Source organism: Atractosteus spatula, chromosome 8 (assembly GCF_055471065.1).
Source record: "Atractosteus spatula isolate fAtrSpa1 chromosome 8, fAtrSpa1.hap1, whole genome shotgun sequence".
In the NCBI taxonomy this organism is placed as follows: domain Eukaryota; kingdom Metazoa; phylum Chordata; class Actinopteri; order Semionotiformes; family Lepisosteidae; genus Atractosteus; species Atractosteus spatula.
In genome coordinates, this window is record NC_142713.1 from 40546599 (window position 1) to 40618687 (window position 72089).

At 34.8% G+C, this 72089-nt stretch overlaps 1 protein-coding gene across 1 annotated transcript; it reads left to right on the top strand.

The window, feature by feature from the left end:
* The first annotated feature begins 1678 nt into the window (after positions 1 to 1678).
* il17rel (interleukin 17 receptor E-like) lies at positions 1679 to 24621 on the top strand. The gene is made up of 17 exons (XM_088923770.1): positions 1679 to 1881; positions 7553 to 7580; positions 9334 to 9477; positions 10205 to 10311; positions 10967 to 11081; positions 11640 to 11684; positions 12140 to 12279; positions 14324 to 14395; positions 14935 to 14989; positions 16454 to 16617; positions 17041 to 17085; positions 17600 to 17657; positions 17984 to 18132; positions 18797 to 18862; positions 18980 to 19037; positions 21151 to 21273; positions 21928 to 24621. Exons 1-17 carry the CDS (start codon positions 1786 to 1788, stop codon positions 22026 to 22028), a joined length of 1566 nt encoding a protein of 521 aa, XP_088779896.1. The 5' UTR covers positions 1679 to 1785; the 3' UTR covers positions 22029 to 24621.
* Positions 24622 to 72089: the final 47468 nt, after the last annotated feature.

Genomic DNA, 72089 nt, shown 5'->3' on the forward strand with positions numbered 1-72089 from the left:
TAAAGTAAACTATTTCCATTTTAATTAAATAATTGCTGCAATAGCTCTTGTTGAGTGATGTATTCTTAACATTTTTATTCAATGTCTTTGCTATTTTATTAAAAATACCCTGCATTTAATTGGTTACCTTTCTACTCTAAATATCAGTCTTGTTAACTGGAGGTAATGTACAGTAACTCATTTTTCTTGTATATTGTATATCTTCTTGTATTCTTCTTGTATATCTTCTATATTTTATCATTTGTTTGATGTTAAGAATAATTATTTTGGTATTTTTAGATATAATAATACAATAGGTCATTTAAGCTTTATTGGCTCTCAGTTGCAAAAAAATGTTCCAGCTTCAGGACTTTTTCCACTGTTTTTCCACTATTATAGATGGTAAAATTTCCTTTCTACAATATACAGAATATGGTAAATCCAAAAGATAAGATATAATTCAAAATGTACTGTGTGTCCGTCACTACTATATTTCCTGTATTTCATAATTACAAATAAAAGATAAAATACACTTAAAAGAAATCTAATTCATATGACAGATTAACATACTGAACATGTGTTCAGTGCTTCTGTAGGTTTTGTACTGAACTAAACTTCCAGAAATTACAAATAAACAAAAACAATTGTATACAATAGTTCATTTGAATGTAGATCTGAAATCATGCTTTAATGGGATATTTCAAAACCTTTGTTGCCATTAGGTTATACCTCTTGATTTTAGAGCTCAATAGGTCCTGTTTGTGGAGTGAGCTTGTACTTCATTTTTTCAAACCCCTGTGGCTGGGGTTCTAAGTCATGTACGCTGTGTGCACACATACAGGTAGGGCTGTGCAATGAGTGTGCTATGACAATCACCCTGAGAATGCAAATGTACTCGTCTTGCAAATGTACTTGGAATGAGAGAATGATGCTGAAAAAGACAAATAAAAATAAAAAACTGGTGACATTTAACCTGCTCGAAATGAAATACATCTTGAAAGAAGATTTAGCAAATTTATAAGGAACAAGTAATAGGTTTATTCCATGCTGAAAAAAAGAAGAGAGAAAAAAAAACACAACGTTTCGGCTGTGGAGCCTTCTTCAGATGTGAGAGAGACAAGGCAGTAAATTTAGCAAATTTATGTTGCCTTTATATTAAGGCCAAGAACATTGCTTAGATTTTTCCTTATATAGTATATTATTTTATCTTATTAAATTTGGACATATGTTGTCAGTGTATTGTAGGAATCCAAGGTTCATCTTTAATAAAAACTGATTTATATTTAGTTGATTATATTGTTCACTAATAACACATCCTTTCAAAAGGTTTTTTTTTAATCTTTTAAAACAATTAAATCATTTTAATAGAGTTAAACATACTTTTATGACCCTTATAAGAATTTGATAGAGATCATAATCACAATAATTATGTGATTCATCAATATTTGCCACCCATAACTGTAATGTATAATTAGGTCTGTCTCTCTCACACATCACACACACCTTATCTATGATAAGGGGCAAACAGAAAAAGTGTATAGATGATTTATGTGAAATGTACAGTACTGTAATCAGTCTTTTATATCTAACCCCTATTCTTATAAAGAGAAAGGTGACAAAACAGAGGCAGTTCCCATGCTGTGGAGGCGGACCTTTCCTAGTTTAAATTGTGATGTTCAAATCAACAGTGCTCTCATAGTATTACTCTGAAGGCTCTGATACTCCGGGCTCTCACAGATAACAGACCATCAATTGCAACTGCTGCCCTAATATAACGTCTCTTACTTTTTATGCAAACTTGTGATCATGAATTTCATAGCTCTTGCTGCCTGCCTTGTCAGCAGTGTGCTGGCCTGGAATGAAATTGAAAGAATACAGGAATGTGGACATCAGTGTTCTGAGGTAAAATTAATAAATTATTATTTTCTATATTAGTAGATATACTTTAGCAACCATTTCTTTTTTCACCCACATGTTTTTGCCACTTATTTATGTTATGTTAATTAACTGAAAATATTAATGTACAGATATGGACAAGGATTGTATTTTGAATTCAATATTCAGTTTATTATTAAAATGTAAGCTACAGTTTTGTTCCTTAGTTTTTAAGATGAGTTAATGGCCTTGATAGGATGCCAAAGCTGTAGAGTAGCACCGCTGAGTAATATTTTTATTGTTCTAATTCCTCTTGTGTGGTAAGATTGTAAAGTTCACATACTGTAACGTGCGCATATACTTTACTTTCATCTTCTTGAATTTGCATCCTGAAGTAATCAGAGTCACATAGGAAAGATATGCTTACAAATCTTCTTTCACAGATCTTTTTGCTTGTGCAGACATGTTTTTAACAATCTGAATGTGTACTTAAGGATGGAGAGCTGTACCTGCTTGTGTAATATGCATGGAAGTAATCAAGATCACATTGTTTTATAACAACAAACACAGTTTAAAGGTGTTTGGTACAGAATGAACTGGCTAATTGGTTGATAACACTAATTATTTAATCATCTGCACTTATTAGTGAAGTAATTAGTAATTAGCGGTTTTAGGTTTGTCTGTAATAATAAATGTTGCTAAACTTCTTATGGAGGATTATCATCTGCTATAGTTCAGCCAATTAGGTTTTGGGATCCAGTTATAAATTCAAATGTTTCTCTCCAGGCACTTTAGTGGCTGGTTAGAATTATACGGTGAAACTGATACCTATGTTATGAGTTATGAGTAGTTATAATGTGTCATTTTTTACTTATAATTAATCATGATGTGTCAATAGAAAAAAAAACATTTAAATGGAATGTAAGCCATTGTTGGAGATATGTGTATTAAACTCACATTGGCACTAAATGATATAAATAGCAATTTTGATGTTCTTTATGTACAGTATCTATAGAAAACAATCTGAAAAAAATTGCTATATATTATACTGTATATAATGTAGTCATACATTGCTGCTTAAGAGCAATTTTGAAACATGGTGGCTTTTTTGTACTGTGTTTGAATACAGATGTTTCTTCTTGCCCTTTGAAAAACATCTAATACATGATTTAAGGAGATTTAAAGGAGTGATTGTTATACTTTATATACTGTGGTATGACACTAGTGGGTGCATTGATCTCTAACAGGGTCTAATAGTGATCCTGGCCATTGTTTTTTCACCATTGGACTTTAAATATGATGAAAGAGAAAACTGTTCTCTGCCTTACATCTCGCAACTGTAACTCTTTTCACATTGTGCTCAGTATTAAAGTGGAACTGTAACGCTATTTTTATATTTTGATTTCGGAGTTAGAATGAATTAGCATTGATGAGGGCATTTCAAACCACAATAAAAGTAAAATGTACACAATAACTTGAAAAAACCTTCAATTTACTGTACATCACAAAATAGTCACATTTTCCAGGTATCGCCATACTCTGCAATTCAGAATGAGGCAACAAAACTTCCAGTGATGTGACACGGCCCTATGACATTGTAAACAAGCAGGCTTATGACTACATCACTTTTAATTCAATACAAATATTGCTCTCTATTTCAAGATGGTTTTGCTGACAAATACTATTTACTTGTTAACCATGCATGCAGATCAAGGATGAACATTTCTGTGTTGTACAACATCTACTTATTCACTCATGCTGTATATCGCATTACATTAGTCCTTACAGTGAGTAGTGAGCAGGCAGGGGCCGTATTTTGTTGCAATCCATAGGAACTGTCGCTTTTGCCGGTGGTGAGACCATGCGACAACATGGTGACAATTTCACAAAGTTCACAATTTTGTGCTTAATTCGAAAATTGTAAAATTTTACTATAACGTCAATTAATTTATTTTGTTCCTGACATTTAATAACCGGTCTGAGAAATTTGGACTGCAGATCTCCCTTAACTGCCTGTCCATTCCTAGCCGCCTCTTTTCAACTGTGTCTTATCTCCTTCTTTGTCCTCCTTCATGCACTCTTTTCTGCTAACCACCTGACTGTACCCTGCCCTCATTACCCTCCATCGTGTGGCTGGACAGATTCTTTTCCCTTGTCCCTTCTGTGGAGAATGAAGCAATTTGCAAACACTAGAAATGAAATATTCCTGGTTAGTTTTTGTGTTTTGTGATTCTTCACTTCTTTTCTATTGAACCATTCTTGTAATTAATTCAATCTATCTCCTCACTGGCTATAAACTTCACCTTTTATTGAACTTTAATGGAATGTATATTATCTTTATCCTCCTTGTTATTTGAAGCAATTCCCTATACTGTAAATATGTACTGTATGCCTCATGTTGTAGTATATTTATTAACCCAAAGAAGGCTCCACAGCCGAAACATTGTGTTTTTTTTCTTCTCTTTTCAGCATGGAATAAATCTTTACTTGTTCCTTGTGTATTTATTAAGTTTTGGATCTTACGTCTCTACATACAGTAGGCTAGTTTTATATGTAAACTTCCTAGTTTTATATGTATTACAAAAACATGTGATTTGACTCTATTTTTTACTTCCATTTTTCATTATCCATATCCATAACCATATCAATGCCAAATCATTGTAAAAAGACTACTATTACTTAATAATGAACAAGTAACAGGTTTATTCCATGCTGAAAAGAAAAGAAAGGAAACACAACGTTTCCGCTGTGGAGCCTTCTTCAGGTGTGAGCAACCCTCACACCTAAAGTAGGCCCCACAGCCGAAAAGTTGTGTTTCCTTTCTTTTCTTTTCAGCATGGAATAAACCCATTACCTGTTCCTTTGCAGCCTATGCATGCTACCTACTTGAAATACTATTACTTAATTACCACAGAAGAGGTTTAAGTAATGACTTCCTGCATGTGCCTACATATACAATTAAGTGGAAAATGCCCGCAGAAACAGAAAGGTGCAACACAATATATTTCGCTTCATTATGCTTTTGTAAAAAGATAAAGTCCGGGAATGACATTACCATTACTGGTGTGCCTTGTCATTTGATCTTGTCAGAAAAACCAGGTTGAAAAATCTGTAACCAAATTTTTAAATTCTGGACCAGACTAGAATTCCCAAACCAATGTCTTCGAACGGCAAGAGTGCATACTGTGATGCAGGAGGTGCTGTTCTTTGAATGTTTAAAAAAAGTATTAACTATTTGGTCATTAAAAATTCCATGGCATTGTTTGTAAGAGTAGAGAATTTTAACTCTGGTGTCCTGGCTAAATCCAACTTTGTGCTAGCACATTCTATCTTCCTAAAACTTTCAAACCTAATTCAGTTGTGGAAGTCATGTCTTTATTCTCCACCTGTAATGCTGTGTATTGAGACTGCTGTCACATTTCACTTGCGCAGCTTCTTTTCAGTGGATAAAGTGGGTCCCCAAAAGGTGAAGTGTTTTGGGATTATTTTTTTAATTACATTCTGAAAACTTTACAATTAGATAGATAGATAAGACTTTATTGATCCCATAGGGAAATTGATGTCATCATCACACACCTATGCTATGAATATGCTGTATCTAATTGATGATTAGATACAGCATATTAAAGAAAGTCATACAATCCTCTTAAAACTTTGTTGTGTAATTATTAATGTAGTACTGTATATTCTTTGTGTGTTGTTGGGATTTTAACTCTTAACCTCACTAGTGTCAATGCAACCTGATTTGCACAAGGTGTGTGATGATGACTTAACTCCATCTCCTTCCCACCAGAACAGTAGAAAACTCATACTTTATGAAAAACTCACAATGTAGTTGTTTTGTATTGTATTTGAGTTTAATTAACCCTTAAGTGCTTAGTTTGTAGAATATAATTTAATTACACAACAAATTAAATACAGTCTAATTTTTAGAGAGCAATCCAACATCAACAGTTTAAAAAGTATTTTAATGTTATGAGCTAACTCTTAATCAAAAAGAAGCAAGCAGTACCCTTATAATATTAACGTTCTTCCTCTGATATAAACTAACAACAAGATTAACACATCTGTTTAGAAGTATTTTTTAATATTAGAAACAATTTGTATCCTTCATTGTTAAGTATAGCTGGAGGGTCTATTAAAACCTTACACCATTCTGCAAGTTCTAGGCCCTCTTGATTATAAGAATTATGCCAAGATAGTCAGATACAGATGAGGTTTTCTTAGTAGAATATGGAGTGTGTACAATTGTTAATTTCAGCAAATGATGGAGTGCGTAATGTGGTCTTCTCAGTTTAATATACAAAAACATTTTTGTTGATTGTAATTTCAATAGGCATTTTGCTTACAATATGTGTCCACATTCACAAATGCCTCACCACATACGGCATCTTTTGTGGTTTTAAAAAGAAAAACAAATGTCTCATTGCCAAACATGAGATCATCCATCATTTCAAAGAGCTGAACGCTTTAACTTGTTAGTACTTGTCAGTTGAGTAGTTATCCTAACCTGTTCAGCTGTTGAATCCTTGGCTATAACAGCTAACATGTAAAATGCATATCCCTTAGAATCACTTAGATTCTTGAAAGCACATGGCAACTCAAGCTAACTATATGGCACAATTTCATAATAGAAATGTATGCATGTTGCAATTGAATAGTGCATTAGCAAATTGTATCTAGCTACTACATAATGTACTGTAGTACTATTCAGAATAACCCAATTGTCTTGAACATAAAAACAAAGCAGGAATAGAAAACAGTTCTATTAAAATTAAAAATTCGGTATATACTTTGTTTCTACTTCCATAACATTCCATATTTTTTCAGATATCAATAAACCAGGAAATGAATTTACATTCATTTTCTATTCTAGCACATTTAGGCAAAGCACACCCTTTTCATGTACAAAAAAGGAAAAGAATAAAGCACCAGATGCATAATATCAGATAAGGATATCTTCTAATTTCTGGAAAATCCCTTTTATTTTCCCGACGGAATATCATACAGTGCAGTTTCCTCAAGGCGTTGTAGACAGGAAGTTTCTCTTATCGGTTTCATAACTTATTCACAGGTCAGCATTGAACACTGAATGCCTGTTTTGTTAATGTGCTTGAGATCCTGTCTTATACATTTTTGTTACTCTGGGACACCTGCACAAGACTTTGATGTTATAAATGACGTATCAGGCAGCTTTTGTGGTGAGAAATTTGAAAGAACTATGAGGTGTCATTAAGGAAGTAACTTCGAATGAGGATCTGAATGTACTAAAATATCAATACAAGATTCATGCTCAATGTGTTTGTCTATCAACCATGAAGTGATCCACATCTTTTCCATTTGAAAAGTTACAATAAAGAAGGTCAATTTAATTTTTTTAATTCATTTTCAATGTTATGTTTTAGGATAATAATCTTACTGTCATATAGCAGATGTGTGAAAAGTTGTGGTGATATGTTGCACTACAATATTGTGTTTACTGTGGAACATACAGAAATAAAAAAAATATGAGCTATACTGGCTTTGTTATAATTAATGAAGGAATTATGCTTTCTGTTTTTATACCTTCTTTTTCTTATACATGAATTGTGATATTGATCTTATTTAATATGCATTTTGCATTAAAAAAACTACATGTCTTAGTGGACTGTCTTGTTTCTAGGTACGTAATGGCATATTTGTATCTTTCTTACTACAGGGTCTGCATTGCAAATCTAAAGCACATTGTAAGTATCTCTTTATATAGGATCATGTGATTTAACATATTTAAAAAAAACTATATATATATACATGTTATAAACTCTAGTAAGAATGTAGTATACAGTATTGATATTAATTTATGGTCTTAGTTTGTCATTTTAGTTTTCCACTGACCTACTTAATATTTATCTGTTTTATAAAACTAAAAATCAATAAAAATACCTCCTGGAGATAGTTGCACAATCCAATTAACTGCAACAGCATGGAAACTTTCCAACTTCTTCTCTAAGCAGATATTCATACACCAACCCATATCTGCTAGTCACACATGTCATACTGTATTAATTATTACATCTCCACATCTTAAGAGACTTCTCATGGCTAACTCATCTTATATTTGTATAATAAATCATTTAAACATGCCTCTGATTCCTTAACAGAAGTGTGTGTCCTGATTTTGTTGGTTCAATAACCTGAAACCCAATTACACTGTTTATTATAGTCTTTGGTTGACTGTTCCTGAATGCTTGATATGAATCAACAATATTACTTCCTACACATGGGGGCTCACATGAGAATAAAACAAAGTACAAAGATAACTCTTTTGATTAATTGCACTAAAAACTAGTAACTAAAAAATGAATTTACCAAACTGCTCAAGGATTAAAAAAGGAAATGTGAGCAGAACAGAGTAATTTTGGTTCAGATAAAAAGTGAAAACCAAAAGTTACACTTTAACTTGGTGCACTGAATCAAGTTTTGAACACCTTTTTAAAATAGCTTTGTGTCAACAATGTCAAGAGGAAATAGTTACAGGAAGATTTCAAAAGGGAACTCTACTTCTGTTCCCTTGAAACCAGTTGAAACAAAGTTTTCGTTCATAGCTCAGACAAGAGAGGAAAGTGATTTTTCCATACAAAAATCCTTTCTGACCTTATTTATTTATTTATAAAGAACAAATCAGAGATAATCAATCCTACCCATCACTGCTGACTATATGTGAGCACATATATTTTCTAAACCAAAACCAGGGCAATTTTTACATTTATTTTTTTCCAGGATGTTTTTGTTGTGTTTTTAATGCCTCTCAGTATTTTATAGAAACACAATGTCACTGGAAGTTTCATGTTTGTATCTGTGCCAGCAGACTGCAATGGTACAAAATAATGGTACGAGATATAGAATACAAGAGTGATTAAATAAACTCATTAGCTAAAATATTAGTAACCCCCAAGAACAACAATACACACTGTCAGTTACGGACAATGAAGGATTGAGGAGCGTGAAGGATTGGCCAGGATCTCCCTGGCCAAAACAATCCCCAATGTTGAATCTCTTATTCTTATCCAAGAATAACCACACCAGCTCAATTCTTCCACTGATTCACATGTGCACTGCACATCTGTGATTTATGTCATTTACTGCTGAAGAAAGATATCATGGGAACTGTCATTTGGTTCACACTAACAACACTGCAGACTCACACGTGTTCAGTAAGACAGATGCATAGCGGTGAATGGCTAAATATATATATATATCCTTATCAACTCAGCGTTGAAAGATGACATAGTGCTGCTTCAAACCACTGATGATTGAACCATGGAATTCATCCAGTGCTTTAAAGGTGTTCCCTTTAACTTCAGCCCCCCACTAGCCCCCTGATAACCTTTTCAGTATTTCTCAAGTTTTTATTTAAATAAATGGAAGTTTTACTTAATCTTTCATTAGCAGTTATTTTATCATGTATATATGACCTGTATATATGTTTTTTCTTTCTAGCATCAGTATCATTCTGTAAAAGACTGCCAAAAGTTATAACTGAGCCTGTGTTTCGAAGTGTGAACATTTCAACAGTCATGAAGTGTAAAAAAAGGCAAATGTGCTCTTTGCATCTAAAAATTATGGGCATTTTACGCTTTGATGGTATGTATTTTTTGTTTTATATTTTTGATGTTTTGATACTTTATATAATTAGTAATTACATAAGAAAGAAAGCATTTGTCATATTACACTATAAGCCTGCGCAACAGAATTGCTGTGCTGTTTTTATTTTTCCAAACATTTCAAAATGTTTGCAAAATGAATTTTGTTTTGCTTTTTCTCATGTAAGGGTTAAGAAAATCCGCCATCTCACATAAAAAAGAGGACATTGATCTTACATGCATAACAATATCTCATCATTTGACTTATCAAACAAGTGCCTGCGAAACCTAAAACAATTTTAGGATACAAGCGATCTTTTAATCAAATATACACATATAAAGAGATAATCAGTAGTATTTTGTATGAGCTGTTACATGTTCATCTTAGAGTTAAATATAGTTAGATATATTGTAGATATACAGTAACTTTTTCATTTAAATGAAAAAAAACAGTACAACTGCTATTTCCTCTCCATTTACAATACTGTGTTTTATGTGAACCATGAAAAGTCAAAGAACGTTGATCATTGATTTGATCTTTTCCATAGACTGAGTTCAGTTTGGAAGATAGATGACAATGATAAGCTGTTTGCATTTATTTATCTTTTCTCCAATTTACTTGCAATAATGTTTTTTTTTTAAGTCTTTATCTTTTACAAGTTACACCTTTTACTAGTAATGGCATTGCACAATTCACACAATATATTTTGTCTATTGATATTTCCCAGAAAACATTCGGGGTGTGAAAATGTGCTCAATGTCCCTTGGAACTTCTAATGAGCAATGTCACATTATCAGTTTTAAAGCTACAGATAGGAAGCTTATTGGACAAGAGGTAAATATTTATCCTTTATACTGTAATATACTTGGAAAATAGCACTTCGATGGAAATTATGAACAAAAAAAGGGTTTAGCTGGAAAATTCTAAAGTATATACTGTCTTCTTTAAAAAACTTTTTAAAGTTTTCACAAATCTCTGTGAAAGTAACATAATAAGAGAGAGAAAGCAATATGAAGTTCATGAAAACATGCATTTCTTACTTTCAAACCATGAGATGAGATCACTTTATTGGCCATATACAATTTCTTGTATTAGGAATTTGTCATTTCACAAACCCCAACTTGCTCTCCATGAGACACACAGAGAGGGAAGCTTGGGGTCAGAGCACAGGGTCAGCCATTTATACGGCACCTTTGGAGCAGTTGGGGTTAAGTGCCTTGTTCAGGGGCCCAATGGAGTAGTATTCCTCTGCCGGCTGCAGGATACAAACCAGCAACCTTCCAGTCACAGGTGCAGATCCTTTGCCACAGAGCCACCTCAATGCACTGTAATATAAATTAGGTACAGTTACTAACTATGAGAGACCTAAGCATCATTATCGTAGTAAAAAGATGCAAGACAAAAATGCTTTAAGTGAGCAGTTTTGTATGTTATTCTTCTAGGTTGTGCCTTTGAGAAATAATAATTTGCATTTCTGTTGCCTTTGCAGGTGCATGTTCAGTACAATTGTTTTGATGTTGTAATTGGTGAACAGGTTGATGTAACGCTTAAAACAATTCCATATTATTGTGATTTAAGATTGTCCCAAAGCTACCATGTTCAAGGCAAGTACTGCACTAAAAAATAACCTACAGCCCCAAGAAGCAGCCAGGCTGCTTCACTGTAGGGATAATGAGTACCAGCTAAAGCACTGAAAGGCTGTGCTTCAGAACCCGCTGCAGAACTCAGAGTAGTACTCTTACTATGAACCTAATATAACTGCATTTAAACAATAATAATGCTTAGTTTCCTGCAAGTTATCCAGCACTAAGAGTGAGCAGCTGAATTGACATTATACAATATAATTTCTACACTCTTGTATTTTTCAGTAAACCTTGTTTGTAATGAGAGTGGCAGTCAATTATCAATAGTAATACATATTTGACTTACATTATTATGTACAGAATCTCAAACTTCTGCTAGGCTCTGTATAAAATAGCATAAATAGATCAGTATTGTCTGCAATGAGAAAGAATTGACATTTATAGAAAAGATTACACATACACGTTGTTTCTGAATAACTTTTGCTAAACAAAAATAATCATTTTATACATTATTTGTTCACTGTTGTAAGACCTTTCAGTAGATTATTACACTAACCTAATTTTATATTTTTATTTCAGACTGCACTTATAAAGACGTAAGACATAATATACCCCAATGCATTGGTAAGTCTCTTGCAGTTTAGATCTTGCGGTTAACAGAAAAACATTTGATAGCTAAAAACACAAACAATTTTTTATTTTGAAATTCAACTTTTTATTTTCACTAACTCTCAAATAAAGGTTATGATAAAACTCACTGTGTCTGACATCTGTACTGTTTGTCTATGTTAAGGAATTATATGGTACTTTAACAGATACCATTGTAAGAGTACAAACTTCAATGTTTTGCTCAGATGGGGTATTTACACCACAATGGTGTATGACTACTAGAAGCTGTAATTGAAATATATTACTTATTTACATAAGAATCTGAAGTTCTCACTGAATATTGGTGCATGATACTATTATTATTATTTCATTTATATTATTTAATATTAAGTATAAGATAGCAATTTCTTTGTTTTTTTCTAAAAATAATGTTGCAGATTTGAAATAAAAATGGTGTTGTTTTGTAACAGCTGGAAAACTAGATTACACTGTTGAAGTCGAAAGGAAGCTACTGTCTGTGCAAGTTACGGAGCTCCTTGAATATAAGGATTACCACCTGAGACTATGCCACAAGTGGTACTCCTGTCAAAGCACTGGATCTTATGCACTGGTATGTACAGTAGAAAATCTATGTCTATAGGTTTATGTAGTAGAATAGGCTACTTAGGTTTAATCTGTCAAAAAGATCAATTTAATTTTTTTTACTGTTATAATCATTTTTGATTTGATCATGTGAGTCTCCATAATGAAAATTGGCTATAAAAGACTGATTTATTAGGGAATGCTCTTTTCTAACGCAGGGGCATTTTGGCTATAAGGTGTCTGAAGTATACTGAAACTAGACAACAACTAATGAAAACAGTTGCATGGCAGCCTCAGTGTAACAACACAGGTTTGGAATGCTGGTGTGTTCTCTTAATCATTGATGTCAGTCTTTGTCCAGACTGCACACCTTTAATGTTGTGCACTGTGTCTGTGCACAGGTGCTATATTTTCATTCTTTGGAAACATTGATATAAACATTGCTGTTAAAATGAATAGCAAAGGTATGGATTTTTGTTCTAGTGCTAGTTGAAAGCTATTAAAGTTTGATGTTATAAAGTGATAGCAGAGAAATGATGAAAATGTGATATTATTTGGACAACTGGGCTTAGTAGTTTGTTTTATCAAAAAGCTTTTTTTTAAAAAAATCTTGTTTTACCCTTCTCGACTACAGAATTTCTCATTCTTTAGCACATCCTTTTATCTATTTTTCCATGTTTTCTTTTTGAAATAATCACAAAATAATTTTGTAGATGTAATCTTCCAACTAATATAATGACCAATTACTATATACAAACACCATACTTATTGTGAATCCAAACGCTGTACCCACTAACCCACTAATTCCCACTCAGCCACTGGTATCTACTGTACAGTATATTACAGTTTTCTGTAATGAGCATCACAGTGTTGCAGAGGTTATCATTGCTACCTCACAGTGCTGGGCCCCTAGGTTCAATTCCAGATCTATGGTGCTGTCTGTATGGAGTTTGTATGTTCGTGTGCATGTGTTCTCATGGATTTCCTCCTAGTGTTCTGGTTTCCTGCTACAGTCCAAAGACACACTAGTGTCAGGAAGCGTTTATCAGGACCCTATGCAGATGGCAGAATCTAGAAGGGAGTGCAACAAACATGGGGGAATGAAGACTAAGAACAGGGCTGGTAGAAGAACAGGGGGGTGTGTCGATGGTGCACTGGTGCTCGGGGGGGGGGTCTTGGTCCAGGCGAAAGTCCTAAGGGAGCCTGTAGGGAAATCTAGAGTGGGAGCAAAAGTCCAGAACCTTGTATTCCATTCAAGACAGACGAGACAAAAGTTAAAAAATGTAGCGGGATCCGGTGCAGGGAGAGGGAAATAAAAAGGGGTAATGGGGCCAGGCGCTCCAAGCCCCGGACCAGATTGTCAGGAAGCCGTTGCAAAGCCTATGCTGACGGGCCACTCCTGGACTGGCTGGTAGGCGGGCTTCCGGGCGTGCATCTTCCAAAACTGAGTCCAGAATGGTAGGAGCGTCTGGCTTTTATAGGGAGGGGCTGGACAGGAGTCAGGTGTAGGAAAATCAAGCAAAACGTTAAAGAGTCGGAGCGCCCTTAGGAGGAGGGACTTGCTGTCGTGACAACTAGTAGGTTAATTGGCTTCTGGGAAAATTGGCCTTGGTGTGAATATGTGTGTCTGTCCTGTGAATCCTGCCTTACGCCGTTGCTTGCCAAGATAGGCTTCGGCTGTCTGTACTGGATAAAGCAGTTAAAAATAGATGGATAGATAGTTGGATTTTCTATAATGCAGTAGTTTACAGAAACACAACTATTTAGTTATAGCAGAAATGACTGTACTAACAAAATGGTTAATTGTGAATCTATACCTTCTTCCTATTTGATTATACTTCAATATGCTGGTAAAGTCTTTTGTCTATATTTGTTCCTCTTTCTTATTTAATTGCTTCTCATGAAACTTTACTAAGCAGAAATGAAATGTTTCTGAAAGAGATTTCAAGCCTGAATGAGAACAAATAGTAATTACATGTTTTGTGAACTCAGTGTTATGAAATACTAAAGAATCTCAGGAAATGATCATCTGGCTAGCAAAACGTTTTAAACTGATAACTGATGTTTTACAGATTAAAAGGGAAAACCCCATGAAAAATGCAACACTGCCATATTCAAGACTTTATCCTTGTCTTTGCATTGAGGTAGTAAATTTATTTTTAATATTATTTATTTAGTTTTACATGAAAAACATCACTATTTTCTTTTTGTAAAAATGTTCCGTTGCTCCATGTCAAATAGTTCAAAAATGTAAATAACAGAGAAACTAAAAATAGAATCAAAGACGAGCTGTATTATTGGGAGGTACCAAATACCAACTTGAACGAGTTGTTGCAGAGACAATTCTTGGTGTATTAATTCTTTCTGGAATTGTCACATTTCTCCTTCTCTTTGAGATATAGTGCTAACTATAGCACTATATATGGGTTGAGACTGGTCTGGTAGGAATTTGTATAATGTCACCCATACTTTGAAATTGCTTTTAACTCACAGTGAGAAATGATTGTGTTAGAAAAAAATCTCATACTGTACCTTCTATGTTGCACTCATTAAATTCTGGATATTTGATTTTGATCTTGCGAACAGTCATTTGCAATTGCTTCTCAAGAAAAGTACAAATAATTTTTGATGTTTGAAGCTGTCAAAGCATTTTTTTAGATATTGAAAAATGATTTGTTTTTAGGGCTGGTCTTCCATGGAAGATGCAAGCAGAATTCAACTATGTCCATTCAAAAACAGTGAGTACACAAAATGAAATCTCATGAGTATAATTTTCAGAGAGGCAGGTTTTCATATTTTATTGCTAGTGGAAATCCACAAACATGTATTAAACCCTCTCTACTTTAGAACAGGAATTTGACATGTAATCTGTTGAATTGTGCCAAAGATTGATTCCAAATGGAAAATTTGCAGTGCATACATTTCAATTATGTTTAAACATATGTGCTTGGACTTCACACCTCTGTCGTCTTAAACAGAAATAACTAATAACTGTGCAAAAAGAGTTGTTGAAGTTTGAAGAAATAACAAAATAATAAAAAACTTGAAAAAGCTGCTTGCTCCTTTAAATCTATTGTACAGATCCAAAGTCTGTCAAATATCCTGCTCATGTGAAATAAACCATAACAATTGTTCAGAAAATGAACAAAGAAGAAACAGTTGGAATAATGTTTGAACTTTTTAACCCCAAGGCAAGAAAAATGCTGTGTAATGCTTATAACAGCTGCAATAAAACTAGTTGGTACATTTGGAAATAAACTAAAACATTCTGTTCTTCAATGTCATCCATACCCTCAGGAAAGCATTACAATGGCACTAAATATAGACTCAGACAACACCTGAATGATAACAGGAAATTAATGTCCTGGCTTCCCCAGTTACCAAATCTAATCTCAAACACATTGATATGGAGATGGAGATGGTGGAGAATTAAATGAAACTGCAACTAGTAAATAGTCTGGAAAATGTTCAGAACCAAAAGGCCAAAAGGGCAAGAGCATATATTGTTAGATTACTAGAGGTACACTGTATATGATAAAATATTTAGAGTGACTATTAGCAATTATTCTGAATTGTTCTGATTATTGTAGTATGTTGCAAAATGCCAATAATGCATATTCTGCCCACTCGCCTGGATACAAAAGGGGTTCATTCAGCATGTACTGTAACCTGGATTTTAATGTAAATTGGAAGTGACCCTTTCTTAGCTGTTGTGTAAACACATATAGAGAATTACCATTCATGATATTGCAGCGATCCTCCCTTATTTTTCCTAGCTCTGTCTGTTAGTGAGGAAAGAGGGACAGGAGAGCAGAATTACAGGCAAGCTTTATTGTCCTTTAATGGTCACAGGTGCGTGTATTAATCAAGGAGGGGAGTAGAGAAAGAAAGAGAAAGAAAGGAAACTAAATACTGGGAGTGAAATGAAATAACAATTTCATCCCACAGTGCTAATCCTGTAAACTGAACTCACCTACAAATACACTGACAGGACACACTGATAGAAAACTACCCTAAATAAAAGATTACAACATGGGATTATACAGTATCTCCTACAACATGGATGATCAGCAGTGAATGGGAATCCATCTCCCTGTTGTAAAGAGGCATCGCCAACTAGGACAGAACATTTTAAGACTGAGGATTCTACAATAAAGAAAACCAGAATTTCCTATTAAAATAACTTCTATATATCTGTACAGACACAGAGGAACTTTGGTCTGGAATTACATACAACTCTGCAGCTCAGGAACTGTCTTGGAAACCTGTTTGCCCCATTGATGCTAAAATAAACCTCTGCTGGACAACTGGAGAAAATCTCTGTCTTGACTTGGCAAACACTTCTCAAGAAGTCCATGGGTCAACAGTAAGATGCAACAATTTAATTTACTTAACTATAGCAAATATGTTAGAATATTTAGTTTTTCACAGTTTCTGTGAGCTAAGATTGTTCAGACATTTAGCATTACTGAAATCCTTTTTATGGCAAACATTGACAGCTTTTGATTCACAAAAGAATGTTGAAGTCACTGTACAAATGAGATTATACATAAATACATGCATTTTTAATTGTAATATTTCTTCAAATGCAGTTCCTATGCGATTACAAATTCCTAGTATGTCCCTTCATACATTGTTCTACTTTCCTATATCTTTTTATTATCCCTTTTATTGCATTAGTTTAATAATACTATGATAAATACTGTATACTTGTCTAAATGGTCCTTTCTGTCTATACTTGTCTAAATGATACTTTCTGAAAACTCAGATCCAGTTTTTGCATCCATAGGTAAAATATGCTCAAGTGGATCCAAACCCAAGTCTTTGCATGAAGGTAAGATTATTAAATATTTACTGAATTACATGTGCTCTAATCATACTGTAACTAATTGGACTTTTCTATGCATTTCTTAGTGAGTTATATACCATATGAGTCTTATGAGAACATTTGGCTAGTTCATTTGTGTGAAAGAGGCTTGCTGATCTAAAGAACTTGTATAACTACCTATTAAAGAACCTGTGGCAATCTAACAAAATGAAACAGTTTGTTCAGGACACTCTGCACAAAGCCATAAGTCTTTGTTTCCCTATTGTTTTTGAGTACTGTAGATTTCCATGATTGATTAGATTCCTAAAGGACAATCAATAGTTTTACATATTTTTATGAAGTCCATTTATTGTTTTCAGTCTTTTCAGATGTCTGAGATAGTTTTTGAGGTCTAGAGTAAACATTCATGACAACACAACACATTTAATATGAATTATGATATTTGAGAGAATAATCATGGTGCTGAACAAAAGTGCACGTGAGAGTAACATATTTTAATTTACAATTACTTTTTTTTTAGTTTACTACAGAAGCTGGTTCTTGGATTAAATGCCCTTTTAGTAAAGATTATTTCCCAGGTAATTAAACTTACATTCTTTATCACATTTGCACTTTTACTTGTAAAATATATGTTTTTAGAAATGGATATAGAAAGATATAGAAATATCTAAGAGCAAAAACAATCTGGTTTGTGAGCCATCTCAGTTCTTTTAATAAATTGTGCAATCCATCAAATCTTCAGATTAAAACAGTATTTATTCACTTTATTTTAAAATATATATATATAATAATATATATTTATACTGAAGTCGCCAAATACAGAATACTAGGAACTGGCTAATATAAAAAAGAATGTTGCTAGAAATGGAACACTGATTATATAGTATATATTGTAATCTTACAGCTTGGGACATGAAAGTGATTTCAACACATGGTCAACAGCAAATAGTCATTACTTCTCAGATCAGCACAGTGGTCTCTCTATCTCTTTGTAAGAAAGGTGAATCCTTTCTTTGTGACCCTGAAGAAGACTACCTCATTTCAATCCTTGTGGTAAGCACTTTTTTAATATCTGTTGAAAATATAATGGCATAAATAGAAACTGCCAGCAGCCATATCACCACTGAAGCTAAGAGGGGTTGCGCCTGATCAGTACCTGGATGAGAGACCTCCTGGGAAGCCATGGTTGCTGCTGGAAGAGGTGTTAGTGGGTCCAGTGGGGGTCATTCACCCTGCGGTCTGTGTGGGTTCTAATGTCCCAGTATAGTGGTGGGGACACTATACTGTAGTGGACGCAGTCTTTTGGATGAAACATTAAACCAAGGTTCTGACTGTCAGTGGTTTTTAAAGATCCCCAGGCATTTCTTGATAAGAATAAGGAGTTATCCTGGTGTCCAGGCCAAATTCTCCCCCCTTGGCCTTTACCGTGGCCTCCAAAGTGTCCCCACGTATGATTGGCTTGCACTTGCCCTGCGATGGACTGGGGGCCCGTCCAGGGTGTACCCTGCCATGCGCTCATTGTTGCCAGGTAGGCTCCGGCTTCCCGCGATACCGTATGGTATAAAGCGGTTTGGCAAATGACATGACATGACATAAATAGAAACTGATGGAATGGAATGGAATCATGTCTTAATATTTTTCTGTCTTTACTTACCTATTGTAAGAGTGAACATGAAGATAATTATCTTTACATTTTCATAATTTATTTTACTTCTAGGATAAATCCAATACCACAATTGTTAACCTAACCAATGAAGTATGCAAGCCAAATGTGTGTATCCAGGTGAGTGTAGTTTTTTATTTTATGGATATGTATTCCACTCTAAATGTAGAGTCATTATAATAAAGCTGATATGCCATTTTAATTCCTCTTTTAAATTGTTTTTATTCCTTTTGCTAGGCAAGAAGATTAGATGCTAAATACTCTGCCCCTGTACAGAAGTGCAAATTACAGTGCTGTAAGTAAACCTTTATTTTAATTATCCTAACACTGAGATTGGAACAACTCATATTTGAATTGAAAATTCTGTGTGTAAAAATCACTAAACGGCAGAATGGTCATCTATATAATGTCTTTATGCAAAACCCTTAAAGAAGAATCAGTACAAACATAATAAAAGGTGTAAGTCTGTAATTTACACAACCTCCCTTTCCAGTTCCTCTGTACTGTGATTTCTGTGATGGTTGCAGTCTGATGGGATTGGCTTAATGGAATTCCAAAGCACTCAATGTTAGCTTGAGGCTGAGTGTCTTTACTGAGAACTAATACTTTTAATTTATCTTCAAAGGGAGCTCTATGACTGCCTGAAGCTGCTTAACAATTTGTGGTCTAGGTTACACTGATAATATTTACAACAGAAAAACATAAAAATGTGATGTCTGTCATTATGTGGATCTAGAGTACCTGTCACAAACAACCTTTTAACCTCCATGTTTCTAGACACTCTGCTTCTTCAAAAAAGGGGATTAAAGTGAACAGCAGATTTTGATGCTTCTTAACTTGGTGCATATTATAAGGCATATGCACAGTGATTATATTTTAGATAATAACAGGAATTGACTGTTGTAATTGTGTAATTGTGGATTGTGAATGGCCTTTTTCAGTTTTTCAGTGTCTCACCTTTTGCTCAGTTTGCTATTTTAGCATAGAGCCTTTGCCAGCAAATACACAGTTTTGAAAAATAGAACTCAAAGAGCTGCTGTCAGCAGGGAGGCCTTATAACAGAATAAGGAAGAACAGAAAACTCTCCATCAATTCTGACATGATTACTTCCAAAACTGCAGAATAACCCTGATAGGGTAGTGGATAGGTTCTTGATGCTGGTCCACTTGATCCTGATCTAAATGGTGTTATTGAACAGAAATTCTAATCTTGCACTTCTACTTACCTGTACATAAAAGCCCTCTGGCTATATATGATGCTGTGTGCATCTTTTCTAGAACTCTGCATCTCACTTCATTGCCTCTTGTTTCACATTGTGCATTGCAGGGATCTTACCTTTATTGCATTCATCCAGTACTGGAGTTGCTTTCTTGCCTCTTCAGACTTATATCTCCACTGAAAACAAACAGCCCTACATTCACCATTCCATCTGTATTTTTACAGGTATTCTAATGTCAGCAAGCCTCCAAGAAACTCAGAGCAACTATAGCAGTTTTGTCCTCCTTCGCAGTCTCTTTTTCTTCCTAATTTTGTTCATTCCCTTCTCTCTCCTATCCTTGTGAGCACTGCATGAGCCTCCGATCACTAATTCACACTCTGCCTCACAGGTGTGAGAGCATGGCGTCAGTATGCACTAGATCCAGGATTACTTGTTAAACCCCACACTACCCCAGACAGCTATAGCGATGGGTTGTCCCACCCCATTTACCCCCATTTTTTAGTAGGTGTCCAACTGGTCAGTATCTGCCCTTGATTCTTCTGCCTTGCAAAGCTTCCAGCCAAATCCATAACCAATATTCTTTTTCTTTCCAATAAGTCTTGTGAACTTTAGAAAGTGGAATTTCTCTTCCATTTTTCATGTCAGGCTAATCATCTGGGCCACCGCAAGACTTTTTCAAACTAGCCCATGCTGCTGCCTGCTTACGGGCAGTTCTCTTCCTGTTTCTGCATCATACTTGCTAGTTTCATCATTATTACAATTTGACCAATCAACTGAGTTGCCGATAAGAGTAGTAACTTCAGGTGTACTAGGTCTCTGAAAATTAGCAACAATGGCTGGTGACAAGATTGACAAATGTGATCACACCATCTAGCAGTAATTGTCTTGGCAGAAAAGCAAAAGTTTTGAACCATGTCTATAGCAGCCATAAGCAAAGAAGGCCTCTGGGTAGGGCTGAGGTGGTTGCTGCCATCAAGCCCAGCAACTTCTGACACACCATGGCAGTCATCATTGTATTCAGCCTGACAAGTGAGAAGCATTTAATTGAAATGAATTATTTGATTTGATTTTCTACTAAGCTAATCAATCTAAATAGACTTAATCCTTTTTTCATCTGCAGAAAAGAGCTCCCTTCTTTTTGCATGTTTATTTCTGTTAACATTGCTCAATAAACTTTCATTTTTTACAGCACAGGTAATTCATAGAAAAGGACAGATATATAACAAAACAAATGTGTGGATGATGGCACTTTCATTAGTAATATTAACAGCATTCATTGTGGCAGCTCTCATTGGAAGTGTAATGCTAAAAGGTAAGTTCTGTTCTCCTTTTTATAGAGGATAATTATGTCTACTGTCTTTCAGAGATTACAAAGTACAAAAAATGTCACAGAAAATGTGAATCATTATACATATCAAAGAATCATGATAAGCTTTAGATATGAAATGTTACAAATTCTACATTGGCATGACCTCCATAAACATTAATACAATGCAGTCAGAGTTGACACATAGACTTGATCAGCCTCTGGACAGACTGCTGTGGGATGTTCTCATAATATTCCAGTGTAGTTCTAGCAGCATGGTGAGAGCCAGCTGATGGCAGTTGTCATCTGACAATAGCACTAACAAGTGGGACCCATAGCTGCTCTTGCACTCAAATCATGAGAAAAAAAACAGACAATGGCTAGATCTTGACATGGGTTTCTTGAAATCATGCCATTACTATCTTAGTGTCTTGTGGTCTTGTATGATCCTGCTGGAAATGTGGCATTTCCAGATTGACTTGCAGGAATGGAAAAACTGTTGGCTCAAGGACTTCTTAAATGTTCCGCTAAATAGTAAAGTTAAGATCAAACTTTCTGACATTAAAAGATATTCCTCCTTGCATGTCCCTGATGGTTTGCTTGACTATTGTAACAGTCCAGCCTAACACTCACAATGTCTCTCTATATTTCTTCCATTAGGTCTGTCAATGACAAAAGAACCTCCAACCATGAATAAACTCCACTGGTCTCTCCAGCCAAAAGAAGACAGTGATTTAATCTCACCGCTGTCAACGTTATGACAAAAAGCCTGCACATTCTTTCCATGCAGACAGTGAGCTACGGACATTCTGTTGATATGTTGGCTTATTTCTTCCTGACTTTTCTCATGCTGGGAGCTTCTGCAGTTTGCCAACGATTCCACATATGAACCAGATGCAAGTAATGGTCCTGGGCCAGTTTGGGGACCAGCTGCATTACAGGACATGGCTTGTCCCTCACTGAGCTGGACTTCCAGTTTCTCTGGACTAGCCGACTGCCAAAGATTTCATTCTCTAGGCAACTGCTCTCACCAATTTCCCAGCTTCACTAATGCCAAAGCCAACTGGGCCATCTTCATAACTGCAGCCACTATACAGTATGAATTAAAAAAATGAGTGAAATTTAGAAAAACGTTCTATACAGATTCTTACTCAGCTCATTTTGACCATTTTAACTCAACCCAAATACCAAACATTAAGCACCTAACATTGCTATGAAACCACATGGCATGAACACATTATTTTGCATCCCAAGAAGCAGTACTACAGTAAATCAACAAATCTATCTCCTCCCTATTTGAAGTCTCAGTTTCTGTACATTATATAAGCACTAAATGATGTAAAGCATAAAGCGCAATATTTTGATTGTGCTTTGGAAAGACTCCATGCAGATATTAAATATATACAACAAATAAAGTGCAAATTTTATTTTGCACTGAATAACATTAATAGTTCTTTTTAAAAAAATCACATAGGGACCTTGTTTGGTAAAAATGGGATTTTAAAGTTGTGTATGTGCAAAAAGGATATGCTATCTCAGTCCTATAGAAAACCGAGGGTATATACAATAGTCACACAAATTTGTATGACTATTTCTAAAAGTGTCTCAAAAACATTTAAGTAAAATTATTTGCCTATTTTATTTTAATGTTGTTTTACATATCTTCAGTTATTACCATATAATAAAAATACATTTTACACTCAGTGTATCCAGACTTGAACAATATTATTTTAAATTATTTATTATTTGTAACACATTTTTACTTTGTAAATATTTATTTGTTGTTACTTCACTTCTTTTCAGCAGCCCCACCATTATGTGTCTGTGTATATTTTAATTTAATTCAGCATTTCATCCCTACACCTAACCAGTGTTTACTCTGGAAATGTACCAGAGAACATTGTGGAGATTCCAGTGCTGCCAAGACAATGTAAAGAGTGTTAACAACATCCCTGCATAAATAGAAAACATTTTCTAAAGGTTATCACAAAAGAATCCTTTGTTAGACCATGCTTCAAAATGAAAACCATGTGATTCACATGGCATTCCGTAGGTTACTCAAATAACTAACACATGACTGATGTATTTCTGACCTTCACCTTCAGCCTGAGGTGACAGCTCACTATTCGCTGCCGAGGAACAGGTTGCCCATTTACATTAAATGAAGGGTTCTGAAAAATTATTTGCCGACATTCTCATTTGTGTAAATACAAATGGTTTAAATGCCAATCTAAAACAATAAAAACAATCTGCAGAGATACTAATAATATCACACCTATTTTTGTCTGGTTAAAAGGATGCATTGAACACCTTGGCAAACCCATTAGAAATAAATGTAAGAGCATTTTGCCACAGGCAATGTACAGTACTATATTGTTTTGCGTTCAACCATGATGAAGGCATCATCGGTGATACCCCAAGCATAAGTGAGATTCCTAACATGCTTGGGGATTTTCCTCTAAGTATTGTGAAACACTTCTTTTCTTTGGGAGATGTCCCAGACTCCACTGTACTTCACGATTAATTACTGTATTCCTCTAAAGGTTAAAAAATGTTTCTTGAAACAATTTTTCTGAATTCAGCGTCTATTGGTAGAGTATATGTTGTAGCTCTGCTCAGGGATTGCCCTGTTGGAAGGATAAATAATAAGAATAAGAATGAAAAAAAGCAAAACGTTCAACATTTTTTCCCTTTAAGAACCATGACATACAACTTTTTATATTGTTATCTACTGTGAGCATATGAGGTCAAGGTTATTTGAATTTCCTTGTACTGATATTGTGGATGAATGTTTGAACACTGCAAATACATGGGTGTGAAATGTAAAACATTGAGCAATGTGAGTTGATTAGTTCCATGTATAGCATTTTGTTTTACCAATATTCATTTTTTCAATACCCCTGTTCATATCAAATGAGAAGGGTTTGTATATCTTAGTCCAGTTCTGTATACAGTTCTCATTTGCCTGATACTTTAGAACTAAAAAAATAAAATTAATGATTTGATTGTTCTAACATTTACAGTAATATCTGTGTAACAGCAAGTATTTGAATCATTTCAAGTGGATATGGTAAAGTATATAATGAGGGTTATTAAAAACGTAACAAGTGCAGTTATGTTTTAATGCTTCTCAGGATGCGTTTACTAATATTGTTTCTCTTATGTACATAATCTTGTTTAATATAAGCATAGCATTTTATTTACAACTGTTATGTGCTTTGAAATATGCATTCCTCATTTTATTGACATTGTAACGTGCAATATTTATGTTATATTCAACATTAGTCACACAGTTATGCTGATGTCTATGTACCTTACAAAAATAATGCATTAAAATAAAGTTTTGTACATTCATTTTTTACCCAGATGTTTTCTCTCCAGCTCAAAGTAAAATATACCAGTGGATACATAGCTGATTGTCATTTTACAGGAGTATCTCTCATGTAATTATGACCATGCTCTATCTAATGGAAAGTAAAGAAATGAAAGAAAATTATATAATAATTGGGTTATCATGGCTTCAAGAAATGTGTTAAGCGATCATGTTTTTTAGGATAGACATGGACTCATTGCAAATAAGAATATTGTGTAAGTGACACTACAAGAAAAGTACATTTTTACCCTACAGAGGTGCAGCCATAATGAACAAACACTATAACTGGTATCTATGAAAAAGAAAGAAAACAGAAAATAAAATGAAAGGCAAACTGTAATCACACATCTTAGAGAAGCAGATTTGATCCTGAAATCTATAGTTTAAAAACCTTTGTTGAGATGGGAATGTTAAAAACAGATTATAAACCATGAAAATGTATAATATAAAGATAAAAATAATGGATAAATAATGGAAAACATATAAAAATAGAAAACAGACTAATTATTTTAAAGGCTGAGGTTAATGATTTAAGCAGCACTACTGTATCTCTTAATGATATTCTTTTAAATATTGCTGTATTAAACCAGTAACAGTAGGATTCATGGAAAGATTGCACAATGAAAACATTTGGTTAAATGAGGAGATTATCATGGCTATCACGGTTAGCATCTACAATGAGCTTTAGACTAGACCAAGTAGACTAGTCTACTTGGTCTAGTTTCCACCTGTACAAGGTACCCAAAACATACAAACAATTATTGTATGTGAGAGTGGTTGTGTTTCTGAGATTATTTATTTACTTATTTGCCATATGTACATGTACATTAGGGTCCTTATTCATGCCATACTCTCAGGATATTACAAAACAGTAAATAACTACTGTCATGGCTGACCATCATGCTCAACATAGCACAACAACATACAACGGGTAGTACAGAGTAATAAGCAATTACTTGTTCAATTGTGTTCAATTCTGAGGCTTATGCAGTTAGCTGTTAATTATCCACATTGCAGTAGGATAGAAACTGTAGTTAAGCCTAGTGCTTCATGCTTTAATGCTTAATTACTTGGCAGAGTATTGGGGGGAAGAACAATTTTTCATACACGAAGGGAAGACCTGGTTATGAGACCTATATACGTACAGTATCAAGCGGAAGTGTGAGAGATTAGGATCTAACCTTCCTCCCGAATTTCTATTATAAGCTCTAGTACTGTAAGTTACTGAAGAGCTGACTTCATACCATCTCATATAATCTTTTTACTGTTGGGACAATAGACTATCACAGTAGTTCAGCAGTTCAAACTGAAAAAAGTTTTTGAATTTTACAACTATAAGCATAAAAATACAAAATACACAATCTTGTGAGTGCATTGAAAGAAACTTTCTTTTCTTTCCTCAGTGGAGGGCAAAAAATGTCTGGAGTGAGACCAGCTAAAATAATGAATTCTGCAGGCTGCAAGAGGCCAAGTTTGGGGTTATCATTTAGCAAGACTGGAGATGTGTGCAAAGAACATATTCTTTTTGGACAAACAAGACGACACTTGTTTACAAAAACTCTGGATACTCCAGAAATACTGTAAATGTCTGATCCATGATTAAAATCAAGGAACCCCTAGATTTATCTTAAAACTGAATCACTTTATAATAGTGTGGTATTTAAATGCCCACATTGACATTTACCAGTTCAAACCTGCAGAAACTGGTTTGGTGATCTTATAGTGACATGGGCTGCACCTCTGCATTATGTAAAACAGAGAAAAGGAGTTCAATTTTGCTCACAGAAACTATTTTTGATTATTCTTCATTTCTTTCTTTGCAAGTGGCAGGTAACAAAAAGTAATTATTTCACAATAGTGTGCAAATTACAGTACCTATAGGGCATGTCAATACATTTTCTTTAGGAAGTTATGTTTAGATTGTGTATTGCTCGTTAGAAAATAGAAGTGGTGCATTAATTTTACTTATGCAGAAGCTAGAACTTTAAATGGAAACTTTGTAACCTGAGGATGTTTGGTTTACTGTGTAACAAACACTGGTTTTATATTATAAAATAATTTCAGAGACACAGTATTATTCCACTTTATGAATATCTGTGTCAGGGGAAAAATGTTAATGGAAAATAGGTCATAAAAGAGCTTGGATCTATTATGGGCAGCTTTGTATAAACAAATTATTTGCAGAAGTTCTTATCACATGAGGAAGCAAGTGATGTTTTACATTTCTGCTGACGCTCAAAGGACTCTATGACATAGTTATGAACACAACCCTGTCTATGTCCTTTTACAGGAAAAACCAGCTGGGAATTACTCTACAAAGACATTTCCTCTAACTTTTTAACTAGTTATGTATGAATGCCGAGAGCAGTTTCCTGATAATGTATATATTTATCATGTATTGTCTAACTGGCTGTAAAATGACAAGCTAGATTTTGTGACATATTTTGAATTATGCCTCCAGTGAAGCTGACAAGTCAGATAAAATCCTAAAGTGAATATTCACAATGCTTATATTTATTGAACAAAAAAGAGACAACAATACTACTGTGCGAAACATGTTACTGTTTGTGAGGTATAAATGATCTTCATTCTTTTGTACTGAGTCAGAAAGTATTTACTGTACACTTACTTGTAAGCATTACATAAGTCCCAATAATTATTTTTACAATTCGGAAGTGCAGATTTAACTGTCGCATACTCCAAGTTGGCTCTGCCCCTTTTTTAGTATTTTAATTTTTATAGTATACAGCAGCTTTCCCATTCTTTTATATTTTTTTAGGAAACCCCTCTTACTGTATGTTGTCCTTCTGCCATTCAGTTGAGTTTTAGTTTGTTGTTTATTGATTCATGGAAAATGGATGTTAACAGGTGGCACACAGATTTATTATAAATACTGTATGTACTGTATGCTACTATATTTATTTGGTGCCATTTCTCATTGTCTCAATAGAATTACAGGAGTTATCAGGTGGCATTGCTTATGATTTATTTGCACTTTTGTCTGTTGTATATCGTGCATACTAAAGAACTGGATTGTGTTATATGCATACAGTATCTGCACTGAACAGAACTGAAGGACACAAAGTTCCTTTTCCACCACCAACTAATTAAATTAAACTCCTCGTTTTTTTACACCCACTACTATTTTTTGATACCCATTTGCAATCTGGCGCAATATTGCAAGCTTGGAAATTAACAATTAGCTTTCTTATATTTCTGTTGTCTCTCCTACTCCATTAGAAACAAAACCAAAATTTAGATCTCAAGGCCATATACTACAGTATGTAAATCGTAATTTTACTGTAGATTGCAATATGTACAGTATCCAGTAATCAGTTTTTAAAAGGAACTGACCTGTAGTTTATCAAGAAAAGGCTTCATGCAATCTAGAATTTAGCTTTACTTGGATCAAAGAAGTTTGAAGATATACAGTAGGACAGAATTATTTTTAAAATTCTGAATAGAATTCACAAGCTCACCTCCAGCCAATCACGCTCTAAGTACATATCAAACTCAGAACACACAAATCCAAATGAGACATGACAAAGGATATTGAAGTATTTCAGTCCCACTGAGCAAACTTGAAAGTCGAAAGAATGGAGGTGGATTTACAGTATCAGGAATCTGCCAATGGAGCCAATGAAGCCCAGAAGCTTCCTAATTGGCTCAATTGAAAATGTATTTGTCCAAGCTATGGCTAAGCTCTATAATCAGCATGACACACACTCTCCTTAATCAGCATGGACACAAACTAGCAATAGTCAATATTGGAGTCTAAAGCAGTATTTCATTATATTTACATTAGATTAATTACATAGTGTAAGAGGATGTTGAATGTAGACAAGATGGGTGTTCTTATCAGAATTACATTACCAGGAAGGCAGTGGGAAATGGCAATCCCATCACCTGACCAAATGATGGAAGACAATTAGTCAGGTGACATTTAAAACCAGGAAGTGGGAGCTTCCAATTAAAGTGTTGTTCTTCTGATGTGTAGGAAGAAAGCAGAACCTCTGCTACACTCTGCACTGAGGGAGGTTGGAGAACTGACTACTTACAGAGAGAAATATCAAGTGACTAGTCAAAACTCAGACAGTACTGGGCTTTTTGTTTTGTTGTTTTTTTATGTTGTATAAACTGTAAAAAGATTATTATTTTTCTTCTATTTAATTTAAGCTGCATTTGTGTGCCTATTTATCCCAAAACCCACCTATTTAAAAATCCAATTAATAATTATATTATTACCCAGTTCAAGTGGGTAGCTGCGTCAGCATGCATACAGTAGGCTGCAAAGGAACAAGTAATAGGTTTATTCCATGCTGAAAAGAGAAGAAAGAAAACACAACTTTTCGGCTGTGGAGCCTTCTTCGGGTGTGACAGACCTATAAACATTACTTGCTCCTTTGTACTTGAAACGTCTTGGATTTATTTTGAGTGATGAAGCAAACCTACTCTCATAGACTTTTTTCAGAAACCAAATAAAATCCAAGAAGTTATATTGTGGCATATTAAATAAGTAAAGAAACCTTCTCTTACAGCATTTTAATTCTGTCTGGAAAATACAAGGTGAAGTTAAAGTTCTAAATTAAAAATGAAAAATAAATCTTAGTCTTAAGTGATTTCTATTTTTCATTAAAATCCCTTACATGATTATTTTGAAAATCATGTATTTATACTGAATACCAGATTTCACTGAATATTAACATTAATATCTCAATAAATTGACTCTCAGTTGTTTATATGTCATTTTTAACAATTAGAAAATAAAAGCAAAACCTATATTTGCTTATAAAAACTTGTATAAGCAAAACTATTCTTATATTAATGGTTTACTTTAATTGTCTGAGTTCAGTCCTTGCTCACTCTTCCTAATACATCATGATAAAGGAAAATATGTATTATCACAGATGCTACCAATCACAATGCTGTTTTATGTACAGAACGAGAAATACATGTAGAATCAAGTAAAAAAAAAGCAAATGTTTTTATGAAACCTAAAATAAAAAGTTTTTTTTATGAAAAGGTGTGGTCTGTAAACATTTTTCAAAGCAACACAATCTTCCATGGACAGGATAAAATCTCACAGATAACACACATGGGGGATATTTGGTAATGTAGAGATGTAGTGAAGCACAGGAAACATACTGATTCTTGAGCAAATCCTAGCCTGTGCAAGTCAATGTTTAATATCTTTAGGAAGGCATCAAAAGAAGAGTAAAAGAGCTAGAATGGTATATATATGATATACTGTATATATACATATATTATTTTGAGTGCCTTTTATCTTTCCCAGGAATTGATATGAAGACTGAGCTTTCTTTCAGAGCTTTGTCTCAATAAAGAGATGGTAAAAATGAAATGAAAATATCACATGTCACCAGCGATACCTTCAACTTTAATTTGCATTCTTGGGGAAAGCTATTTTCCAAGAAAGGTACTTACCACAATGTCAGGGTTCTTTACTATTTCAGCTTAGGAAAGGTTATTTTTCCCTGAAAGAAAGCTTCCCATAAAAACTACACTACATTTACTTGCCAGTAAATTACTTATCCAGGTAAAGATAACAATAAGGAAATATCTGGATCCCAAACCACTTATTTTTTTTACCACAGTTATAGCAGCATAACTATAAAATTGTCCCTTAATACATATATGCCATCTAGTGGTACATGTTATATTATGCATGTCATGCAGCAGAAATAACTCAAAAGTTGTTTTAATTGTCATGAAAGGCCTTGGTGATAGCTATGTTATTCTGTTTCTCAGTTCTTCAATGCATTTGTTAAGTTCTTGAGAAAGATTTGAAATACAGATATAGGTTTGCTGATGCGCAACTTCAAAAAAAAAACAAATGAGAATAAGAAATAATGGCCCATCTATCCATTTGTTAATGTCAATACCCAATTGACCCAAACTTCTCATCCAGCTGTTTCTTGAAAGAAACCATGGTAATAGCCTCTCCAACATGGCTGGTTAGCTTCCAAACTCCCAAAAATGTCTAGGTAAAGAAATGCCTCCTTTACTCAGTTTTAACTTTGTAGTTTCCACTTGTACCCTGTAGTTTGTTTCACTCTTCACTTTGAAGACATCACTAGGCTGACTTTAACAATGAGGGTATCCCCTTGAGGAATTTGAACACAGGTGATCTCAAATATACTGTACGTTGGGGCTCTGGACCAGAAAGTTCAGACATATTGTGAAATGATGTATAAAAGGGAATTGTTCCCCATAACAAACATGTAAATATGCAGTGTGTATGATAAGAACTTGAACTTTGCCAATGCTACTAATATAGTGAGTCAAAGGCAAGAAGAAGAATCAAAGGATGGAGAAGAAGTATTGAATTACTGTATGAGCATCTCAAGAAGCCAAAGAAGACTAGCAGGAAGAGGGATTCCAGAGTGGTTAAAGCTCTGAGAGTATGTATACAGATGACTGAATATTTATTGTAAGCGATAAACATATTTTCTTTTCATTTCAATAACCGAATAATACCGAACATACATCTACTGTATGTTGCTGGCTTTCAGTGTTTTGAAAAATAACTCAAATGCAGCAATCAATTCATCAACAACATTTGTAGTGAGGTGGCTTCTAAAGGGGACCTCCTGTACTTGTATCAATACAAAAATGTTCATAATGAAGGCGTTCCACGTTGTATCAGAACTTAAGGAATTAATTCAAGCATATTTTATTTTCTTTTTAGAGTCCAATTCAATGAATTTTACAGATCAGATATCTGTTCATCCATCCATTTTCTTAATGTTTCATCCAATGTCTGCAAGCAACGGGAGCAAAGCAGAGTACACTCTGGAAGGGAGGCTAGTCTATTGCAGGGCAGACACACAGACACAAACACACACACTTACACCTACAGTAGGGCCATATTTTCCTTAAGCCAATTACCTGTATGTCTTTGGACTGTGGGAGAGACCATAGCACCCAGAGGAATCCCACGTGAACAAGGAGCGAACCTACAAACTCCACGCTGAGATATCAGATATATTACATGTAATCTTTTCAGTAGATGTGGAGATTTGGGCCAATCATTGTGTATCAATCCAAACAACACCATGTGTGAGTTGGGGGAGGGGGACTCAAAGTCATTGGGCTCCTGCGATTATTTGTAACAAGAAAAATAGTCAAGATAAAACTATCTATGCATTCCCCCATTTTCTAACCACTTCCTCCAATATAAAGTCACTTTTTATCTTCTATATAACTAAACTCAACTTTTAGTACTTTGTTTTTGCATTTTTCCATCAGTATCTTTAACGTAATGCTCACTTCACACATCTTCACTTCAGCAAATTTCAAAGTGAGAAAGCAGAGATGTGACCAGAAGATGGCACTGTTATATTGTTTAACTTTATGGATTTCAAAAATGCATATTCTCCAGAAAACCTTAAAAGTAAGGGCTGTGGTACTGTGAATGTAGAAACCTACTGTAAAGATTTTATGTGGTAGTATGTGTAAAATGTTAAACTAATGCTAACATGACTCATCTACAGTATATAAGTCAACCATGCTGTATTCAGTCTAATTTCAAGAAGAGTACAGGTATTCTCTATATCTAGTTATCACTGGAATCCTGTTTTCAGCTAGAATACATACAGTATTCCATCTGTGTTATCATTCTGAAGTGATATGGTTAATTGCTATTTACCCTTAATCTCTGTAAACACAGAATACATTCCTACAGGATATTTACATTACTGCTTTGTGTCTGCATTACTGTTTAACTTCTTACTGTTTCATTTTGTTTTGTGTGGCACATGCGTTGCACTTTCAACAGTACAATAAACTTACATTAAACTTTCATTTTATAAATTTAATTTATTTTGTCATGCTTACATGATTGTTTTGCTTGTACTTACCCATAATGTAAGCTTTAAATATACTGTATATTACAGGCTACACTATGATTAAGCAGGGACACCCGGACATCTACTGTAATGAAAGTGTTCTTTCCGGACCCTATGCAGACGACACGATCCAGGGAAAAGTGAAGAAAACACGGGGAAAAAGTCATGCAGGATATGGGAATAAAAACAGGGACTGACGATTAAAAACCAGAGCAGGGTCAGAACTGGCAGGGGAAACGGGAACAGGAACAGAAACTTAAAACCATAATGGAGCCAGGCGCATCCAGGTCCCAGGCTCGCATGATGCGGGAACCAATGCAGAGCCCGGATTAACATCAGCGTCTGGCTTTTAAGGGGGGCTGGAAGGAGGCTGGAACAAGGGACAGGTGCACAAAATCAGGTCCGAAGTGAAAGAGCTGGAGCGCCCTTAAGGGGGAGGGACTACAGTTGTGACACTACTAAATTTATAACATGTACTGAAGAACATCTACCAACCTAGTGAAAAATAATTTTCTCATAGTTTGCATAGCTATGTTTTCAACATGTTTGAGGACAAAGAAGGAGGAATGCAGTCGCTTCAGTATATACAACCTCATTGGATTGGATTAAACCAGCTGATTGGCTAGTATAATGATGACTGCATCAGGTGCATAGTATGTTTATGATTGTAAATTTATGGAAATTTGGAAGCTGCGTTAGAAACAAATAGCTATAGTTTTCCATTGTAGTGCTAACTTAAGAATACTTCAGTATAACTTCTGTAGCATCATAGTAAAATATACAGCTAATGCTACTGTTAATGGTAGCGTCGGTTTTAAATATTTCACAATTCTCTAGAATGTAACTAAAGTTCCATTTGTGTGTACAGTTACAGTGTTTCAGGTGGGTAGCTGTGTCAACATGCGTAGTCTGCAAAGGAACAAATAATAGGTTTATTCCGTGCTGAAAAGAGAATAGAGAAAGCACAATGTTTCACCTGTGGAGCCTTCTACAGGCGTGAGAAGGCCCACACCTGAAGAAGGCTCCACAGCCGAAACGTTGTGTTTTCTCTCTTCTCTTTACAGCATGGAATAAACCTATTACTTGTTCCTTTGCAGTTACAGTATTTACTGTAGTAGCCTTGATAAAACTTAAGGATTTTGTTTTCCTTTTTCATAGACTTTATCTTAAAAGTCTAGTTCAATACGGATACTCAGCTATGTCTTACACCCACAGTATTGTGTGAAACATCACAAGTGTGTGTACTGTAATTCTTATGATGCAATATACGTGGGCCTTGAGATGGACTAACATTCTGTGAAAGGTGTAATCTTGGCTTTCACTCTGTAATTTCAAGATCAGGATGCGCCAAACCACTTAACAAGAATAAGTATATACCAGTATATACCTGTATCTACGGATTGATTATTATCATTATTAATAATATATATAATCCTTTTATTTATTTTGCTGCTATTTATTTATGGTGCTATTTATTCCACGCTTGATGAATATACAGTTTTAAAATGAATTTAAGAGGCTGTTCACAAAAACATAGAATAAGCAGTAATCATGTATTCATTAGAAGATTTCTGTATTATTTACAATCTTAGAGATTGAAAGTGCTCTGTTCCTTACCAGTAAATGAAAGTAAATATGAACATTGCCAGTGTTTTCCAGTGTTACTTTGAGCTATGCTTTAGGACTGGATGGTTTCAGGTAACAGTGAATTTCACTACAGTTGTATTGTTCTGAATGGGTTAGACATGCACAATGAAAAAGAACTGAAGTGATACTGGACAAAAACAACACTGGATGAGCTAATATATTTTTCTTACGTCTCTTCAATTGAGAAACACGGCTCTATTATTATTATAAGCGGAACTACAGTATTTGGGCTATTCATGAACTACGGAAATGTAGTAAACACCAGAAATGTGACACAAATGTGAAGGCATGACACTAAATAAATAATGATGTCACACAGAAATGCATAAATGCCCAAGGCTATGGAAGTAACATGGTCTGGATGAAATTGTGTGTGTAGCAGTGCTTTTATCAGCTTTTGTCTAATCAAGGTCATTGTTATTGTCGTGCATCAGCAAACACAAACTCAGCCTGTCTGGAGACCTCACTGACCTCTTAGAATAATAGAATTGGGATAAGATTGCTGTCAGTTAACAAAATACAGTATACACATGCATTTTCCTCAACTGCAACAAATTAACAATAGATTACATCATGTATTTGTCCATTAACATGGAACTGGATCGATGGTTGTACTGTAGGAATAAAGTTCGGAAGCCCTGGGATTTTTGGATAATGAAAAGTTGCAGAACACTATACTATATCAGATATTATATTGCATGCTACTTTATTAATTATATAGTTATATATGCCAACTTTGTGTAATGTCTTAAAATATTGACATAACTTTGATTATAGCACATATTTTCACCTAATGGTGTATTTGTGTTTTCTTTATCAGATCACCAGACATTCACTTGAACATGTCATGTTTTTGACAGCAATGAATATTGGTATTTGGATTTGTGCTTTGGGTTTTTTTTATAACAGCCTGGGCCAAGACAGATTTATTAATTCAGTTATTTTTAGTTTGAGGGGATTACTATGGAAAACAAAAGGCAAAGATGTAAGCAGAGAACCATTCCCCAAAGAACATGATGAATAAGAGAAGTCTATTTCTGCATTTCCTTTGAAAAATATTATACCAGAACCTTTTTCTATCTGTTCATACTTCCTTGAAGATATATGATAAGAAACCAGGTTATTTAACTTTGTTTACCCTTTTGACTTTTAATTTTGCAAAATGAAACATTATTTAAAATTATAAATATGTCTGGAGTATGTTAGTAGAAAATTCCAGATGTTACATCCAGTACAGTATGTGTACTTTATAACTCTTGCATAACAAAAGACAAAAATTGCAGCAACATACAGTCCCCTCCAAATGTATTGGGCAGGGAGAGTTAAACCTATTATTTTTGCTTTACAGTCAAACATTTTGTTTTGTGATATTTAGAATAATATCAATGATAGGTACAATATATGTTGTGTTTATAATATTCTACATATATCTTATTTTTGGGTAATCCCATGCTTACTTTTTCATATTAGAACATGAGCATTCCAATGATTTTGGGACATTTTCATTTTCAGAGTGCAAAAGTCAACATTTTTTTACCATACCATTGAGTCAAGAACTGCATGAAGTCTGTCACTCATTGTCTCACCTATCTCTTTATTTAATCATTTGAAATTTCCTTAGCCTTTTCTGCAGCCCTTTTGAACTCTTGCCTGTTCTGGGAGTGTTCTGACTTCAGTTTATTCATTGGCATATAAAGTGCTTTCTTAATTTGAATTTAAATCTAGTGATTGACATGGCCAATCTGATACTGTATATAACCTTTTTTTCTCTGGATGAACTCATTGGTTGCATTGACTGAATGTTTTGGATCATTCTCGTGCTGGATATTGAAGCTGAATTCTTGTCATGGGAGCCAGTTCTGACTCCCGTGAAATGCGTTGTTTAAAGACCCTATGCATGATGGTATAATCCGGAAGAGTCTGGAGAAGGACATCAGGGAAGGCACAGCGAGGTAAGGTCGGTGTGACAGACAGGGGGTGGTGACGGTGGTGATCAGGTGCACAGGGAAAGGCCAAGGGGACAAATCCAATAAGGTCCAAATGGATAGTAAGCACAGTCCAATGTCCATTGCTGGGAGGTCCATCCGAGACGAACACAGGAAGAGGAAAGTAGGAATATGGAAGGGTAAAACCATAACGGGGCAGGGTGCTCCGAGCCCTGGACTCAGAGGTGAGGACGTCTGGGGATAAGGCCTTGCCCTGTGACTGCTCCTGAGCCTGGTGGAGAGAACATGTTAGGGCTATGAAGATTAAAGATTTCTCCAAGTCCACAGTTTCTCATTTCACCTCAAACGGGCATGATCACACTGAAACTAGGATCACATCGTCCCCCTTCTCTCAATGACCGACTTATTTTCATGTAATCTTTTCTATTCTCATGCAGGTTTTGACTTCACACCTTTCTTCACTCCTCTCCACTTTATAAAATATTTAAATACAGTACTGTATATGAAGGTGACAACTAAACATCTAACAATATTTTAAATAAATAAAATGAGGAGACAACAGATAATTTACTCTACCTGAGTATTCCAAAACAGTGACTTCACTTCAACAACGAATTAAAACTGTGGCAGCAAAGAGAAGTTTAATGTAATTATTACAGGAACTGTTAAAGACAACATGAGTTAAAGACAAATACTGTATGAGTTCAGGTGGGTAGCTGCGTCAGCACGCGTAGGCTGCAAAGGAACAAGTAATAGGTTTATTCCATGCTGAAAAGAGAAGAAAGAAAACACAACGTTTCGGCTGGGGAGCCTTCTTTAGGTGTGTATGAATTGGCTGTATGAGTTGGCAAACTGGATAACTTGCAGTGTGTTAGTGAATTTTTTCTGTCCACCTATTACCTCTTGAGATTAATATTTTATTTTTGTTATAGTTGGGTAATCTATTAAGCTGTGAAGTACAGATGTAAAAGTGCATGAATTCCTTTAATCTTAAGGTTGGATTTAAAAGTTATTTTATTTCCTTGTCATTTACTCATTACAGGCCTGATACCTGTCAGACCTCCTTATTAATCACAGGAGGAAGGGCAGACACAATCCATCTGCTAGATGCTCCCTTCTGGTTGCCTTGTCTTTTTTTCACAGTGTGCTGCTTTTCTTGTCTCCAGACAGGAAATCCAGACAGAGCCATTCATCAACACTCCAATCATCTGTCTAGTTTTATTAGCTCTTGGATTTTGTCACTCAAACAAGACATGAAAAAATGCTATTGTCCATCTCTTTTAAATTCACCTTCTGTAACCAGATCCAACTAGGCAACGATAAGGCATGTAGGAGAAAAATCTAGCAAGCTAAGAACCAATGCATTTAGTACATGTGAACATAAGAAGTTACTAAACTTTATGAAGTTTCTCATTTTTTATCTCTGAAGTACTTTAATTAATCCTTTACTGTTTTTTTGCTGCTGTAATATTCAAATAAACTTTGGGGTTTTAGCCTCTGCAGGAATGTTTCTATCTCTATTGGCTTTTGTAATATCCATTTTAACCTGAGGTTTGAGCTCATTATACTCCTTTTATCTGCTTTGATTATGTTCTTTTGCAATTCTTTTGAAAGTTATTAATATATTCATTTAACCATCTGGGCCACTACTTGCTTTCTTAACTCTGATTCACATACTGTACCCACGGGAAAAACTATAAACAGTTGCCAATTTTCTATACAGTTCACATCCAGCCATGCCCCTTTCTGCTTCTTTTGAACTTTGTTTCTACCTCTCCAGTTTCAAAGTATACTTCAAAGCATAACATATTAAAGTAGACAAGTGTAGAGTGTTGCAAACAAGTAGCAAAAACATACTATAAGTTAAGTTACCTATCTAAAGTTATGTAAAAAGTTATGTTAATAATGTTACCTCCAGTATGAAAAAGACTGGAGTGTGAATGTTGATTTTTTTCTCTATTCCTGACAGTGTAGAAGCACAGTATAAAATATAAATGGAATGTTATAAATTTATAAATGAAGTGCTAATATACTTTGTGGTTAAAAGCATAGTATTTAAGAAATTTGATGTTAAAATTGAAGAGTATTAAGAACATTTATTTTGAATATTGTATGTACTTTTGAATACCACTACACAAAAAGTATAGTTGCTACACAAAAAGTTGCTGCTCTGGAGTGTTTATAGAGAAGAATGGACAAGAAAATCTCCAGGCTCAAAGGAATGTGCTGCCCTGACAGGATAAAAAAAAACAAATACTTTTAGTCTCAAGCAGACAAGTTGAATGAACAAGCATTCACAGTCCTCAAGAGCACTGACATAGTTGACACTATAGGCTTCTGCACAATCAACAGTGAAACACAAATGAGAATTTTACATTAATGGAAATAAGGGAACTGTAAATAAAAATGACAATAGTAGGTACAAAGAGATGTGGGAGTCAGAAACAAGTTACTCAACCATGTTGACAAAGTTGATATACTAGCATCTTTTTAAAAATGGCTAGATACAATTTTCAGATGTACTGTAACAAATGAAATGAGATATGGTAGGTGTGCTGAATGAAATTCTCTCATTTGCAGACTTTCTTGTCTTCATGTTGTTAAATGGTAATTATCCTAATATTTGAATGCATATTCCAAAAGATGTTACACATTTTGAACAAATAACAAAGACAAGCATATATAAAAAAAGTAAATGTTACTGGTAAATACTAGACAATTATTTTCCTGTAGAGTGTTTGTAGTTTCCTAGTCTTGTTTTTCCAGCATTTAATCAATGCAAAAAAAATACTAATAAACATGTGCTGGTATTAAATGCTAAAAGCACAGTATTTAAGTAATAATGAGAAGAACAAAATAATCACAATATAAAAATGAAAAGAAAAATTCATCGATCACAAGGGCAGACTTGCTCCTTTCTGTCACATTATCTTTTCCATTGAGTTTTTTACTCTCAGCTTTTTCAAAAGAAAACATTGAACAAGGTTTAAACAATTTCTACTATACATTTTAAGTGCTTGCCATTTGCAGTGAGTCTTCAATTACTCAATCTTTGTTTCATTAGCAATTTGTTTGAATGAATTTTGTTACAGATAATAAAAATTGGCCTCTGGGTAAGCAGATGCTAATTATTGCAGTTTTCTACTTTAAATCTTGTATTTTAGTTATGGAGGGTGAGGATATTACGGTCTTGTGTCTATCGTCCACAAGACATTTGCAAGCTAATACAACAGACCCTGCTCCAGTACTTGTTTTAACTATAGACTCACTTGACAATGCATCCTTCAGTGTGAAAAATAGCTTGAAATTATTTGTATCGTTGGCATTCTGTGGTTTGGCAGGCAATCAGTCTTCACTGAAACATTGCAAGTGGTCAATAAATCTTTAAAGCACCTACTTTTCATTATATAAAATATGATTATTCAATAAATAAAAATACATTGATTGGTAAAAGAAAACATAAAATTCTATTATACATTTCAGAAATGTAGATGTGTTTATGTATACCAGTATGTACTGTACAGTGTGTCACATGTTTATAAATGATTGTTGACTTGTATTTATAACCATAAACACAAGGTTGTGCTCTAGGAACAAAAAATGTTACTTTATAGAAGCAAGTGTTCTAAGGCTGCCCTAAATAAAAAAGCAATACAAATTGGTCAAGCTTCTGCTAACAGCCTGACCAATGTTATTAACCAGTTTAACTTTAAAAAACCTTTATTTTTCTCAGACACATAACAAAGACAGCATATAAAAACAACATTATTGTAGCAGTATTGCATTATATTTTTTCTATTTTGCAATATCGGTTATATTTTTAAACATTGAAAATGTAACATTTGTAGTGCTTCTTTCTTCAACTATGATAACAGTTTTAACTTATTCTGTATTATTCATTTTAATTAAAGTACTTAGCCAATTGTTGAAACTATAAAATCACCAATACACCATAAATGTCCAAAGTAGGCAGTCATCCATTAAAATATTTATTGTAAACTATTACAGTATTTGGCATTTCATTTAAATTAATTTTGCTTTCTTCAATTAATGGGAAGAGTGAGATGTATTTTAAAATGAAAGGTCATATAAGGCAAACCAATCCACGTATATACCAGAATATCCCCAGAGAAGCCACCTCAACAGAAAAGGTCATCTTGTGAATCATCAGATTAACCCTGACAGTATCCGTGCACTCCTGACCTTTAACCCCTAACTCTGTGTTTGTTGTCATGTTTGCCACACCAGCACACAATAACAAATACACTCAAATGTGTCTATTACAAAAAAACTGGCCATCTGTTTAAGGGCACACTTTGACCTTAGAATGTTTTAGGTCAGCACAAACAACATTATAGTATCTGTTGAATTTTATTCAGTTGTCTCACAACAGAACTGTTATATCAGGTTCTGCTCAAAAGGTAATTTTAATTTTTTCTTCTTTCAAGAAACTGCTCAGATTAACTTAACTATAAGCAATCAAATGTCTAGATGGGCCAAATGTACTCCTTTCTTTTCAATTCCTGTTTCTAATGTCTTTCATTTTTTTAAAAAGAATAAAGAAGGAATGTCCGTTGTGTAAATTATTCAATATTCCGTGTGATGATTGAGATTTCTGATGATAAATGATAAAGGATAAAACACAAAAACTGTCATATAAGGGAAAACTGGAGGTTTTGCAGGCAGACCTTATGTGAGACCCCTGGATTGAAAAACACTGTAAGAATAAAAATTGATTGGTTTTTAAAAGTGGTGTTTTCTTACGCTGTGCTTGTGAAATAAAACAGACAACTACCGGGAGGTGGTACAGTAGTAGTTAATTTTACATTTGGTATTATAACAAATTATAACAAATATTTTTAATCTAAGGAGACTCTTTGGACCATAATAATTCTGTTTCTTTTCAAAGATCCAGAATGTACTGTATACTGTCATATATTTTCATTTCTGTGACTATATAATAAACAATAATTTATATATTTACAATTTTAAATATTTTTTTATTTGTATTATTCTCATTAGAGCTAGTCAAATTTAAATTACTTATTTAGGAATGCAGTTTACTAAATCCTGCTCCTATTCAAAAACTATCAATGATAGCATATTCTTTTAATCCCAACTCACACCATGAGTTTAACTACAATGTAAAGATTATTTTAAATCTATATTATGAGATATCTCTTGATCTAATCATTTTATACTTTTTTAACTTAAAATTCTCAATGTAGTCACAGTTACTGAACTTTTATATCCTGAACTAATAAGAGGAACACAAGGTTACTTATCAAAGGGTAAATATCTGTCATTATATCCTTGCTGATAATTTAAGTGAATGAATAGTTTTAAAAAGATGTTTTCTGTAATAATTAAGTAGGAATAATTAATAATTAATGTAATAATTAAGTACATAATATATATATACTCTATTGTTTCTTTTTTTTTGCATTTCAGATTATGTTACAGGAAAGTTATAATGTTCTTAAGGACAAAATATTAATTTTCTGTATGTAAAAACCACTGAAGTATAAGGCTCCAGTTTCTGAGGCTGCATGTTTCTGATAATACTGGTTTGGCACCACCTAGTGTTTTTGTTTGAGTAAAGTTATCAGTAAGTTTGATTTTGTTCCTTTAAATCTTGTAGATAATGAAGGGGAAAATGTTTTTTCTTCAGCATATACAGTAGCTCATATTTTTTAATCGTTGAATAACAGCTCTGAAGTGGGCACTGCAGTGAAACTTAGACTTAATACAATTTGCAAGCCTCCTGAGATGTGTAGAACAGATCAAAATGATATGATTTTAATTTGCTGTGATGAGAGTTGCAGTAACTAGAAATCATTTCAGAAATTTCACAGGAAGTTGTGATGTTTCTGAAATGGAATTACCTTAATCCCTGTGTTTGCTACACATTGTCCTGATATTTCAGGTCCTGTTACTCTAGTAAAAGCCTACTGATGTAAACCCAGTGACATAAATGGATGCATTTACATTTTTACTACAGTTTGCTAATGTGAATTGCACAGATTCAGATAACCTGGCGTTGATTCTCTGTTTCTCATTTTTGCACCTCTAAAAATATTTCTGTAATATTTTTTTTCAGTTTATCCTATCTTGCGCCCATTACTTGCCAGGTTAGGCTCAGGTGTCTCCCGTGACCCTGTACTGGGTTAAGCCATTAGAAAATGGACAGATGCTTTTTAGGGTGGCACAGAGGTGCAGTGGTTAGCATTGCTGCAATGCTAAATTGGAAAGTGCCCCCTGAATTCAATTCTCGACCTGGGACACTATCTGCAAGAAGTTTATATGGTCTCCCTGTGCTTGTATGGGTTTACTCCCACAGTTCAAAGACATACAGGTACTGGTAGGTACAGTACTGGTACTGGTAGGTATGTTAACTGGCTTCTGGGACAACTGTCCCTAGGTGTGAGTGTGTGCGTGTGTTTGTATCAGTGTGTCTGCCCTGTGATAGATTGGCATCCCATCCAGGGTCTATCCTACCTTGCTCCCATTGCTTGCAGGGATAGGCGTTGGCTCCCCTGTGACCCTGAATGGGAAAAACAGTTAAAAAATGGATAGATGTTTCTCAGTTTTCATCAATTTTGAAATCAGATCCTACTTCCTTCTTGTATGTGTATAAAAAATGTAACAAATTTGCTTAAAGAAAGTTAACATTTGTGCTTTTGACATGTTTTTTACAAGTGTTAATTGCTAATAAAAAATGTAAGTTATGAGTGGAGTTAGACTGCAGTTAATGTAAGTACATTAAAGTCAACTAGACCTAACTTGCTTTCCATAACATACAGTATGTGACATGACATTAAGACATTTATTTTTGCTATATTAACAGTGTTATACCTAGAATTATGCTGTACACATTTCATCATGACAAATAGACTGACCAAAGCTACAAATGTGTGTGCTCATGCTTACTAAGCTGCCTGTTACACCTATTAAATGCAAAATGCAAAACTAGTTTGTATATGAACTGCATGGATATGTACAGTACATAACAGATACAATGCTATTTATCTTATGAACTGCAGGGAACATAATTCAAAATGCTCTTAAAATGAGACCAAATTAAATACAGTATGTGTATAAATATATATATAAGATGTACTGCTGCCAACTATATAATTTTTAATCAATACAGATTTAATTAATCCAATTTAGAAAAGAGCTACAGTATATTACACTGTGAAACATGTGAGATTGAGTTAATAAAACAAGCATTTCTTTGGTCAAAAGTGTATTGATTGACTTATCTGTGTGGTAACTAAGAAAAAAATGACTTTCATGAGAGCCACAGAAACAGTGGCTTCTTTTCAGATCTGCAATATATTTTTTCTTTGATTAAAGCAACAAAGCCCAGGCTTACACTGCGGTCCAATAGTTGGTCCATGAGGATAAGCAACATTGAGATCCAGTAGATTTGGGGTAGTATGTCCTACATGTTGTAAACCACTAACTGGTAAATGAAGCAAATAGGCTGGGCAAGCAGGGCAGCCAACTAAATATTGATTGACCCATAAACAAGGATAAACCTTAAAGCACCGTACAAGAACAAGGGCCACACTCTAAACACAGTGACCAGCAGCATCTATTTAATCTTCTGTGTTACAACGACTTGTTGTCCTTGTGAAAATTGATTTGCATTTTTGTTATCCAAAAGAATTCCTGTGAAAATTATAAGATGCTTGATACAGTTTTCTGTTTTCATATTTAATTTTCTTTAGAATGAACATGCTCTTTGTTTCCACTCACGTACAGCGCACATGCGGCAGATTCCTTAAGGCTGCAGCTTTAAAAATACTCATGTTTTGTTCCTTTCATAATACGCTTTCATTATCACATTAAACAGAGACAACTACATTTAAACATTTTAGGTGGTTTTTAAGCTTTTTATTATTATCTTAACAATATTTGCATAATTAAGAAATATTGCTATTTATAGATTTTTGCCTGCAATACTGAGAGGAGAATCGTTTAAGTTCAGAAGAATTTATTTCTATTGGCAAAATTCCTAGAAATATTTGCCTACGAAATGCTGAGAATGGTCTTTTCCATTCCCAAAAGCAGTCTTGTTTCTTGTTCACAAAACCTTGCATTCAGTAGCATGCTACAGTATTTGTGTGAATTTGTATGAATAACATGCTGCAATATTTGTGGACTGAATAGGTTATGAAGAGGTCCATATGGTAAATGCCAAAAAAGGCTATTTGCAAGGGTTTTAAATTTAATTTTTTTAAATAACATTTGAGATGGAAATGCACAATGTTGGAAAAAACATTTAGCTGTTTTTCTTATGTTAAAAGCAACACTGTTAAATCAAACAGGTTCTTTTAAATTAAGCTTTTTTACTATTTGGTCATTTTTGAATTACCTAAGAATTTATAGTTATCCACGTGAATGACAAAACCTTGTGTAATAATAATTATAATTTATAATAATAGTTGCTTACACTTATATAGCGCTTTTCTGGACACTCCACTCAAAGCGCTTTACAGGTAATGGGGACTCCCCTCCACCACCACCAATGTGCAGCATCCACCTGGATGATGCGACGGCTGCCATAGTGCGCCAGAACTCTCACCACACACCAGCTATCAGTGGGGAGGAGAGCAGAGTAATGAAGCCAATTCATAGATGGGGATAATTAGGAGGCCATGATTGGTAAGGGCCAATGGGAAATTTGACCAGGACGCCGAGGTTACACTCCTACTCTTTTCGAGAAACGCCCTGGGATTTTTAATGACAACAGAGAGTCAGGACCTTGGTTTTACGTCTCACCCGAAGATTGTGTAGATACATTCTAAATATTGCAAATTACTAATATTAGGCTTAGACGTAAATATTGTAAGTTACCAATTTTTGTATTCAATGGATCCATTATTTTGTATTTTCAACATGTTCAGGGCTGAAAATAATACAACAAAAAATAGCCATATTAAACCATAAGAAAATGCATAATTCCATTAAAACATTTTCAACATTCAGTTTGTTCAACATTATATTTTAGTATGGAGTGACAACATCATACTGCCAGCGCAGAGGGTTACATGATGAGAAATCATATATGAAACCTCAAGGATACTTTGGGAGAGCAAAGCAGAAAATTAGCAGAGAGCAAACCTCTCTACTTGTCCTAAAAACAGAATATGAATGTAAAGACGGAATATATATATATATAATGAATATGACAGTTATTCTATGTAGCATATTCATAGAGAAAAAAAGCATTTTTGACATTACTGTCTCAGTACCTACTGTATGGAGGACACTGTATGTTTATACTGTACATCTCTCCAGTCAAAATTGTAAGGTCACCTGAATATGCTTATCCTGAAAAACAGCTATAAAGAGATGAATTGGTACTCTGTATCCAAACATATTGATATATTGATGCACATTAAAAATGCAACTAATGGTATTGGATCTAATTATTATTTGTTGCATTTTTAATGCCTTATTTCAAAATGAATTATTTTGGACTTTCTCAAAAGAAAATAAGCAAAAGAATATGCACTGCTGTCATTTTACTGCAAACATAAAAATATCCCAAATTCTAGAAATTACAGCTGGACATAGTCTATACCTTTTTCCTCAGACGTTTTTCCTTAGCACAAGATGGAGAGTGGAATTGGAGAGAAAGCTGAACACTAACAGATATGTAATGCAACAGGGCAAGACTCTTACTTAGAGAGTCTAATAACAAGCCTGCACTGGGGTGCTTATTCTGTATAGATCTTCCTGGGGCTGATGCAGAAAATTATGACACTTTCTCTGGTGGCTATCTTTTCTCATGGCACTAAAGTTGGCCTTTATCGCTACAATATTCTTCAAATGGGGTGTTATCAATGGTTTAATGTCATAGGATATTTAATTTCTGAACAACATCATGATGACAGACTAGACACTTGTAATCAAGTTCATTCTAGGGACAGTGCATTATACCTCATTTAGCTTCTCGTGGTAGGATTTCCCACTTGTAAAAGCAAGAATGTGCATTGTTCAGAAAACACTTTCCTATCGTGACAAAACTTCTGAGGCGGACTCCCTGGGGTATTAGCACGTGCCAGATTTTCAATAAAAGCAGCATGACCTAGCTATGTGCACATGGTCTCTTTTATAGAGAAGAAAAGGGATTAAGTCCCAAGAGGCGCCTGGAGGGTGGGGTCAGGAATTTGAACAGATGGCATGCTGCAACCTTCTGCCTTCTTGACAGCTCAAGAGTGAAGAGAATAGATCACTGGCAATTAGGAGGAGGAATGAAAAAAGTCATTCAGGATCTCCTGAAACATCTGCCTTCAGAATGAAGGACCAACCAATTCTCTATTGTCTTCATTAGCCTATAAGTTCTAGCTTAATTACCCAAGGAAAGACAAGGAGCAGAGAATGACCCTATAATTTTTGCATTGAAGCATGCAAATCAATGCTTTGATGGAGCGTGTTTCTACTCTTGCTTTGTTTATTATTTTCATCTGTAATGCATACATTTTTATAAAATAAGTGTTTAAGATTTACTGAAGAATTATCTTGTGAAATTTGATAGACTGTGTTTCTACACCTTCTCATCTGTAACATACCCATTTTTATTATATATCCATTTTATATGCAATTACCCAAATATTCCCTGATTTTTAGTGAAATATTATTTTACACCCCTTTTGGGAAATTCAAATTAAAGGACAAATTACTTCTGTTAGTTTTCTATTATCAAAACAATCACTGAACAACTCTCTGCATTCAATCCATTTGAAATATTCCAGGTTTTTTTTATAAATTATCCAATATGTAATTTTCCATGCAAAAAATCAAAAAATAAAATGACAGTATTACCTTTCCTAAGACCACCACTAAATTTAAGAGTGAAGTAGTTCATTCTGTACCTTAAGAACGCTCTTTAATTCAGCACTGTAGTACTTCAGTGCACTACAGATTTAGTGTCAAGTGAAACAATGAAGGTACAAGAACTGACAAAATTACATTAGGAAGATGTAAAAATAAATCCCCACTCTTGCAAGGCAACATTATGGGTTCTCCTATGAATTTTCCAGAAATATAAAGAACACAGAGATGTTATCTTTATTCCTGGTCCAGCAGCGTAGAACCTCTTTCATTTTTATAGGTATCTTCTATCTGACTTTAGAGTTTACATACAGTGAACTAATGAATTGTAATCTTTTAAATATTTTAAGTAGTTCTTTAATCACAGTTATCTTATCTGTTTCCATTCTTATAGCCTCTTTACTTTCAGAGTTGACCTCAAAGATTGCATTACACTACCCGTTTATATCACTCTTGCCCATGTCTCATCTTGGCTTATGGTGAGTTCTAGATGTTTCCATATTTTTCCCATGAAGAAAAGTTTGAGTAGAAATTATTACCATTATATCACCTTCTCAAAATCTGGTTATGTTGTTTCCTTCATAAAGAATGAATTGTTGTGCAACTGAAATGTAATCTTAGGAAAGGAAAGTAGTGGCAAGAAAATGATTAGGACATGTGAAGGACTTTTTCATTTTTTGAATTTCTGCATAATTGATTTCTTCTTTCTAGCAAAGCTATAACTTTTTGTATTTGTTGATTATGGTCTGTTATGGGTCTGTTAGACTTTTCCTACAAACTCTTCACTCTTTAAATTGAAAGGTAATACCGGATGTGTAATAATTAAATTTTATCTCCTGCCTTGGAACCATGGTAGCTCAACTTCTGTATTGTACAATAATCCTCAACTCTATTTCAGGATCCCTTTTTAAAAGCACCAGTCTTGATGGCTGCTGTAAACCCTGCCCAGTCAGATCCTTTTGTTCTGTTGTGCAAGGATCAGCTGAGAAGAGAAAAAGGATCAGCTGAGAAGAGTTAATGTCCATGTAGAATATACCTATTCATAACACAAAACAACATTTGCACTCTCTGAAAATATGTGTAATAAGGTTCCTAGAACACCCCCTGGCAAAAATCTACACATGGGGATTAACTGACTTCATGAGAGGTTAAATGCTCTCTGTGATGAAAAACGTAAAAGGACCATTGGGATAATTTTTTTGAGGCAGAATTTATATTTTTCTGAATATTGTCCTGGGTCAGAGTTTAATTATGCAACATTCAAGACCCTATTCTAAATAATAAATGCTGCTAAGGGTTAATATGAAATCGGCAATAAAAACCGTAAACAAAGGAAGCCAATCCCTTGGTTTTGCCCCTGAGATTTCCCTAGATCACACATTAGTTGCATAGTCACCCTTGCCCCCAGGGGATGTCTGAGGCACTCATTGCAGAATGTAAGTGCAAGAAAGAAGAGAAGCCATGAAGCTCTTACTGAAATTGCAATTCATGGAACAAGCAAACATCATCTTTATTAAAAAATCTGAAAAAAATGTAAATCCCTTTGCTACTAGCATGTGAAAAAGATGTCTGATTACAGAAAATAAGAGACCAAGCTTGTAATATCTTCTATGCAATGTAATGTTCATTGTGAAACATGCAAATAATTGTCATAGCATTATTACATAATTATGGAACTAAAACGCAATTAATAATGTCTACCCCAGTAGAAACATAAATGTAATTTCTGTATGGAGAGAACAAGCCACAGTACAATGGAGTCACAATTAAACCAAACAATGAATGAAAACCAATGAGTACAAATAAAATCTAAATTTTTCCCACATTCTTTTTAGACTTACAGTGGATAATTTAATGCTTGGTTGATTCTATTTCAATTTGAATTCTGGAATTCTTTTTTTTTTTCTAGAACAAAAATATCAAGCAAGGAAGTGCATTAAGTTTTATTGTTGAGACACAATTGTGAAGAAAATTGGAGAAATTAGTCCAATGCTGTTCAAGACAGCATTTTCCTAACCAGTAATTTGCCAGGCTTTTCTGAAGGGCTGGTATATAAAGCTGTACCATACTGTCTCATCTTTGTCTCATCAGCCTTCGGAACATATTGTATAATGAAATAAAGTCACAGAAAGAGATAATGTTTGCAGCCTCTTGTGACAACATTGGCCCCTACTCCACATCCCCTATCTTGCATAATACCTCCGCTGCACCTTTTCAGACATTTTAAGTGGCCTTTCTTGACACTACTTTACAATTTGGACTCCCTTCATAATCCTTACCTTCAATGTTATTCATAAGTTGAGTCTAAACAGCAAATTAATGTACTATCTAATAAGGTTGATTTCTGAAGCCTCATAAAAAGTGAATAGTTGGGCTTTGTTTACAAAAAAACAATTTGGATTCTAATTCATAATTTTTCTTAAAGTGAGATTTATGCAGTTGTGTAGCATGAACAGCAGAAACCTTTCACTGCATCCCATAGAATGACTGAGCCATAGTTAAAAATCATGAAATTACTCCAAATTCTCTTAAGGCTGCATCTAAAATGTCTCAACTTGTAGCAGTATAGTATTAAAACACCATAAGTGGTTATAGATGGTTTTGCCATCTATAAATTAAATCTGCAGAAAATAGCATGGTAAGATTGTGCAATGAAGAAAAGGTGTTTGGCAAAAACGTAGTTACTGTAATTCTGAACTATGATGTATGTCTAGCCACACCCAGTTCAGACATATAATTTATCACTGCTGTTGATGCTTGAGAATGGACATTCATCTGCATTATAGGAAAATAATATGAAATAAAAGCCATTTCTTTATCTGAAATATCATTGTTCAAATGTGCCGGTCTCACTAGTTTATAACCGTCTGCAAATGAGGAGTCTGCCGCATAGTGCAGTAATATGTGTCATCAAATCTACAAATATTTTCTTTCAAATGTGACTTTAGCTCTGCTACATTCCAGGACAATATAGAAACATTAGTCATGCATAACAGTAACCAAATCCAGTGCTGAAGAGGAATTAATGACTTGAACACATACACAGTAAAGTATACAGAGCAGCTGCTAAATAAAAGCAGAGAGACAGAATAATAGTGAAGAAGTCCTAACAGTGATGAATTGCTCGCCACCACTCCACCCTCCCCATCCCAAACAACAAGGAGAATTGTCCAGCCTAAAACAAGAAAAGTCCAGTTGGGATCTTCTTTCCTTTCTGTGAGACAATACGATCATGACTCAGTCAAAACACAGGGAGAAAGGTACCAAGGATGCCAATTCCAGAATTCCTTCACAAAAAAGAATAGTACAGTAGTGTTTAGTACTGTGGGGTACAGGACAGGTTTTTGTCACATAGGTGTGACATCTGCAGACTCTAAACCTACCAAGATTTCAGGGAAAATGGAGATAAAGCAGAGAAGCAATCTTAGAGTAAAGGCACAGAAATATATTTCAAGACACAGATCTGATTTTAGCTACACATTCAGTCACATATGCAGTGTTAACTGCAGGCAAATGCTGAAACATTACTTGAAACACTAACCTATGAAAACAGGAGAGGGCACAGTAGTTATCGCTAAAGGAGATGAGACCAGCACCCCATTAATAATATTATGCATTATGTTGTGAAAATATCCCATATGTACTTGAATGCCTGTTAGCTTCTTTTTTACGTTACAACAACATGAATAATACAATAATAATTGAGTTAATATCCATTTTGGGAAGCATTTAGAAATACATCAACCACTAAGTTTCTACATTTTAAGAACTTCCTGCTTAAAGCATTTTTTTTTCAAAATGATAAAACAGTAATAGTAACTACTGAGTAGCACTCTCAGTTCCCCACAGACTTTACAAAAGTCTTTAAAATATATGAAACTACAAAGCAATAATTACCCATATGGATGTCAACCACTATGTCATATTGTCATATCAATTGAAGATACCCCAGGCAATGCTCAGATGTTACTTACACAGATCTATGCAGGAATCTAATAAAAGCAAAATATAAGGAAGAAACTACCCAAGGAAGGGTCAGGCCCTTGTCTCTTTTTAACTTTTAACTGTCTGACAGACTGACAGGAGTTCAATCTTAAGCTGAAGAAGGAAAATGTCAAAACTGTCAGAAAAAATAAGTTATCATTCTTAGATATTTTAAAAGAAAAAAGAACATATCAAAACAAAATATGAGTTCCATATTTTTATGCATCAATATATTGTTGCCACTATGTCCATTTATTGTCAAGTTAATGGGAACAGAGTGCTATGAATACTGTGAAAAATAATTAGAAAAATCTTTTAAAATAAATGTTTGCTAAAAAATATAATTTATTATTTTTTTCAGGTAAGTGTTATGTTGATTTTGAATTTGATTCTAACTTTAGTTAACAAGACTTATTCAAGTCTTATTCAAATTTAAATCTGCAGAAGCAAGAAATCAATAACCTCTAAATGTATGCTCACAGCCATTACCAACTAATAATCTTATAGGCCTAATTAGTATCATGTTGTACTACCTTGCTAAAAAAAGCTTTTTTATGGTAATCATTGCATTGCTCAAGAGCAGATGGATTTTTACAGCAGAGGTTATTTTGTTGCCTCCAGGCTTGTTTTATCAAAAGCAAAAATGACACTTCTATTTTCCCACTGACAAAGACACCAAGAGGGCTGTCACCATCAGCTGCAGCTGGAAGCCTTGCAGGAAAATGGTCAGAATTGTCCTTACAAAAGTACAGAGTGCAAAGTTGTTGCTTTTCACAGCATGCACATCAATACTACTTTTTTAGGGTTCACATAAGGCAGTCTTTATGTCTCTGCTGCTGTTTTAAAAAATGTTAAGACAATTACTGGCAAATTTCAGTGAGTAGGTAAAAAAAATGCCTAGACTAATACATTTTGTATAGGCCATATCAGGAGAGCAGCAGCTGGTGGCACATCAAGTTTTAGATATTTTGTGCCATGTTGTAAAAGGAGCCATTACAATGAGAACGTGAAAAGTCTGAGAAATTTCTTTATATACTAGATTACTGGCTAGGTGCTATGTTATAAACAGCAATGTTACGTTTCAGCAAGAACACCATTTATGAATTTGTAACTTTGTAACATTTTCTTTACATTTTCCCCATCAAACAGTTTTTGGATAGATAATTAATTATAAACTCATGTAACCTAGTTTACCATTTGGATTAAAGACCTCACACACAGGGTATCCACTCATAATTGAAAGGTTGTGTAGTCTCCAATTAAACCTCATTATTCCACACATTCATAGAAAAAAAATAGTTCTGTGGTTTATAGTTGTATTAGGCAATTTACAATGAACAGACACAGTAGGTTACCAGTTGTCACATTTACTAGTCTGACTATTGTAGCAAACCATGTGCTATCACACCCCTGATCAGAGACAGGTGGGCTTAAGCATGGTGTTCACGATACAAAAGAAAAAGAGGAATTGGCCCCGGAGGGCACCTGGTAATTTTCATTTGATCTTCTCTGTCCTTCCAGTAGAAGGAAAAAGCCTTTGAGTCTACACTTTCTGAGTCTGATGATCATCAAGAAGGTGCCCCAGGCTGGAAAACATTGTTGTTTTTCCTATAATCTTCTATAACCTCTTGCTTCTCCAGCAGTACCCTGTAGAAATCCAAGAAAATGCTTGACACAGTATGAGTTGAAGATGCTCTGGGTCCCAGTCCATCTCCTGTACTAGTGGGTCTGGATAGTTGCTGTAAAGCTCTGGTTCCATATCCTCAGCACTCTGTCTGCAGCAGAAAGACATAAGGTACATTTTGAGTTCACTGAAACAGGACACTGTTCTGCCTATTGCACTCAGCTGCAGGATCAGTCTAGGCCCATCTCAGCGCAGCTGGTCTGAATGTACCACTCACATCATACCGGAAAGTCAGTACTGTAGATTTATTCTATGGCTACTTTAGTGCCTTTTGTTTCCTCTACCCTGTTTGTCTAATCTAGGATTTGTACTTCTTTCCTATTGTTTTCTATTTGTGATGATTGGTAGTCTCAGTGGGATAATTCTCCACTTTTATTCTGGGATATAAAAGCCTACATTTTCCACCATTGTAACAGTTTCAGCAAACAGAGATAAGGTCACTTAGGATTGCAAATATAGGTTTTTATTAATGTTCTGCAGCTCTAAAAACAATGGTGAATAATGTCAAGAAAGATACAGAGTCTTTTAGTATAGTTCTCCTTCTCTAAGTTTGACTAAACAGAAACAGATAGGTTTCGTAGCTCGAGATGTATTGCAGAACAAGCTGATTTGCCAACTGGTCAATGCTGGTCAACTAGTTAATGACAATCATTGGGAGCTTTCCTGCTGTTTCTGTATTTTTCATCCACACTGAGACCGTGACACTACAATATAAACAATAGTTTATGTAATAATGCACCTCCTTCCAGATGATCTTATATTGTTGGCATGTGTTACAATTGTTGCAATTTTAGCTGCTTTGCACTATAGTCTTCACTTAATCACCTTTAAGGCTCTAAATACGAAGGGACCATAGGAAGGCAAGAAAAAAAGAAACAGCAAGTGATCATTGATGTGGAACACAGAGAAAGAAAGTTTGTGAATAGTTGAAAGGAAAGGAAATTGTGGACAGTGGTAAGCCCAACCCACTTTAAGACACTAGGAGGTATTTTATACAAAGTCTTTGACTTTGCTGAGTATTTTTGTCCAGTTTGGATAACACCTGATTTGATTAATTTAGGACACGTGGAAGAATCTTGTCATTGAGACACAAAACATTTTTTTTTCTCTTTTTGTACCTTGTACCCTCTTGGTTACTGGGTCTTGGGAGTTTAACTTTTTGGTTCTACTCTTTTTATAACTTATTTTTTTTAGAAAACATTTAAACTAACAAAGATTAAATCAAAATCACAGCTGTGAAGACCAGTGATGAGTCCTTCTTGGTTTTTAAAATCTTGAGTTTGTAATTTGATAGTTCCAGTGTGAACCTCGACTTGTAACACTCGTCCACACTTAAGTGAAAACACAACACACAACAGCACTCTGTATAGGACTATACAGGGGTGGGAGGATGGTACACATATACAATATATGCTTTATGATATAATTACATATTACATACAGTATATACATGAGATGACAAAATGTCTTTTTTATATGGCAGGTTTTGATAGTAATAAAAAAATATATGTACTGTAACAATTGATGCCAGCAGTGATCAGACATCTACTGTATATTGAAACCTAAAAATAGCTAATTGCTCAAAATGGGAATTTGCAAATGGGTAATGGAGGCTTGTTTTGTATGATGCCAAAGATATCAAGTAACAGTGATGGTTTATATACTGTAGGAAGCTTGTGCCTGTGACATTTAAAACAGAACACTCAAATACATTCACACCACTGTCATCAAATGATCAGCAGGGAATGGAATTCTATTGGTACCAATGGAAACAAGCTTTGCTGTGCATTTACTGTATAATGTATTTCACTTGCTCTTAATTTCCACAGTAGTGGACAATAAGGTATCTATCTATGAGAGCTTAATGTGCTCTGCCCATTATGTATTTGTTTGGGGATGTACAGTTTGTGGAAGAAGATCACCCCCCTGCTCAGAATTAACCTATGATGAGAAAAGTGAGGGTTGCTTAGGGCATTGGTACTGTACCTCAAAAGATAAGGACAGAGACTAATTATGTCCTTACAAAGGAATAGATGTCTGATAAGCCACTGCACATGCACATGAGTTATCCTGCCTGAAGCACCTAAAATATAATGATTTTGCATCCATAACCGTCTTGAACAAAGAACAAAATTTTTCTGTTATATTGCTATGAGATATTGCTATGCAATGATTGTTAAGCAAAAATGTAGTTAAAGCAGTAAGGAAAAAGACTAACAGAAAAAAAATTCAAGTAGGTACTGTAGCTGCGTCAGCATGCGGAGGCTGTAAAGGAACAGGTAAAGGTTTATTCCATGCTGAAAAGAGTATTCCTCTGGTGCTTCCCTACCACCCTAACACACTTTCTATCCCCAGGACCATTAACAACAACTTTTCATACTTACAGGGTGATCATTTCATTGGTACCCTCTTTTCTGACCGCCTCGTCATCTCATATCATCGACCACCTAATCTGCATAACCTTCTTGTTCACAGCTCCCTTGACCACCCCAGCAATCATCTACAACAGGCACTTTCCCCTGCAACAGAACTTGCTGCATCACCTGCAAATATATATCTAACACTTTGCTTATTCAAGGCCCCTCAGGACAATTCCTGAACACTCAGATGACACCTTGTACCTCCAGCAACCTTATTAACTGCATCTCTTGCAGAAAATGCCCAGCTATCTACATTGGACAAACAGGAATGAGACTCAGAGACTGCTTCAGAGAACATGTTAGGGCTGTGAGGATCAAGGATTTCACCAAGCCCATAGTTTCTCATTTCACCTATAACAATAATAATAATAATGAATAATTGCTTACACTTATATAGCGCTTTTCTGGACACTCCACTCAAAGCGCTTTACAGGTAATGGGGACTCCCCTCCACCACCACCAATGTGCAGCATCCACCAAGTTTTGACTTCACACCCCTCTTCACCTCTCTTGACTTTGCACCACCTGAGTGCCAACTCTGCCTCCCCCTGCTCCTGCCTCCTCTACACTCCTGGCATTTATTCTCCTATGCTATATCAGCTGCTGACTTCTCTGTCTTTCTCAGACCTGAAGAAGGCTCCACATCTGAAACGTTGTGTTTCCTTTCTTCTCTTTTCAGCATGGAATAAACCTTTACTTGTTCCTAAAAGAACAAAAATGTTAAGTCTTAATCATGATACAAAATCATCTGTTGTTACATGTGATGTACAGCAGCTCATTGGTATTGGTATACGTGTAATGTTATTTACATTTTAAACAATCAGAAGACTGGGTTTTAATAACTGAATACTATTGTTCCTTGAGATGCAGTGTTTGATTTTGCATTGAGTTAGCATTGCTAAAATTATTTGATTAAGAATCTGTATTAATACCCATTCAAAAATATTTCAAATCCACACAAGAACAAAGAAAGACACAAAAATGATCTTTCTGAGGAATGAAGACTGCCTGGTTCCAATTGAAATGATTGATAGTGGTCTGTCGTTAAGAAAAGTTGCTCAGTGAATGAAATGTTCTGCTTCAACAATCAGCAGATTAGCCAGAGAAACAAACTGGCTCTGTGAGGGACAGTAATGTTAGTAACGTTATGAAAACAGAAGGTCATCACAATAGTCGGTCAAAGACTATCACATCTGCTCTATCATTTTCAAATGGCAATGTCCACTACACAAGCAATTCCAGGAAGAAATAAGCCAAGCATGAGCAGACTATAGTTTATCATCTGCATGAAAATTATTTGAATGTTCATAGGCAATTATAGAGGTGGAAGCAAAGAAAATAGGGGAGTGTTTTATTCTCAGAAGTGTGCCATTTTATGTTTACAGACCTGATGGAAGACAGTGTTTGGAGACATCATGTTGAGCATTATCCCAACAGTTACAGTGTTCATGCTAATCAATCAAGCTAGAAGTATGATGAAGAAAGGGATCTTTCACACAAGAACATATTTGATGCAGACTAGCTCCTCAGTTGATGCATTGCTAGTCTTAGGCATCTCACAATTCATTTTCTGACACTCACACTTTAACTCTTGCCAGGCTCTCTTAAAACACCTTTTCACAATGCTCACTAACAATTTATTCCGCTTCAGTTCATCATGTACTAATGGCCCCTGTTAGCCTTGGTCCAGCAAGCCACTCCTGTTCCTCAGCAATACAAGTGTGCACTATAAGGCCTGGAAAATGAGTTATTATACAAGTTGTATGTCCAGAACCAGTGACACATTTCACTACAGGACTTACCACATCTTGCTGTTATAGATTAGCTATATCTATCTTTTTGCCAGCCCAATCTGGCTGTAGATAGAACTCCTATCTACAGAGCCCTCTCTCTTGTTCACTGGCCAATTTCATTTAGTCAGACACAGTGCTCTAACAACTACTAGTGTTCTTGAAACTGCAGCGCGCAGACTGGTTCCATCTCTTCTGGAACTCTTTCACTCTCATATTGATATCTGAGGTGTGGCTAATTCCATTGAACCCTCTCCCCCTTCCTTTAGCTGACGTTACATTATTATCTCTGGGTGCCCTGCAATCATTAATCCCAGGTGGGTCTAATTTTTTTCTACTTGCACAGGGGCCATATTAGATCAAGGCCACACCATGGCACAGGTTTCAGCTAAAGTGGTATCTTCACTCTCTCACAAGTAATCAAGAAATGGTTGATCTTCCTTTCTTAGTTTATAATACCTTTAATTTAGGCAGTGTTTTTTTTTATCTCGAAGTACATCATAACTCTTTGCATACAGGAAGAGATCCACTTTACCCATACCATTGAAGTGTAGAACTTTATTGCTGCAGCCATTATGAGCCAGTGGCCGTGCTGCACAGAAAACCAAGGAGAGAAGAAATAAATTGTGTCACCAATTGAATTAAAGGATATCTTTAGATAAGTCTAATTGTGCAAGTATATTGAACCTGGAGACTAGGATTAATTCCCTACTATAACAAGTAATGCCAAAATGAATATCCAGGTTGTCATCAGAACCTCAACCTCATCAACGCCCTCCATAGTGATGTGTTGTTTTTCAGAAATTCAGATTAAGGGGAAATAATGCCTGGTTCACCATCACCACTTAAAGCAATAACATCCAGTAGTTTTCCTTGGAGGTTTTCAGTCCCAAGTCTGACCAGGCCCAGACTAGCACATTTTTGTTGATCTCATGAGATCAGGATAGAAGGTGTTAGAATTGTGTCTGATGAAAAATAAGTATATATATCAGTTATCAAGAACCTATTTCCAATTAGTTCTTTTTTGCTTCTTATCACGTCCAATGTTCAAAATGTCCAAATTGCCCTGAGTAGAATAGTACTGTAGCTGCATTTCATAAACAATTCCAGGTAGGATTGCCTGTTTTCTGAGAGAATGATATGAGATTCACTGGTAAAATTAGCACCATATTAAGAAATGTGCCCCAGTAAATTATGTTAAAATCACAAGTATTAATACGTTATACTTATGCATTTTAGTAAAATTATTATCCATTCAGCTGTCACATCAAGTCATGTGTCACAATAATTGGCTGTAAAGTACTGCTCATTACCACAACACAGGTTTATCTGTCGGTTTTATTTAGTGTCACTGCATTTTTACAATACAATTACAATAACTTTGAAAGTTGCTTCAAAAGCTAGAATGAAATGCAAAGGGTTAACAGCTAAGTGAGTGAGATATTCTCAAATATTCTGTTGTCATACATTTTCATTGACAACAAGCTGATTTACCTTAAGGTATTTGAGACCAAGACATTAGCTGTCCTAATTTGCCAGCATTCTCCTGCCGGTTGAGCATTTTTAGCTGCAATCATCACTGCTCTGTGTCAGTTGACTACAAGTGACAGAACTAGCTGTTTAGGTATTTAAAATTACCTCATATAACCCAAATGAAGGGGTCAGAGAGATCCTTTGGCTGAAAACCAATATCAATATTTCTCTAAAAAATAGAGTTGGTATTCTTAATTGGCTGAAATATCTGAACAAATCAAAAGTGGAAGCTACATACCATTAACCAGATTACTGTATACCTTTTGTATTCTTTTGTTAACGACCTTTTTTACTAGATAGTAACTATCTGCATTGCAAGGCTAACCTACCCATCGTGTCTTTGGAAATCCAGAGCACCCAATGAAAACCCATGCAAACATGGGTCCACAGTTTTAAAGATACATCCCAGAATATTGTTGTCCTTTTTAATTGCTTTCTCACAGTCAGTGTCGGATTAAGGTGATCAGAGGCCCCTAGGCGAGGCGAGCGGCGAGGGCACAAGCCCGAGAACCTGAACTCACTACAATATTTTCTGTCACACATTTTGATGCTAGCCACCGTAAACTTGCACCAGAGATGACCCACTGAGTGACACAACTGTGGTATAAAATACGCCAAAATAAATTTGAACTGCGAACCCGCATCAAACCAATCATCGATTCACAAATTATTCTGTTTTTATGGACCAATAAGGGCCCACAGGTCCATTACAAAAAAATAACAATAATTCTGGCCAATCAGGGGCCCCTAATCAATCTGAGCCTCTGGCTACAGCCTATGCCAGCCTGTTCGTTAAGCCGCCCCAGCTCACAGTGTCACAAAAACATAAATATAAGGTACAAAAACTACATAACATTATTTACAGTGCAGACATGTTCAACCTAAGGAAAAACCTAATCTGCTATACTCTTGTGGTATCCATAAATCATGCATGAAAATATTAAAGAAAGTTAAAAGGGAAAAGCAAAAATGTAAAAACAAAATAAATGTATTTACAAACCTTAGTTTTTGCTCTTTAAATATGACTTATTATTGACCTTGCGTTTGCTATTGACCTTGATTTTTTTCACTTTGAAACAATTAACAGCTTCATAGGTTAGTGACTGTCAACGTGCAAAGATTATATTTGCATTAATTTCTTGGGGAAATTTAATACTTTTACCAGGAAAGGAAATTTAGCACAAAAAAATGTACAGTAATACTGAGCTATAATATCTGTACAAACATCTAGTAAGACCTCCTAAGAGAAGGGTACACTCTATTTTCATATTAGACGAAATCACTTTCTTTCAGGACTTTTAAGGATTAACATTAGATTTTATTAATGCTCCAGCAATATCATTTACTGATATTAATATTACTGATATTAATATGTTTAATGCTCCAAATTTATTTTTTTTTTCCAGTGGAGGATTTTTGATAAACCAATAGGTGGCACACACACACTGTACAGAATTACAGTACATATAAAAGTTAAGTGCAGGCTACTAGGTAAAAGGTCTAATTACAGTCTTAGTTCCTAAGTAGGAAATAATCAAAATATTTACTAGTGGCATATTTACACATTAACTGTACTTCGAACATGAAAATACCACTTTTCTTATAATCCATCAGTTTCATAGGGTAATTATTTAATAAGGTAAAAAGCTAAAGGTACTGTATGTATTCAAGGGGGCCAATGCAGACAATGCAGGAAGAAAGGGGAACAATGGGTAATGAATAAGCAACACCGAAAGAAGTACAAAAAACACAACTTCTTTTGAACTAAAATATTGAATAGGAACTATAGTCAGCAATGAATTCCATGACCTCTTTCATGTGTAATTGAAATGGCAGCTAGGGAAAGATCTAAGGAACTGAGAGATTAATGCATAACAGGTGAATGTAAAACCACCTGTGTGCATACAATAGATTTATCAAGCCACACAGAATAATCCAGATCATATGACTTGTGGTTCATCTCCACTCATTTCAGAGATTTCACTGTGCTGCGCCGCAGGAGTCCATGCCAATGATGAGCAGCAGTTTGTTTGACAGGTGCAAGCCTTTTTAAATCTGAGCTCTTTTGCATCCTATTATAAAGTTCATTGACGGGGACTCCTTCCAGATGATATACCAAATGCATACAGTGTAGCAGTTTCAAATATTCACAGAGCAAAGCAAATGTCTTAAGTATTGTGTGGGTGTCTGCCCTTTTGAAAACATTTTACAGATGTAGCCAGAAATCTCTATGGTTTCTGGACAGTTCTAGAGCAATTTCTAGGTAAAAGCTTTTTCTATCTTTGTCTCTTATTTCAGTCAAAATACTACAGTATGTCTCCTTCTTTGTTCTATACACATCTGCATGAACATTTCTGAAATTCTTACTCATGATTAGCTACAGAAAACGTTTTTTGTTCCTTTCCATAATAGTGCTGGCACACGCAGACAGAATCGGAAGATCAGGTTGCTGTAGATTGTAGCTGAAAATACACCATCATAAAGATGTGGACAAGTGAAAGAATTTGTATCCTAATGCCATATGCTGTGTGTAACAGCAGACAAGGGGAACACTTCAGCATATTGGAGCACAAATGTTTTGTCAGATGAAAGCTACCTGAATTCTACTTCCAAAGATCTGCTTTGTCTGCTTTTTTTTTTGTATGAGCGTACATTAAGTTTATATATACAACACCTTTAATTGAAGAACTCTGCAACATAACAGAACATTTTGTTTTCTTGGAGGCAAATATTAATTATGTAAATATTTTACTCTGTTTATAGAAAATGCCCGGTGGGGCTGTTTACACTAAATCAAAATATTATCACACAGTTGTCATTTCAGTGTTACAACTTGGCACTTTCCCCAGCTTTTCAAAGATGGGACATTAAAAATACTGAAAGTGATATTTCAACTGCATATGAATTAATAGTGAATTCTGAGTGTCATACGCTCATGCAGTAAAAAATACTGAATGTAGGCATTTGTTTGATGATGATTGGGGTTCCAGTCATCAGCACATTAATATGTCATCATGAAGATTTTGGTTTAAGAGGTACAATTACCATATTTGATTCTCAAAGTTATTGCTAATTAATTACACACATCACTGTTGTATTCAAAGTTAGATATGTGCATTCCATTTCTAGGGTGCATCATTTTAATGTGGAAGACAAGACAGTTATTGCTTTATGTTTTCATAGATATCAAATATTCTTTGGAATTTTCCTGTACTTTCCCAGTTACATAATGATACAAAATCATTTCCTAGTTTATAATTCCCACTGTAGTTCAGAATAAGGGAAGTTAACAAAGAAAAGTTAAGTAAACAACTATTTTTCCTTTAACACATGCTTTTTGTTAGATGCCGTAAAGTACACAGAGTCTCTTTTCCAGTCTTAATTGCTATTTGGGGACGCACGTGAGAGACACGGTCTACAAAAATGATTTTTCATTGTTTATTTCATACTCCAGGACATCATTTCCTTCTATTTATCTAGCTATGATTCAGTCATTTAAATAATTAAATCTTGTCATGTGAAAATCTATTTTAGACACACATGACCAGTCAGACTCCAAGATATTGCAATGATCCGCTCCCAAAACAGCCAGCAGCTGCTACTGAAGGAATGCGTAGAATCTTTATTGGCAAGCATTTCTTTTATTGTTGACCTATACACTGTGTCACAAATAGGGATAAGCAGAACCATTGTTATCCTCTGTCCATTTGTACCGAGGTAAAGTCCTCGTGACTTCTCAATGACCGCCCAAACATGAGCTACAATATTCAATACTATGTGCTTCTATTGAATATACGTACAGACCTGGATCCAACAAAAGTCTAATCATATTTTTATATAAAGAAAATCATTAATCAATTTAACAATATTTTAAATCTTTATCCTTCAAAATATGGCAAGGTTGAGGAAGGTTATAAAGGGAATAGCACACAGAGAACTTAAGTAAGAAGTTCAGTAAAAGGATGTCTTCCCATCCTGCTGTATTACTTTAGCCACTGACCACTGGAATTCATTTAATTTTGTGCAGGCTTAAAGGACAGGTTTACAAATGGCTGCTTCTCAGAAACATTCAGTAAATGGATAAATTAACTTGTCAACTCTTAACTCTTACAATGTCATCTGTTTCCTGTATGAAACTCATGTAAATATCACATTGGTATTAAAAGACAGATTTTTCTAGAGATAGTCAGTGAATAAGTAGTGACAGATACTACTTACAGTTATCACTGCCTGCACTAACACTTTGGCAATGCTAGCCTATCACTTTCACAAAGGGTTTTCACCACCGCTTTTGCAAAACTAATACACAAAACATACTGAAAGCTATTACATTGATAGTAATTACTCACTACTGGAGGAATTTAACTTAGTGCTAGAGGAAAAGAAAACTAAAAGGAAAGTGAAAAGAATAGGGCACATACAGTATTGCACAGCAATGATTGCTGTTCTCAAGCAGAAACCAAAAAGAAGGACAATGTTTCTTAGGAAATTCAAAAAGGGTTTTTAAGCTACCTAGTAATCCATCCTATTATTAGTATATATGTGATCTTGGGATCACATTTTGAACATCTATTCTGCGTTCATATACTTGAAAAGCAAGTTGTTTTTGAGCTTTGTTGACATTATATGTAGACCTTTAAGTTTTTTTTAAATCTGAAACAATTAAAACTACTTCCTTTTCAGGTAATGAAATAGAGCTTTGTCAGACATCAATTCAAAAACAATGTTGAATAAAGCATGCAGGTTTCACCTTGTCTACAACATAAATATTCATTCATTATCAATCATTTGTTCCCGATAAAGGTCACAGCAACCCACTACAATTAGTAGAAGCACAGGAGACAAGGCAGGACTGCACACGGGATGCTAGTGCATCACAGAGCACAAACACACACAGGCAGAATTTGGAGACAACAATAAGCCTAACCAGCATGTCTTCCTGATGGTGGAAGGAAAGCTGGAGAAAACTCATTTAAAAATGGGAAGAGTTTGCAAACTAAAAGGAAAATGAACATAATGGAAGAAAGCACCTCGGTTCAGAATCAATTCAAGGCCCAGAAATTGTTAGGCAGCTGTACTAACTCCCATATTATTATGCTACTCAATATCCATCACACTTTGGTAACTTATTAAATATAATTTTAATTTTGGTTTGTTAATTTGTAACAAAACCAAACTTTTTTGTAGATATATATATATATTTCCAATACATACTGTACAGTTTAAAAAATGTAAAACATGTTAATTGTTATTCTTTTGGAGTTTTAATTTGATAGAAATTTTCTTACTTTTTTCTTTAAACCTCAGTCGTTTTTCTTTATTTTTTCTTTATATACCAAAAAATTATTTTCATCCTTTTAGTACTCATCAACTTTAATTCATATTTGCTCTGGTGAATTCTTCAAGGCTAGTCTGGTGCCTTTAAATCATCAATCACTACATGTATCTCAAAGCTTGCATATTTGGCCAGCTTTGTTAAGAAACTAAATCGATACATTTATTAATCATTTGGCTAAAGCTAAAACAAAACTTGAGCTTTGAAAGCTTTTGAAACAACTCCTATATGTTTTGAAAGAGCAGAGTTGATCACTACTGCTTTAGGACAGAATCTGTAGATCAGCATATATTTAAATTGTTGTCTAATTGGATCAACTGTTCTTCCCATTTCAACTGGGACAGTCCCGAATTTAAGGCCTGTCTTGGACTTTCCAACTTTTTTGTACTGGACCAAGTGTCTCATTTTATGGAAAATGAAAATTCTACGAGAGGGCCCAATCCCCAGAAAGTGAAAATTAATGAGAGAGTAAAAAGCTAACAGGAGACTCTCCCATCCACCTCTCCAGAAAATCAATAGGCTGTGATTCAATCTTTGTTTTCATCTTAGGAATATTCCCCTATCTATGAAGACACTGTAGAATGTAACTAGTTTTAACATGATTCATGTATATTGTTACAAAATAGGGGGTTACTAAAATAGAAAAATAGCAGAAATAAGACGAGCAGATTAATCAAGGAGTAAATTAAATAACAAAGTTATACCTGAGCAGTTTGTAAAATTGGAGACATCTGAGTTCTTTGTTTTCTGTCACACCTTTGATGAAAAGAGCAATAACTCAGGCACACTGGGTAAAACAAACACTTATTAATGATAGCAATACACACTAAACATAAAACAAATGCACAACAAAAACATACAGCATACAAGTTATGCTATTTACAAGTTACAGAGGCCTAGGTCCTGACCACCCAGAAAACCCCAAACTATTACCAAGTATTCCAATCCTAATATGATGCCTAGACAGGCCAAAAGGAGAAATAAAGCTGCCTTCTAAATTAAGCAGAATACGACCTACAGTTAAATATCTCTAGAAATGTGGGTGCAACAAAATGAATGGGAAGTCTATATCTCTATTCTAAAAATGCATACACTAAGCAGGAAAGGCTTAAATTCTCTAAACAGGAAATCAAAGTTCCTAACAAAGAATGCCAAGCTCTCTTAACAAGTTTGAAATACTTAGCTCCAATCTGGTCTTTCCTGATGATCTGGACAAGGAGCTCAGCTCTCCTTGCTTTGAAGCACCTGAGAAGTCTTCTGTTGACTCTAGCCAGGTGTTACTGATTGTATATACAGTAGATTCTTATAGTCAGTTCAATAGTCACCATAGCTGTAACAATATAAAGGTCTTAAAACATGAAAAATGGAACAATAATGTTGGTCTTTGTTTTATTGTTGCAATGTCTAGGAGCAGACGTGCAGATGTTACCATGAAAGTAGTGGAACATAAGAACAGTATATTTCATTTTCATGTCATGCCCAGTCATGTCATGGCTGCAGGGAGTTTATACTTTTGGACTTGTGATGACTTACAGTGCAGCTTAGTGAATATGATCTTGGTGCCTGGACAGGAACAGCAGAATCTGGGAATGTGTTGAATATTTTCCTTTAATCTACTTACCATCTTTAGTTTTGAACAATAACTCTAATAAAAATATTACCATAAACAGCACTCTGTAAAATTATTCCATGCCATGTATTATGAGTATACCCAGAAAATATTGTATATTGCAAAAAAAAACAAAGCATTTGAATATCAGATAAACAGTGTCTTCAAGTATCTTCGGAAATACATCTCAATCAAAAGCTCACTACAAGAAATTTCGAATGTTTTGAAATAAATTCACAATAAAAAGAAACTAGTAAACAAAAACAAGAATTACTTGAATTACAAGAGTGGACACACAGCAATACATACTGTATGCGAGCTACAACATTTGATAATTTGCACCAGTTTTGAAATATTCTAAACATTTTGCATAATTTCATTTAAAGTTCAAAGGCTTTACAGATCAACAAAAACTGAAAGTAATAAATTGTACATTTACATGCTGTCAAAATAAAATATTCAATACTGACTTTATTACCCTGTTTTTCAAGGTGTCACACAGGAAAATTATCACTAGGTAAGATTAGCAGGGCATTTCTAGGAATGCAAATTATGATAAATGGAGCCATACAGTGGCTCCTCATAAACTTTCTATGCTATTTACACTGCCGGTCAATCTCCGGTCGACACACTGACCTCAAGTCCAGTCCCATGGCCGCTGCCCCCAGCCTGCTTTGCGGGTGCATAGCTAAGGGGAGGTGCAGCCGCGAAATCGACTGGTGCGGGCACTACACTATCCTAATGCTAAACCACGTGATTGATGGAGCGAGTCGAGCGACCATCACTTCGATACTTCTAGTCTCTAGAACAGCCGCTAGATAGCATATGATTATTGATTTGGATTACCTAGAATCAAACGCAAGCATGTTGTTGCAGGTTGTTTTTCGTTAGTCACTAGTGTTTCCTTCCTTTGTAGGCCCTAAAACCTTTGTAGACCATAGGCACTGTGCCTACAGTGCCTATTGGGAAATCTGGCACTGATTAGCAACAACATCAATAATATAAACAATGCAGAAACAAAGTTTATGGATATGAGTCTATAGAGCTTACACAATGATGCCAAAACCATTTTAAATGTTGTCAGATATAAAATACATTGAGTAGGAGTGGCAAAGACTGCCATCAAGAAAACTTCTGAATTGTCAATGTACGGTGTCCTTGACAAAATTACTGTTCCCTAGAATAATTTAGTTTTTAGAAGAAAATTGAATTTATTTGTATAATCAATTAGATACTATAATTAATGCGGAAGATGTAACATTACAGCTACAGGTTGTCTCAGTTGTCTCCAGACTTGAACTTCCACCATCTGCTGCACCTTCTTGATACTGTACATCTTGTCTATGTTGTATGATTGTATAGTCATACACTTTCAGTAACTGTGATTGTGAGTAAGAATATAACACAGGACAGCGTCTTTAGAGGGCAGAGAAACTTTGCATTTAGCACCAGCTCCCTGATACATCAATAAAACTCAAACAATTACTGCTGAATAATTTATTTGTGATCCAGACATTCTGGCAATATGTTTATTTGTACAGCCGGTTATGCCTCATCTGTCAATCTCCCATCACAAAGAAATAAATCAGCCACCTGCTGACATTCCCCCATACTGTTCATACCTAATCACTTTTCATGCATAATGTAATAATTTAGCACTCAATTGTCAGTAGCAAAAATGATACAGTATAATTCAGTAGTTCAGTTAGATCCTGATGAATACGATAGAGAGTCGATACATGTAAAGAGTATTTGGTGTGACTCTCCTAGCTGAGGGAATGGCAGCCTGACTGTGAGGATAAGGCTGCTCAAACCCATCTCACTATTACAAGGTATGAGCCAGGGAGCTGCTGCAAGGGTGTAAATGGGGATGCTGGGAGGATGGGAGAGATAGATCCAAAAAGGACATCCTGGGTATGAGATAAGCAGAAGTGTCCAAGATCAGGGTCTAATATTTCTCTTCTGTTATAAACCCCATATTAGACTTAAAGTGTGGATTCCTTTATTTTTCCTCTGATAAAAGGAATCCTACAAATCATGATGTCCTTCATAATAAGTTGAAGGACAAACTTCAATCAATTTATCTCTTTTTCTGAGGGGTTACTTGCCATGCTATTTATTAGAACTGATTCTGATTCAGGTTTTTAGTGTTTGAACTAAGGAAAGAATGAGAAGCTCACCATTTAAAATGATTTCAGTTTCTCTGGCAAAAATCAACATTGGTATAAAGATAGAAGATCTATCAAATATCTTCTATAAAATATGTGGTATAAAATATTTTAATTATTCAGTGTGAACAAAAATGTTTAAATTAATTCCCATGCAGTACATCTTCTTGTAACTTTTAATTAGCTATTTCATTTTTCCTTATTTTACACAGAGATCGAGAGCCATGCAAAACCCATACCTTTTTTTCTACCTGGAGAGCAGCAAATAGTTTATATGCAGGTAGATAGAGTTATTACGAAGGAACAACCTACAGTACAAGTTTAAGGTTGGTGTGTATTAAGAGCATGCAGTTACAATAACCCACAGGTATAAATATTAATTAACTTTCATCCAATCATAATGCTATTGCATGTGAAACTCTTACAACTTTTGATTCTGTTTTTTTGTGTGCATACACAGTCAGATAGATATATGGATCTAAATAAAACATTAACAAAGGGCAGAGCTCTGCTCTCCTTCAAGCTTGTGAGAATGTTATATAAAACATAGATAAACATAGCAGATTGTAATTATTATGCTGGAAATGTCATTGATCATGTAAAAGGATGGAAGAAACAAATGAAATATGAAGCAATTAATCCATCTAGAAAAAGTCTTTAATCTGAAACTCAAGACTAAAGTTCCTTACAATCCATTCTACAGTCAAAATTATTACTTTACACTGGAAAACTGGCTAGTGAGAGATCTGTACAGAAACATATTCAGAATTTGTACTTTCAATTACTTAATGTACAAGTAGGAACTTAAAGGGAAACACATTGTATTGTATATCTAGGAAAACTTCATACAACATATATAGTTGTATGAAGATCAAAAGAAAAATGTTACAGAAAAACTTAACCTTCTACAGTATGTACATAAAACATGCATAGAAAGTGCTTTCAACCTTCATTTAGACTTTTATTAGAAAGTATATTTGCTGTTATGCAAATGTAATGTAGGAGGGATGATGGGCATCACCAGACATTTTCAAAAACATACTTAAAATCTTATTTTTACATGCATGCGTGATTATTAAATAATTTGTACTCCAGTCCATGTCTTGTCTCCATAGTATAATCTTGGAGATGCTATGCTGCCAAGATTATCAATGACACCATGAAATGATTGTTCTGCCACCTCTTTCCACTTACTGTTTTAGATATAAAGGGCAATTATACTTTAGTTTGCCTAAAGTATTTTATATGTAAATGTGGAATACAAATAATTCTTGTGAATTATATAAAAAAGGAATTTCAGTGTTATCTTCGCAACAACACAATTATGCATGAACTAATTACTGCCCTTTCCTATGAACATATCACAGCACTGCAGTAAGGATTAATGCTTGTATAAATAATCCCCCAAACACAGTGTGTGTATAAAAACAGAATTCCACGTGACAGTGGTGTACTCCCTGCAGCAGCAGCAGGGTCTGCTGCTCCATGTGATCCCTGCTCAGCTTAGTTGCCTTAGCAACCCTCAGATGTTGAGCATAATAGTTTAGCAGTGGAGTTCACATTTGTTTTGTATTGCAGCTGGGGATCTGTTGTGGAAATGCCTGGCAATGTTAGCATCATCTCAGCCACAGAGTATACTTTTTTTTTCTCCAGATTCTTTACAAGTGGTCAAGTTCTATCAAACCCAAGGCATATTTTCTCTAAAATCCCTTTATACTGGGGCTTAACAAAAGAGTAGAAGTGTTCATGCTCTAAAAGGGCAATAGCAAAAGATATAAGATTCTCCTTGTCAATGCTGATGCAATCAATGAATAAAGCCTCTAAGTACTTAAAATGCAAAAACGTAATTAAATGAAACAGACACAAATATAGTATCAGTAATGTACTGGTGTTCCGTCCAGGAGGTGTACTGCCTAGTGCCCATTGTCTGCCAGGTTAGAATCTAGACCACCCTGACCCTGTGGGAATGGGGACCCAATGGGCATGGGAAATTTTCTGTGGGACTAGTCTTGGCCTCTATTTTCAAATAGTTCTGTCTTTTGGAATTTGTCTCACAGACCAGTCACTGTCTCTGCCCACTCGTAATTATTATACTTTTTTTTAGCACTTGTGTTTTTAGATGTGTGTTGTTTACACTGAACCCATATCTGGACATACAGTATGCTAGCAGTTAAGCGAGTTGTTAAATCTCCACAACTGTCATCACTATTCTTTCTCTCATCATTATGTCCATGTTTCTGTGTTTCTTCAAAGTAAGTACAGTAGATCATATTCAAGCCAAAATGGCTCATCAGGCCAGAGCTTATTTTGGTTTCCATGGTGTTATGTGAACAGAGAGCACATAATACAACCTTGGAGGTGATTCCAGTCCATTGCAGTCTGTCCTCAGCAAATGTTGGTCTTCATTCATACAGCTGGTTACAGAAGTCATAAAGATGAAAACAATTTGCAAAAACTGTCCATCCAAGTGCTCTTGTGCAACAAAAGAAAAAAATATTTAGAAAAGAGAGATACATTCAACAAAATAAACTACAATTTCTCCAAGGAATTATTTTCTAGCAGTTTCAGAACAACAGGCCTACCTGTTACCCAGGCTATATAACAGCATACATACAGTACAGTACAAGGATACATCACAAAGGTTAAGACAAGTCTAGTTTGCCACACCATAAAAAACAGATTAAATATTAGCTATCAAATTTCCACCCCCTGCTCTTCTTCATGGAAGGTTAAGCCTCCATTTAAACCAGAGTTGAGTCAGGGTCTGTAACCCGACACAAAATAGTGAAAAAAACAGGCAAGGATGAAACTGTGAATCCACGACAGATATGGCAAATACAAACAGAATAAACTAATACTTATTTACAATGACAAAAATATAAATACAAAGCTATTCTATATTAAGAAAGGAATTATTTCCCAGAATAATTATTTCCCAGAGATTAACAGATCAGTAGACAGCCCATTGTTACAATAACTACGCTATGCCACCCCAGTTTTATTGAAGTAAATTCTAATTGTACATCATTTTATTATTCGTTTGCTAATAAGATTATAGACCTTTGGAAAGGATCATAAATTATGTCATTTATTGTAATAAATTGTTCTAAATAAGTTTGGAATTGCCACTTTTCCATGTTATCAGTCATTAAGTCACATGTTTGGTACTTTCCCAGCTAATGAGTGAAGTCTTTCACTGATTGTTTATCTCATTTCTGTTGAATACTTACAGTGAAACGATGTATCAGATTCATGCACTCATTTATGAAAATTCATTTCCTCTTTCTGTCACTGTTCCCTTTCAACACTTCTTGTAAGGGGAATATTTGCCTTTATCCCTTTCTCATGTTTTGCAGCCTCTTTTATTTAAAAAAAATACAAGGAAGTTAAACAGTTTCTATGCAAAACATGCAAGTATGAGCTATATCTGGTGTTGTTTCTGTTTAGAACTGAATTAGAATTGTTTAAAAGCAACAATTCTAACTCTGTTGTAAAAATCAAACAATATAGGTTATACACGATTATTATCGCTAAATAAAAATAAAATGTTAGTTTTTGCATATAAAACATGCATTTCAAATACAGTAAATTTATATTTTACAGATGAATACAGAAAATCGTATGTGTTTAAATATACCTTAATGTGCTGCATAGGGGAGGGAGGGAAATTTTGTGTGTCACATTTTGCCCACACCTAGGAAGGGCTTTAAATATAGAAGACTAGCCAACTCTCTTTCAAGGTGTCAGCTTGTATTCATTCATGTACGTTTATGCCCTTGAAAGGACTATATAATGTCACTCTCAACTTTTGGAAAACTATCACATACAAGCATTTTGCTACACCAGGGTACTCATCCGGTGGTCCATCCCATCTGCTAACTTTGATGTTAACAGATTTGCTAATGTGTTAAATTCATCTTAACGGTTCATTATTGCAACACTGATTCTTTTAATTATTGAATTAATAATTAAGAAGCTTGAGTACCACTTAAAAATACATCATAATAGAGTGTGAAGATGAAAATAAAAACTATAGGCATGCAATGTACAGATGTTAAAATGCTACTTGCTACTTGGTGCGGGACACCAATGTATTTTCCAAGATCTGATAGTACAGGCGGTCACCAATATACAGCAGAGGTATGGGGTGAAAAGTCATTACATGTGGTGAAATGGTTTGGGACCATAAGAGTGTAAACTTTGCCCGCATGACTTAAAGTGGAATGACACAGCAAGTCATGGAATAAAATCGGGTTAGTGGGGACCATAAAGTATACTGATTGTGTTTTACTTGTATCTAACCACATACTGTACAGGAGGTCCTATTACTAGTCCAGATTATATTATTAAATAATGCAGTTCATAGTGCATTGTCTTAGAAAAAGAGATTTAATATCAATAAGGAATGATATTGGATTGAGATACAGTATGTACATACAGTTTATGCTGGAGCAATAAATTTAAGTAGTTCAGTTGGGTACAGTAGCTGCAAAGGAACAAGTAATAGGTTTACAGTATTCCATGCTGAAAAGAGAAGAAAGAAAACACAAAGTTTTGGCTGTTGAGCCTTCTTCGGGATCTACACACACCCAAAGAAGACTCCACAGCCGAAATGTTGTG

Bases quoted from the DNA above. Each gene is read 5' to 3' on its own strand.
- il17rel (XM_088923770.1), top strand. From the start codon at position 1,786: ATGAATTTCATAGCTCTTGCTGCCTGCCTTGTCAGCAGTGTGCTGGCC. The intron at 1,882-7,552 runs GTAAAATTAATA...TTCTTACTACAG, and splicing joins GTGGACATCAGTGTTCTGAG to GGTCTGCATTGCAAATCTAA. The intron at 14,990-16,453 runs GTGAGTACACAA...ATATCTGTACAG, and splicing joins ACTATGTCCATTCAAAAACA to ACACAGAGGAACTTTGGTCT.